The sequence below is a fragment of the Leiobunum rupestre genome, chromosome 4 (genome assembly GCF_980474605.1).
Source record: "Leiobunum rupestre chromosome 4, qqLeiRupe1.1.hap1, whole genome shotgun sequence".
NCBI lineage: Eukaryota > Metazoa > Arthropoda > Arachnida > Opiliones > Sclerosomatidae > Leiobunum > Leiobunum rupestre.
In genome coordinates this window covers 61305965-61363415 of record NC_143387.1, presented here as the reverse complement: position 1 = coordinate 61363415, position 57451 = coordinate 61305965, and the positions used below count along the sequence as shown (strand labels likewise).

At 39.3% G+C, this 57451-nt stretch overlaps 4 protein-coding genes across 9 annotated transcripts; 1 reads left to right on the top strand and 3 right to left on the bottom strand.

Moving 5' to 3' along the window:
• Nucleotides 1–6864: 6864 nt before the first annotated feature.
• LOC149948623 (uncharacterized) lies at nucleotides 6865–28692 on the bottom strand. The gene is made up of 10 exons (XM_090173678.1): nucleotides 28535–28692; nucleotides 28318–28393; nucleotides 16530–16561; nucleotides 16300–16387; nucleotides 16148–16230; nucleotides 15523–15569; nucleotides 15392–15452; nucleotides 14288–14334; nucleotides 14159–14225; nucleotides 6865–8343 (listed from the first exon to the last, which is right to left on the bottom strand). Exons 1-10 carry the CDS (start codon nucleotides 28567–28569, stop codon nucleotides 7125–7127), a joined length of 1755 nt encoding a protein of 584 aa, XP_090029804.1. The 5' UTR covers nucleotides 28570–28692; the 3' UTR covers nucleotides 6865–7124.
• LOC149948622 (ras-related protein Rab-28-like) lies at nucleotides 28300–39135 on the top strand. 3 transcript variants are annotated; one of them, XM_090173687.1, is made up of 7 exons: nucleotides 28300–28405; nucleotides 36748–36920; nucleotides 37408–37504; nucleotides 37591–37679; nucleotides 37744–37873; nucleotides 37993–38096; nucleotides 38690–39135. In XM_090173687.1, the coding sequence occupies exons 2-7, from the start codon at nucleotides 36840–36842 to the stop codon at nucleotides 38864–38866; spliced, it is 678 nt and encodes a 225-aa protein (XP_090029813.1). In that variant the 5' UTR covers nucleotides 28300–28405; nucleotides 36748–36839; the 3' UTR covers nucleotides 38867–39135. The 3 variants fall into 3 exon arrangements, with proteins under 3 accessions (XP_090029813.1, XP_090029815.1, XP_090029814.1); XM_090173688.1 differs by lacking the exon at nucleotides 28300–28405 and adding an exon at nucleotides 35736–36019; XM_090173689.1 differs by lacking the exon at nucleotides 36748–36920.
• On the bottom strand, nucleotides 39110–41953 carry LOC149948621 (mitoferrin-1-like). Of its 4 annotated transcripts, none has more exons than XM_090173679.1 (6): nucleotides 41552–41953; nucleotides 40869–41094; nucleotides 40694–40750; nucleotides 40095–40624; nucleotides 39705–39853; nucleotides 39110–39594 (listed from the first exon to the last, which is right to left on the bottom strand). In XM_090173679.1, the coding sequence occupies exons 1-5, from the start codon at nucleotides 41666–41668 to the stop codon at nucleotides 39722–39724; spliced, it is 1062 nt and encodes a 353-aa protein (XP_090029805.1). In that variant the 5' UTR covers nucleotides 41669–41953; the 3' UTR covers nucleotides 39110–39594; nucleotides 39705–39721. The 4 variants fall into 4 exon arrangements, with proteins under 4 accessions (XP_090029805.1, XP_090029807.1, XP_090029806.1 ...); XM_090173681.1 differs by having other exon boundaries at nucleotides 40104–40624; nucleotides 41552–41951; XM_090173680.1 differs by having other exon boundaries at nucleotides 40098–40624; nucleotides 41552–41947.
• Nucleotides 41954–42427: 474 nt separating this feature from the next.
• Rad51D (Rad51 recombinase D) lies at nucleotides 42428–43491 on the bottom strand. The gene has a single exon (XM_090173684.1). It carries the CDS (start codon nucleotides 43481–43483, stop codon nucleotides 42515–42517), a length of 969 nt encoding a protein of 322 aa, XP_090029810.1. The 5' UTR covers nucleotides 43484–43491; the 3' UTR covers nucleotides 42428–42514.
• Between the last annotated feature and the right edge of the window lie 13960 nt (nucleotides 43492–57451).

Below are 57451 nucleotides of genomic sequence, written 5' to 3'. Positions count from 1 at the left end.
AAGCATGTACCCTTTGTACGTTCAAATTCTAACGTAATTCCAAAGAAAATAGAAAGAGGAATTGAAATTTCAAATGTGTTTCGGCTACTCACTTCCAACTATAGGAGCAACAAACACAAGGAGAACGCAGCTAGCCTTTAAACACGAAAACGAAGGGTTGTGTACGAATTTCATTGGACGAGCGTCATGAGCCTTTACGCTGAACGTTTTACGGGCGGTGGGAAGACAATTTCCGAATTTTCCCCTTCCGACGGCAGCAGGCGCTAAAGCGTCTAGCCAATGAAAAATGTACACAATAAAATCCAAGACTTTTGACGGGTTGCGTTCTCCTTGTGTGTTTGTTGCTCCTAGCTTCCAATAAGGTTTTGATTATTGTCAATGTTGAAATATTACTAATTAAACATCAAAATTGGCATAGTTTGAACCAGGGCCGCCTTATCCATAAGGCAGACTAGGCAAAGTGCCTAGGGCCTACGAAAATTTTAGGAGACATTAGGGCCTACGATTCCGTATAATAGGGCCTATAAAGGTCCGAAAAGTCGATAAATGAGAGATTTTTGCTAAGGCCTACGGAAAGGTTAAAACGGCCCTGATTTGAACGTTACAATTTCAAATTCTTCTCTATATATTCTTTCGTTTATAGTTTCTCTGTCGATGTAAGATGTTCGTTATAGACCATATTTTCCGGAAATATATGAAATAATGACGAAGGTAAAACGAAATGATATCTTTATTTTAACTAATTATATAAAAAATTTACTTTTATTTTAATTATAAAATACAATGTATGCTGTATTTTGCCCCGCACTATTTTTTTCTGACGAAAACGTTTTTGCGAATGTTCCAACCGAATAACATTATTTGTATAACGAAATGAATAATTCTAGATCTATTATAAACTTTTGATAATTTAAATTCAACTAAAACTTTTTATTCGTTTCCTTAAATCTAAAAATATTTTTTTCAAATTCCGATTCAACTAAATCTTAATTTTTACTAATTCAAATTCAACTAAATATTAATTTTTGCTAATTCAAATTCAACTACATCTTAATTTTTGCAAATTCCAATTCAACTACATCTTATTTTTTTCTAACTCAAATTCAACTAAATCTTAATTTTTGCTAATTCCAATTCAACTACATCTTAATTTTTGCTAATTCCAATTCAGCTACATCTTAATTTTTTCTAACTCAAATTCAACTACATCTTAATTTTTGCTAACTCAAATTCAACTACATCTTAATTTTTGCTAACTCAAATTCAACTAAATCTTAATTTTTGCTAATTCCAATTCAACTACATCTTAATTTTTGCTAATTCCAATTCAGCTACATCTTAATTTTTTCTAACTCAAATTCAACTACATCTTAATTTTTGCTAACTCAAATTCAACTACATCTTAATTTTTGCTAACTCAAATTCAACTGAATCTTAACGTTTGTTAATTCCAATTCAAATAAATCTTAATTTAATACAATACAAAAGCTCCATTTGATTACAGTCGGGGATTAAGTACGTTTCGGTTTTAAAATGAGAGTGAGGTCAGTTCCTTGAAAATAAGAGATCTAGGGGCAAAGCAAATAAGAATGGCATAACATCTGTGTAATGGGCAAACAAAATACATTTAAGTGCTTTCCCCATAATTGATTTGCGCGCGGGGGGGGGCTTTAGGGGGGGGGAAACGTTCTATAAAATGTTCTCCGTAAGAGAATAAAAAATCAAATTCCTCGATGGAACCTCCCGTTATCAAGATCGCCTAGAAAGAAAACAGCTTTTATAGGCACCCAAATAAAAACGTCTTTTGGTTGGGGGTTTCTAAAGGAACAACTTAACGATAATCCGCGATTTGTTCCATCGGGGATAATCCTCACGTGTCTCGACACTGAGCGCGAAGCTTGGACCTTCACGACTGGGAGCTTACGAAACGCGCAAGCGGATTTCGGGTGATGAGATTTCAGGCGCAATTACCAGATTCATTTATCCCGGTAACACAAATACAAACAACGTTTAATCCGTGTATGGCTCGGCGTGTTGCGTGTGGTCGAACCGGCTCCGTCAAATCTAATATTGCCAGACACAACGCCACTTTTATAGCGCTTCTTCCTGATCCCCTTTGTAGATAATGGCCCCAGTGGATGGATGAGAAAGTATATATTCACCTTGGAAGTTAGGAAGCGCACCTTACCGAAATCGGAATTTGCGCTTCAGATAGATAGATGCGGTTCATTTAATTGCCTTTCATACCGAGGCTTCTACAGCTTGATTTTTAGACGCTCTATCGAATACCATAAGTCTATTATTATTTTTTACTTAAGTATTGTAAGTTTCACTTCACCACTCTTGAGGAAATTAATTTTAAAAACTACGTTATAAAACACTTAATTATTAGTCCAAAATTGTCTAGCAACTATCTGTTTATAGTTAAAGGAAAATGTTACTTTGCTTAACAGTAACTTTACCGGATACTTCTGTTTATAGCGAAATATGGCGGTTTCCATTTAGTTCTGTAGACTTTGCTTATTTCCAAATATAATTTTTTTTATTTACGAACTGGACTTACACTAATGTTTTCTAATAAACTTTCAAAATAATCTGAATATCCACTTAGGTATTAGCCTAGCTCATTATTATTATTGTTGTTAGTTTTGGAATAAACCACGTGTCAACATTTTCAAAAAAGACCTTATTAGATCCTAAAGCTAATTGCAGTGTTTAAAGTAACTTATGACCCGGAGTTTTTTTCATGTACTATAGTGACGTTAGTATAGTGACGTTAGTACAAATTTCACCATAGAAAACCTTATGTTGCAGCTTCATAATCTTTGTGCTACGTCACTCCAAGTCGTTTCCTTGAACTGAAAACAAGTCACTCATGACTTTGCCCTTACATCTCGTCTTGTATACTTAATAAGAAAGAATAATGACACTTGAACATGACTTGATATGTAAATATGATTTGAATATGACCATTACTTAATTTTTGACAAAAATGGATTCTTTGAAATACTGTGGAGGACAATGATCAAGAACGGTTAATTCTGACTGAAGGTGGTGTTGATAACGTTTCAAGGTGATGATGAAGATGATGAGAGTAGAATCACCGCTAAAGATTATGTACAACCGAGAATACGTTTATTTATAGTTGGGGATATTTATTATGTTGAGAGGAATTTTAGCGTCGTTCCCAATCACCCTCACGCAAATAGTATTTAAGTTTCTTAAAAGAACTAAGCAGATACAGTCAAGAGATGAATAAGCAATTATTTAAATTTTATTTTTAAACAAAAAGTAGGGTATAACAATGAAAAACCTCTGTAAATCATACTGGAAATTTAGCTTTACAAATATGATAAATTGTCACGTTCTTCTTCAGTACTCAGTTCATTTAAAATCCACTACAGTAGTGACACTATCTAGAAATCGTAGAAATGGCATTCACGTTTCATTTAAGTTTGGCTCGCGTGGCATGAAGGTCTTGCCACCACCCTCCTACGCAATGTAACCCGGCCACCTGAATCAATGGCTTTAAAAGTCGCTTGATGACTTAGGCCTAAGGTGGTGCCTTGGGTATTAGCCTAGCTGATTATTATTACCAAAAAGTAATTGCGTTGAGCGTTACAACGTTTTTCAAGAATTATCACTGTTTTTGCGTTAATGAATTTTGGCTGCCATTAAGGATGGATTTCATTAAGCGCGTTTCTCCGATACGATAGACCAATTCTTAGAATGGCATGCGTGTCTAAGAGCGTTTAATTCATCAATTCACGGACGACCAACCTATGATTAGAGGACGTCTTCCCCGGGATAGCGTGTTTTGACGCGCGCGTTATAAAATATAACAAAGTCGGTTGTAGCGGTGCACGCCCCCTCGTTTAAGCGGGGGCACCCCCTTAATGAAAGGTTGCCCGAAACGGAGGGTCAAATTTTAATCATTCTTCAACATTTCACTAACGGAAAAGCGCGGCTAGTGTCTTACAAGTACTCTATCGCACGACGTGTTTCGGGAAAACATTCCTTTATAATTTACACGGAAAAAAAACCATAGACCACAAATTATTTTTCTCGCCGCTTGGTGGCGCGGGGTTCTGTTTACACGACCTCCGTGAACTCTAGCGCGAGTCCACGTTCTAATCTGGACTCGGGATCTAGCCCGAGAAGATCGTCAGGTTAAATTACCTCGTCCTAATTGTATCGGTCTTCGTTAACGACCAGTATGGGCTCCGCTTCCAATTACATCTGTACGCCTTAACTATCGATTTTGTTTGTTTGGGCTCGCGATGGAAGATTTAGATCTTAGATCTCGGAGGTGGCGAGAATAGCGCCTGTAGTTGATCCAACCCACGCGCGAATCAAGGTGCGGAATACACGCCTCTTTAAGACAGTGGTGTGTGTGTGTGTGTGTACCCTTGAAAATGTATTATTTTATAATTATTACTTATCCCCGCATTTTCAGTTTGTTTAAGGAATGAAACTAGCAATTTTGATTCCTCAGGTGAGAATCCGATAGGTGTGGTATGTGATGCTTTGTTGGTTTTAGAAATGGTACTTGTGGATTTTTTAACGCTTTTAAAATATAGGTGAATACTTTTCCCTTGTTCTGGAATTGAGCGTATACTTTTTACAATATTTGCCTGCTACGGGGGCGAGAACTACTGTAAAGTTAATTATTGGCCAAGTCGCCAAGGGAAGCTGGGATTTGGGCTACACTTTCTACTCCTCAAAAGATAGACTAAAGAGATAATTAGATCATCTATAAATTCAAAATCTTTTTCTTAAAAGTAGAAAGTTTACACTTTTAGTCCCAGAACAGATGAAATGTATTTAGTAATCCCCTTGTTCGTTTTGGAAAATCTTTGTACTTCGGCGATGTTACACCAACGCGAAGTATTCGCCCGGACAGAATAGGAGTAAAATGAAGTCGAAGAAATACGCTATAACTACCGCGAACAGCCAAAATATATACCTGGTGGAAAATAGCGGAATGGATTTAATAAAGTATAAATGGATAGCCGGAATCTAACAGACCTTGAGTAATACAGGGTGTCTCAGAATGATCGACCAGTATATTTATCTAAAGAACTATATGAAATTTTTAGGGTATATGTATAAGCAATGAAACTTTTTAATTTGAAAATTTCAGAAAAATCAGAAAAGATTTCGTAGTTTCCTAAAAATTATTTTATCACAAAACGTTTCAACGATAAAGTTGTAGAGCGTACTCTCGAACCTACAAATAAAATTGGTTCCATAGAAAAAAGGTCAATTTTCACTTAGACATTACGTCACGAACCAAAACAACTTGGTACTACCTAAAATAGTTTTTCCGGAGCCATTTCCGAATTAAGTTATTGAGTGTACCAAAGAATAAGTTTTTTATTCAATCGAACCATTATGCATTTAAGACTTTCTAGATACATCAGGACATGCTATTTTTTCATGAACAAAGCAAAGTTATATTGTATTTTATTGACATTAAACAAAAGATATTAAGCAAATAAAGTTCAAAATAATTAATTACAGATATGGATCAATAATGCCTCCTTCTGCTGCGATGCAGATCTTGACTCGAGTAACCATATTGCGAAATGACCTCTGAATCATATTAGGCGTCACGATTATTATCTGGCGCTAGTCGTCAACTGGAAGAAGTCCAGCGGGCTTACGTCTGGCAATCTTGCAGGCCAATCCATAGCTGAGATATTCCACAAAACCACGCTGATGTGCTGGAGCACCGTCGTGCTAGAACCAAAGTCATCGAACATCGGCCAATGGAAGTTCTTCCAAGATCCAACTCGTTCGCAACTTCGTTTTGTAAGAAGGCAAAGTAGTTTTGTCCATTAAGACGCGGTGGAAGAAACGATACAATAAGACGATTTCCGACCAGACGTGCCCAGACGTTTAGCCTAAATTGCTCTTGATGGTGATCAGTAACCCCACTGAGGATTGAGATCACTACATATGTGGTATTGTGGTTGGTTCTGGTGGTTGGAAAGACCATCTCTTGAGAAAGAGTATTTATCAGATCTAACCAGTAGACGTATAAAATTCGGATATTCGTGGGCCATGTTCAGGATCCAGTTGCAAAAGTTAAATCTGCGTGCCATATCCCCATCATGCAGTGAAAAGACAATCCCAAGTCGTTCCTAGCGGTCCTGACCCTTGCTCGAGGGTAAGCCGCAAAGTAGGCCAGAACGATATCACGAACAACTTGGAGGACAGTGTGGTGATTTGGTCTACTATTTGGATAGCGCCTTCTGAACAATTGGCTAACTCTAGTAGCATTGCGATTGCCTTCACCAATAAATAACTCTAGCATAAACACGTACTGTTTATGCATACTTCACTTAAATTAATAACTAGTCAGAATGATTTTAATTACGGACTACGTTACTTTTGTCCGACGCATATCGGTGAAAAATTTATTTTTAGAAACTACGAAATCTTTTACCGATTTTTCGGAAATTCCAAAATTAAAAATTCCCTTGCCAATAAATATACCCTGGAAATTTAAAAACTCAAAATTAAATAGTTTTTTAAAAATGCCCTAGCCGATCGCCCTAAGACACCCTGTATAAACAAGGCGATATATACCTTCAAAATGGCGACCTTTAAATAGATCTGGGCGTCCTTGTAATAGTCACACGAAGTTATACAGAAAAATCAGAAATACTAAATTTTCGAAGATGACTTCGCCATTAGGTATATTTGCTTCTGGCTCTACAGTTGGACACGTTGTGTGAAACCATAGTGACTGTTCTTGGTTTTCACGCTACCTAAACATTTAATTTTCACATGGGTTCAATCTTTACACGACATTATAACGCGCAGGAATTTTGCAAAATGAAGCACGCCTTTATAAGCAAACTGTGAAAAAACTTTGTTTTAATCAATAAAAAATAAGGAAGCTTACAAATATTTTACTATTAATTTGAAGTGACTTTTTTCCAGTCTTTTGTATGAAATCAAAATTTAAAAGGGACGATGAAAAGAAAGAAAAAACAATCTGTAGATCCATCTACAATTCATCTACAAGAAAGCGCACTATTTCTCCTTTTCGCGATCCCTGTAAGAACCATAACTCGTGTACAGTAATATTTCTTTGAAGTAATAAGATGAATGAATTAATTGTGAGACCGCCGATCGTAGCTAGTACCACTAAATCGTATACCCCGGATACTTTCGCCGCTTCCGACAGTCCTCGGCGCGAAATCGTTGCTTCGTCGGTACACCGTCGCATCCTCCCGTCCGTAGCCACGCCCCAAACCCAGGTAGGGCCTGGACCCGTTGGTGGGCCGCGAGTGGAAGGCCAACGTTGGCCGGCCCTCGTCGTAGTCCATCGGTTGTTCTTTCATCAAAGTCCTCTCTTCGCGACTGTTGGATCTGTCCCTGTCGCGACGCTGGTGCCTGTCTCGGCTATTTTCGCGTACGGAATCGCGCCTTCCTGATTGGTCATCCTCGGAACCGCCCTCGTGCGAGGAACGCCTACTCGCGCCGACGAAAGGCTCTTCTAACAAGGCCTTCCTGGGTGGAGCTTCATCCGGGATGGGCGTGTCTACTTCGGCGAACGGCCTTCCGCGACCACGCCCTCTACCTATACCGCGACTTAAAGGGGCGGTACTCGGCAACACTGGGGTTGGTAACGGCAAACTGGTCACTCCCGGTTGTCCCAAGAGAGGCTCCCTCCTAATTCTAAAAATGGCTCTTCCTCGGCCAATCGTCGGTGCTGGGCTCGGAAGGAGTGGTTCGGCGACAATTGACGGGTGCGCCAGCAGCGGCTCTTTCGAAGGGGTTGTAAGTAAGGCGGATGACGCGCTGGCCGTAGTGGGGCTGGGCAGCAGGGCGGTCTTGCTAGGGCGTGATATTAAAGCGTCTTTCGTGAAGCCGGGAGGCGGGAGTAAGGGTTCCTTTGTCGAATGTGGGCGTGGCAGTAACGGTTCTTTCGAAGGTGGCGGCCGCGGCAATAGTGGTTCCTTCGATACGGCCGGATGTGGCAATAGAGGCTCTTTCGTTGAGCTTGGGCGTGGAAGTAAGGCGTCTGGATCTGGTCTGCTTAATAAAGCGTCGCTATAGGGATATGAGCGACCCAATAAGCTATCCGCCGAGTCTCTCGGCAAGCCCCATTCCGACCTTTCGGCGGGGCGTGGCAATAGTCCTTTGAAGCCGCCTTGTGGGCGCGGCAATAGGGCTTCTTTGTGAGTCTGTGATGGACGCGGTAGTAATGGCTGTTTCAAGCTAGACGTCGGAGGCGGTAGCAACGCTTTCCTTTCGCAGGCTTGCGTCATTAGTTCTCCGAGGCTCCCAGGACGTGGTAATAACGGATTATCGGACAATCTGCGATTGCTGAAAATAGAAAGTTACATGGAGGTGAAACTAGGAACATCTCCTTCCGCGTTGAGTTTGTAAGTGCTTTCCCCACTGGTTAAAGGAAATTTTCCGGGATTTCTTCTTGTTGAGGTTAACGGTAATAGTTAATTAGTGAACGTGAAAGGCTTACCAGCACCCTCATACGCCTTACAACATAACCCACTGGTGCCTTGGGTATTAGCCTAGCTGATTAATATTATTATTAATTAATGGCATTAGATAGTTAGTGTAGGGAGCTGTTGGCTCACGTGGCATGAAGGGCTTGCCACCACTCTCCTACGCATTGTAACCCGGCCACCTAAGTTAATGGCTTTAAAAGTCACTTGATGACTTAAGCCTAAGGTCGTGCCTTGGGTATTAGCCTAGCTGATTATTATTATTATTATTATTATTTTTATTAGAAGTCACTAGCTTACTTGGGCCGGAAGGTGGTGCCTCGAGTATAAGCCTATCCAGCTGACTCTTTATTTCAGCCTAACAACGTCGATCCGCGTTATAATTCTGGTGTGTCCAATAGGGATTCAACAATAAATATATAAAGACACAAAATCGAATGATTTCGTCGAACATCTGACGTCCATTAACTTCAAGATGTATAAATATCATTCTTTACTGATGGGGAAACTTAATCTCGCGACTGTTTATTGCGAACTTAATGGCGACCGCGGAATGAGTCTTTAAACCCCAGGCGCCGTTCGCGATTCCGTAACCGCATTCTAATCTAGTTAAAAGTTAACTGAAGATCGCGGCCTCTTCGGAAACCTAATAGCAAAGATCGTAAATTTAAAATTAAAGCGCTTAAATTTGGAAACGCGTGACATATGGCCGTTTCTTCGGGAAGAAAAAAGGACAAAACTTTCAAGGATTTTTATATTTTCGCTTTTGGAATACGAGCGTTTAAGTTTATTTCATAAATTTCCGATTCTGTCTGAGTTTTCCCCTCGCGTTGAGGGTCTAGAGTCTATAAGCGATAAAGACATTCCCGAATGGAATGCAAAATGTTTCTCCACGTTATAAAACGTGTTGGAACGCAGGAAATTAATATCAGTCCGCGGGTATACTATAAGCGCGATTCCACCTTGCCGAAAATCTTCGCGGCGTTGACGTTACGGAATTCGGGTATTATATTACCAACCATTTTCGATATAGACACATCAGGCTGATGGCATTATTTGGGCCGCGGGTTTACGTTTTAGGGAAACAACAATACGGCTTTTGTTTTGTTCATTTTAAGAGCTGACACATTGAACCATTATCGTAAACTATGTGGGTTTTTTTTAACATTTCGGTTAGAAATTATTGGTAAACTTTTATTTATAGCTGGGGGTACTCAAAAGTCGCATGATGACTTAGGTCTAAGGTGGTGCCTTGGATATTAGCCTAGCTGATTATTATTATTACTTCTGTAATCAGGTGTATACAAATCGTACGTGATCACGGGAAATAGCTTAAGAAAATCAACAATAACAATGAGTACTTATCTTAAAGGCCTAGGTTTTCTTCTGCCTGTCCCCCTTTAAATTAGGTCAACATGTTCAGCGGTTGGCCTACCACCAGGGTATTTGTACTTCACTAACATGTAAGGTAATTTAAAGGGGGACAGGCAGAAAAAAACCTAGGCCTTTAAGGTTTGGGTTCGTGTGATAGGTAAAAAAGGACCTTATAAACAAATAGAGGTAACCAGCGTACAAAAGTATACTTAAACAGTATTTGAAGTCCCTGCTGCTTGGTTTCGCGCTCGTTGCAGCCTACTTCCAGGGGCTAGTAGGACACACTTTGAAGCAAACTGGCGCTCTTTTAACTCATCGTAGGAAAATGGGGGAAAAACAGGCATACTTCTCAACTCACTACTTCAAATATTTGCAGAACCTTTTGAAACACCCTGTATATCGAAGGTATTGGTTTACTAGCTAAACTGCCAACCAATTAAATTCATTCTTGTTTATACTTAAGTAGAATGAATATGTTTCGACGATTATTAGTGTTGCGGCGGTAATCCACCTCACGATCTGCTCCTCCCCTCAAGTGTCAATCAAATCGTGCCGGTATCTCATTGGTTCCGTCTTCTGCCGCCGTGAAACGCACGCCTGTCACTTTGCGTGTGACGTTTAGTTCACCTCACTTGTGACGGGAAATAACTATGCCATGATAAACACGAATCGTTTCAACATATTAATCCTTCCTAAGTATAAACAAGAACGTATTTATTATACTTAAGGATAATAAGCATCGTGGTTTAGGTTTTCCCCGGCGCGAGAGGGGGGAGGAAAAACGTCACCGGCGTATGTTTCAAGATTTCAGTTTTAAGTAGAGTTGTTAATTCTCCGGAAAAATAACAAAATTGAAACATATATTACCAAAAGTAAATTAACCAAAGTTATCAGACTGCTATACTCCCCATGTTGGAGGCGTTTTCCTTATGAAGTTACATTTAGACCTCTAATTGGAAATTTTGGCGATCTCCTAGGCCGAAAAAAAAACGTTTTTGTTTTTATGAAACAATTTTTTATACATCGAAATAGCAATACAATCCCCAAGTGCAATTCATCGCTTCAAAAGACCGGGATAGATATTAGCTTTAATTTGACTCGATTTTCTCATCATTTTCATAAGGAAAACGCCTTCCGATTCTGAGCGCTATTTCGATAACTTCGGTTCATTTACTTCTGATATTACATTTTAAAAGTTTTTTTAGGAGGCAGGATACAAATCGTCTCTCGTCTCAACTTTATCCCCAAATTAACTTCAGAATGTCGTAAGAACGAGAAACCTCGAATGGACAAAAATGAAATCAATCAGTCACACCCCCTTAAATGAAATCCAGGGTGCGCTACTGCCCCCAACATCCCTTAAAATTTTCCTTTGAATTGAGCCACGAAAATTCCCATTTCTTATGATTTTGATTAAAGCCTCTTTATTTGAAAACGCTTTCGGAGGTCTCAATTTCACGTTGAAATAAAAGGGGCCTCCTCGGTTAAGTTTATGTCCGCGATTCGAGGTGGCGCCAATAACTTAACCCACTAGAACACGCCGCCGCCAAATCAGTGATGGCACTTTCCTCTCACCGTGAGATCAGTGAGAGCAATTGAGGGGAGGTGAGATGCTCTAAGCTTCCAATGGAGAGGAGCGTGAGATGAGTTTCCAAGCTATGAATTAAAGTGAAAGGAGAGTGAGTGGAGAATGTATTTGGAGTGTGAGCGAGGTTAATTTAATTAGTGAAACGCGATGAGAGGAGATCAGCTAAAATGTTAGTTAGCGGTGGTGAGAGGAGGTGAGTTTGAGTTTAGATGTAAGAAAACAAAAACAAAGGAAATATAAAAACATGTCCTTCTTGGAAATAATTATGTAACTTTGGCCAATAACAAAGCCCAAACGTACAATAACACAATATGCTGACGTTAGAAGGCTATAAAGAAGTTAAAGACAGTAAATCTAACGTGGCCACCGGCCAGTGATGGTCGTTGATCTACCCCTGTGAGAACCGTGTGAGAATCTGAGAGGAGGTGAGATGCGCGAAACTTCAAAAGGAGAGGAGTTTCACAAAGTACGCCTTTCAGAGAGAGGAGATTGAAAGGAGATATTTTATGACTTCCATAAACTGAAAAGAGCTTGAGATGAGATCAGATTTTTTAAACAAAACTAGCGGGAGTGTGCGCGAGGGTAGATTAATTAGCGAAATTCGATGAGAGAAGCTGAGATAAAAAGTTAGTTTACGCTGGTTAGAGGAGATGAGTTTGAGCTTAATATTTTAGAATCGGGAATGAGGTGGAGTGAGAGTTATCACAAAATTTTCAAAAATGCCCATCACTGCGCCAAATATATGTTTCTTTTTATTAGCCTTCCTCTATATACGCAACTGAATTTTAAACCCTTTATTTTTATCTGCGTTGAAAAGTTAAAATTCAATGTTGAAAAAAAAGTCCATTTTATAAGACGCTAAGTTTGTTTTTCGTTTTTGCGAAATGAGGAGCCAAAAATAAATATAATGCTTAGTTTCCACTAGCTAACATAACGGTTCTTTTCCCAACTTTGGCCAAGGGTTTTACGGCCGTAACGGAAAATACATTACGACGCGAGCAAGTGGAAACTATAATGCTTGGTTTCCACTAGCGCACGTAACAGCGCGTCACTCAACTTTGGTACGTACAAAGGTCGGAAACATTATGAGCATATATTATTACACAAGTTAGTGGAAACTAAGCTTCATGACTAAGCTATAAAGTGGAAACGAACCTAATGTTATTTTTTTCCGCGCGCGTTAAATATTTGTTTGTATTAAAGTTGAGAAACGTGCCGTTACGCTAATAGTGGAAACCAAGCATTGGGTTGAAAGCTTAGTTTCCACATAATTTATTTTCTTCACACGCGTAAAAATGAGGGACGCGTGCTAGTGGAAACTAAGCATTAGACCTTAGTGAAACCAACTTTAATTAAAGAAGCTTAAAAGCGTTCAAATTTCAATAGGCTTTTCCTATTTTTCCCTCGCCGTTGTTACTTGAAGTCAGCACAGCGCCAAGTTTGCTGGCGGAGTATGTGTGAACTTCAAAATCAGATCGATACTTTTTACACACAATCCAAGGGATTTGTGTAATGGTTTGACGTACAGTGTAGCCTGTGCTGCCGTATCGTACATAACTCTTTACCAGTTAGGGTTATAAATTTAAACGATATCTAGTTCGACTCTACATATCTCAATATAGGTTTTTGAAATCTGAGCCCAAGAAGTTAGTCAATTTTCCATTTAAGTGGTTTTTCGCGATTAATAATAATAATCAGCTAGGCGAATACCCAAGGCACCACCTTAGGCCTAAGTCATCAAGCGACTTATAAATCCGTTAATTCAGGTGGCCGGGTTACAATGCGTAGGAGGGTGGTGGCAAGCCCTACACTAACTATTACCGTTAACCTCAACCGGTTGTTATGGAAGTGGAAAACCCCTTAAACCAGAGGGGAGAGAACTTACAAACTCAACGCAGAAAGAGCTGTTCCAAGTTTTCACCCAGTGCCACAAACTGGGATCGAACCCGGCTCCTCTTGCTGCGAGGCGAAAGTGCTAACCACTCCGCCACCCTTCAAATCGACATACCCCTAAACTAAGACCGACTTGGTTTAAAATTATATTCTGAACTACGTTTTCGGTTTCATTATTAAATGTTAATTTTAAGTGAGATTTCTGGCCAATTCGCGGGACTTCATAACCCGCGTACGCACTATTGTGATATTTGAATTTCGTACCAATTGATACAGGCGCCATCTAACTCCCAAAAACATTTTTACCTTATTTCCAAAACAAGGTAACTTGAAAAATTATGTTTACCTAAAAATTAATTTAAATTAACGCGTTCGTGTTTCGCTACCTTATTTCCAAAACCAGGTAACTCGAAAAATTAGTTTTGTCTAAAGATTAATTTAAATTAGGTTTTCGCGTTTCATTATCTTATTTCTAAAACCAGGTAACTAAAAAAAAATCAATTTCGATGAAATTCCTCTTGGGTTTATTAATTACAAGATGATTGAAACTTGGTTGAAATTTAAATTTAATATTTAAAAAATATTTAATACATCGGCGTATATAAATGTCCGTGACATCTTGTTTAGGTATCAAGTAGGTTTATAGACCAGGTAAAGAGAGTATATTCTACACACTCGTTTTTAACGTAACTAGCGCCAGTTATTCTATCTTTACTTAAACCTGGTGGTAAAAATGTGAAATTACCTCACTTGAAGTTAGTGTAATTGACCCGTTTGGAAATGTACTTTGTATTCTGGATATGCTTACAGGATAAATTACCTGGGATCTTCAAATTCTTGTAGGTATTCCTTCCTTTCAATTTTATGTCTTCTAGCCTCCTCGAAACCTGCGTAGTAGCTTCTTATTTTAATCAGGTAACTACGGTAATTAATTAACACATTTAATTACTTTTAATCGCGTTTTTAGGAGCGAAACCTAGCCTGTCAACCATGTACCTGTAAAAAGATTATACAACACTTATAATAGTCAATTAAAATTGTCATTGTTCTAATTATTATAGGTAAAAAGTCATCGAGACTAGCCAGAGAAAATAAATCCGATTAATTATTAAGAAGGGTAGAATAATTTACGTCGTCACGCGATTTTCAAAACAAATTGAAAAAATGTTGAAATTGCTCAAGGCTCTAAGACGTTAACGAATTCTCAATAGGTTTAACGAGATTCATCAATAACCGATTAAACAATTTATAAATTAGTTTTGGAACAAGAGGTCGCGTGTCGAGATACGACGGTACCCGCCCTTTATTTCCCAAATTGACCCCGAAATTAAACCACCCAAATAAAATCACGTGACTTTAAATTCGGTAAGGAAAATAGCAAATAAATATATCCCCGCCAGGGGCCGCGCGAGTTGTAAACAACTTATCGTATCTGTCAGAAGTATGGTCAAATTTCATCGGGCAAAAAATAAACTTCTTGGAAGTTTTTTCCATAGATCCTATACCTGGGAAATATACAATGGTCTAGGCGCCTTGGAAAAAAAACGATTCAAGAATTTCCGTTGAAATTCGCCATTTTCGGAGGCAGTCGTTGTAATGACCTTTCTTTGCCGATGTCTGTCGAGACTCGGAAAGGTCAAAAAGGTCGAGCCCAAAGGAAACAAATCAAGAGTTATACAGGCGAGCCCAACGTATCATTTTTTTCTCGCTAGTTCCTATGCCTTTCTTTTTGTTTTTTAAAAAAAGTCTTAAGTTTTTGGCCAACGTCGAGAACGAATTTTTTTGAAGAGCCCACTTGACTTTTTACGAATTTTCGAGGTCAGGGGTTGACCCCCCACCAAGTTCCAATGTGGAGGGCGTCCCGGTCCCCTTGTTTCACGTTGAGTGAGCCCCCACCCGCTCTTGGACTTTAATTCAACTTATGGCGGAACAAAAAATGTCCGTAGCCCACGCCCAAATATAGAGAAGAGCGACCTCTGCCGATGACCCCTCACCAATTTCATTTCAAATATTTTTTTTGTTTCTAAAAGGAGATAAAAAATAGCGTACGTACTTGCATATGAGATATCCGGTACGATTCAAACCATGCGTACAATGAACACCTAGCAACCTTCCTATTAAAGGTTTCAAATTTAAGATTTAATTTAATTAAAATGATTTTTCTTTAATAAATTGAAATTGTACCTCTTTGGGTATCGTCTTGGAGAAAATCATCTACTGTCTTAAAGAATCTAATAATTTTAATACCAATTAACAGGGTTGGCAAAAACCGGCTTTAAAAAAAAATCCAGTATGGTTAAATCCGGATGTAACCGGTGGTTTAAACAGGTTAAAACCGTTAATAAAAAATTCTCAAATTGCTTATATCTAGCCCTCATTACTTCAAAAATGCTCAAATTGCCCGATTTCAAAATTACGTTTTTGCGCGTGACAATTACCTTTACATTGTGAGGTACAGCAGACTTATTTACCCGCTTTTATACCCTAACATGGCAGTGTATTTTCACGCGCAAAATGAATTTTAAGATTCCCTTATTGCTTATATCTAGCTCTCATTACTTACGACAAAAAGTGAAGGTTAAGTTTTAGTTTTTTCAAATATTTCTAATTAATTTATCAATTTTTTTAATAAAAAAAAGTGGTTTTAACCATGGATTTTATTAGCTGGTTAAATCTTGGTTAAACCAGGGTGCTTTAAACCAGTCTGGCTGGTTCTTGCTAACCCTGCCAATTAACCTTTTTTTTATCCATTTTTAATATTAATTAATAAAATTTATTTGACGCTGATTTTATTCGAAATAAAACTTACGCATCTACAACTGGGTGCCCGGGTACTCTGCCGTGCCCTTGACAAAATATCTTTTTGTATCCTATTTTATCCTTCCGAAACACCTTAATTAATAAATTAATTAATAATATGAATTGGTATTAACGAGGTAAATAATTTCAATGCATATTTACAATAGGATCGTAGTATCTTTGCGTGTTAGTTAAATCGACGACAAAACCCAAATCCGGTACTTTGCGAATTAAATCACTCGGAGTAAACCTAATTAAATTAAAATGAATATAATTTTCCTTTAGATAGATTGCTTCTAAGGAATAAATACAAATATTTCCCCCGCTTGTTAAATAAACGCGAAATTCCAAGCGCATATTTTCCTCTTAAAACATTTATTGTATAATATTACCGTTCTTCAGGTCCCAGATTTCCGCACAATGCCTAAAAGGAAATAAAAAAAAAGTTAAAAGATTCCAGGCGAATTTATGATACGTTAATTTTATTCGTATTGTTACAAAATGAAATTTAAGATGGTATTCTTTCGGGGGGTATAGTAGGACCCACGAAAGAACACGCGGGTAAAATAAACGGTTTTCTCGATCCGGGTGTAAGTTACTTTCTTTGTGTTACCTTCTAATTTACGACAGAAAGTCAAAATATCTGTAGACAGAATTCACCCCATCCGTTGATTCCGTCTTTCCGTAATGTCCCCACTCGGGCCTCGGTTCCTCCTCTCATTCAAAAGTAAAAACGTCCCAGTGAGTTCATTAGAAACGTTCCCAACTCTTTCTTCTCCAAAAAGAGTGAAAAATGGACCTATAATGTCCCCCCTTATTCTTTGACCGGGGGAGGGGGGGGGGGCGTTCTTTTGGTGAAGCCGACAACCCTTTTAGACGTAATTTACGCGAAAGGACAAACGGTATTTCAAAGGCTTAGTTTCATTTTACGGTATTTTCGCGGAATTTACCACCCACATTTGATGTTTTTTACGGCTGCGACTTATTACCACTATTTGATAGCTTAAACATTAAGTTGGCTTAAGCCGACTTTATTTCGCTACTTTTCTACTCGTTTTTACAGTCGACGCGATTTTAAGTACCTAAATTTTGTTAAGAAAATGACTAACAGGATTGAAATAGTTTTTTCAAATTCAATCTCTCTGATTTTTTCTGGATCTACCTAGTCATTTCCCTGACTTATTTTACGCCAAAATTCGAAAATGTTTAACTTATATTTTAGTAAATATTTCCCATTTGGAACCATTTTCCAGGTTTTTCCCAAATGTCGTGACTTTCCCTGTCTTATTTTATGCCAAAATGTAGCAATTTTTAGGAACTATTTGCAAACAAAATTAAATTCCCCGACTTTTCCATAATTTTTAGACCCATTTGCAAATTCCCCGACTTTTCCAGGAATTCCAGGTTTTCCAGGTACTCTGGCAACCTTGAATGCGTATTTTAAAGCAATCGATAGATGTTCAATTTATTTTATAAAACGTTAATATTGAACCGGATACGTGAACCTTATAATTACCCTTAAGCCTCTGTGATTTCGATATCTTTGGATTTTCCATTAAAGGGAATGTAACATCTAATTTGTTTTTTACGGAAGAGCCAACATTTTTAAGGGTTACTAAGCATCGCTGAAAATGTCAAAAGCCATAGGGGGAGCGGACAATATCGGAACCATTTGGATATGTGCGACAGAAATACAAGAGTTTATATATTTAAGAGTACGGTTAAAAATACCGACATAAGCTTAGAAAACCAAACCGCTAAGACAACGAATTTACAAAACCCACAATTTTATCACCGAAGTTGTTCCGTAATGTGGACCTATATGAGATATGAAATTTCCCAAAAGGAGACGTTGCACTACCCATTCCATTTGCCATGGCAACCGAAAATGTTTTTGACCACTTACAACCAAAATAAGATTTTTACCTTATTTTACCCAAAATTTGTTACAAATTTACCCTAAAAATGTTTCAACTTACCCAAACTTGATGAAATTTACCTAAATGTGGTCCAAATTACACATTTAGTGATTTTCAAAATTTTTCAAAATTTTCGTAGCTAGGACCCTGTGAAACCGAGAAAATCCCATGCTTTTTTAAATGGAGATTTTATTGTTTAAGTGATCAAAAACATTTTCGGTTGCCATAGCAAATCGAATGGGTAGTGTAACGTCTCCTTTTGGGAAATTTCATATTTCATATAGGTCTACATTACGCCCGACTTTGAACAAAATCGGCAATAAACACCTCGGGTACTCTCCTTGTTAGTTTACATTAGCGCGCGTAATGACGCGTCACTCAACTTTGTGACGTACAAACGTTTTTAACGAGCGTTAAAAAAAATGACATTATGACGCGCGCTAGTGGAAACCAAGCATAAGCCTTAGTTTCCGCTAGCGCGCGTCATAATGCATTTTTCTTTACACTCGTCAAAACGTTTGTACGCGCGCTAGTGGAATCCAAGGCTAAGATTTAAGGCTTTATTTCCACTAGCGCGCCGAACGGCGCGAATATCAACTTTGGGGCATACACAAGATTTTAAATAAAAATTAATTATGATACATACTAATGGAAACTAATCTTAATACAAATTTTTAGCATCGCCGTTCGCCGTCACAGCTTTTTGGCCATAATGAAAACCCGCGCTTGTTTTGTGATTTGTAAATCATCTCTTAAATGAACTAGAAACTAAATTAAAAAAACCTGCAAAACAACTAGTTTTTAAACTAACGCCAATCACCCCTAGTTTCTGTTAAACAAGATGTCAGAAATGCAAAATTCGTTGATCCACCATAAATGTGGAAGTTCGTATTTCCTTTAGGGCTGGTTTTCACTAGGGCAAAAATTCCAGTTAGCCTTGGTTTCCACTAGCGCGGGTAATAGCGCTTTATTCAACTTAGAAAAATACATTATGACGCGCCCTAGTGGAAATCAAGCTTTAGACCTAATACAATTTTTCGCGTTGACGAAAAAAATCAAGTTATGCCTAAGCCTTAGATTACACTAGTGCCAGTAACGGCGAGTCACTCAACTGTGAGACGTATAAAGGTTTCGAAGAGCGTAATGAAAAATGCATTACGACGCGTGCTAGTGGAAATCAAGCATTATGTCTAATACAATGTTTTCGTCGACGCATAAAATATCCGTAGGCCTAATACAATTCTTTGCATCTCCGTTAAACTTGGTTTCCACTAGCGCGAGTCATTATGTACATTTCTGTACGCGCGTTAAAAAGTTTGTACATCCCAAAGTTGAGTAACGCGCCGTTACGGGGGCTAATGGTAACCAAGCATTAGGCCTAATACAACTTTTTACGTCTATGCTTTGAAAATAAGACATAACAGTTTCAAATATAGTAGGTTAAATTCAAAGACCTTTAATCCAGTCAATCGTTATTTAAATTGCGAGCGGTATTTGTGCCGATTATATGATTTTGACCTTAATGATTGGGGGGTTCAAGAGAAGCGACTTTATTTCTCACCACAAATAGGTTATCATTCGGCGCGTAATTATTTGGGTAACGCGACGTGGGCGCCGGTCTCGTCCCAGCGGCGTCTAAACAGATTGATACAGGCGCCAGGCTTTGGGCAGCTGACCGACACCGAAACACTAAAATATTACCAGTTTCTTTTATTCGAATTCTCTGGCGGTTATCTGTACGCGTATAAATTTATTCCTGCGGCGTGTGGGCAGCTGACGTCTTGATGGAGAAACAATAACCAAAAGGTTAGGGTTGAATTAACAAGTTGACCAAAGACGAATATAGACCGGCGCTTTAGTCGCCTTCTACATTCGTGTAACGTCAAACGAAAAGCACAGTAATAATATTAATTATTATTTCATAATTAATTTAATTCACTCAAATTAATTTAATCCTTGATTTTAATTCATTCAAATTAATATAATCCTTAATTTTAATTCATTCAAATTAATTTAATCCTTAATTTTAATTCATTCAAATTAATTTAATCCTTAATTTTAATTCATTCAAATTAATTTAATCCTTAATTTTAATTCAATAAAATTAATTTAATCCTTAATTTTAATTCAATAAAATTAATTTAATCCTTAATTTTAATTCAATAAAATTAATTTCATCCTTAATTTTAATTCAATCAAATTAATTTCATCCTTAATTTTAATTCAATCAAATTAATTTCATCCTTAATTTTAATTCATTCAAATTAATTTCAACCTTAATTTTTATTTAATTAATATTAATTTCATTCTTAATTTAATTCATTCAAATTAATTTCATCCCAACCGCCACTCTTCATTTGGCAATGGCGTTAACCAAGACGAATTCCCTTTATCAGAGTGTAAGTCCGGCGAATCAAAGATGGCACCGGACTTAAAACCCCGAGAAGACCCCCACGCGAGGCTAAATACCTATTTCTATCTAGGCATCATAGCAAAGAAAACTAATAATAAAAATTATTTGTACGGAAAACACCGCGTAATAAAATCAACGGGCATCTCCGGGTTCGGGGTATTTTTATCAGGTAAAACCTTCTTTCGCGTGTAGCACTCAGCGCCTCGTGCTTCTTGGCGGGCGAAAAATTCGCGCGCTTTCGCGAAAAACCGACCGTGGCGCCGCGGCGGCTACCCTATAAATTACGAAACAAATCTCGGGAGAAAAATGGCGGGGAAAATCCGGTAAATAAAAGAAAAAAGTTGTCTTCCTCGTCTTGGCCCTAATCGTTAATTTTATGGCGCGTTTACGAGGAGAAGAGAAAAATAAAGGGGTTTTTACAGACGTACAGCGTTAAGCGTTACGTGCAAGTAAATTCTGGCTAAGGCAAAAACATCACGGAGTTGAGTGTCGCCGCAACAAAAGTATTAAGCCTAAAAAGTAATTTTTGCGTCGATGAAAAAAAAAGTATTAAGCCTAAAAAGTAAGTTTTGCGTCGACGGAAAAAAAATTATTAAAGGCCTAGGTTTTTTTCTGCCTGTCCCCCTTTAAATTAACTTAGTGGAGCACAAATACCCTGGTGGTAGGCCAACCGCTGAACATGTCGGCCTAATTTAAAGGGGGACAGGCAGAAGAAAACCTAGGCCTTTAAGCCTAAAGCTGGTTTCACACTCGACGGAAAATTAGCAGCGTAAAGTTGAACGTTAGCGGTATATCGAATGGGAATCAATTTTCAGCTCGGCGTTTATTATCGTCTTTCCGGCATATTTTCCGTCGAGTGTGAAACCAGCTTAAAGGCTGGTTTACACTAAGGCAAAACCGCCGTGACGGCGGGCGCTAACTTTTGAAATCCTCGTTAGGCCTAATAGAAAATTTTTGCGTTCACGCCCGCCGTCACGACGGTTTTGCGCTAGTGAAAACCAACCCTAATGCTTACTTTCCACTAACGAGCGGAACCGCCGCGTCACTACTGGCACGTAAACACGATTTTACGCGCTTAAAGAAAAATGCATTAGGAAGTGCGCTAGTAAAAACCAAGCTTAACGGAGAATATTTGCGTAAACGCCAAAAATGCATTAGTATTAATGCTTAGTTTCCACTAGCGCACGTAACAGCGTCCCGACAACACTTATGGGCGTAGACACATTTTTATGACCATAAAAAATACATTACGACGCGCACTAGTGGAAATTAAGCTTATAGGGTCACGTAATAATTTGAAAAATTAGGCCTGATTTCATCTAGCTCCTCCCATTCTGGAAGATCGACCAATCTAATTTTTAGAAATTAATCCTTGGCCTTTTAAAGGCTGGTTTTCTTTCGGGCAAAAAATCTCCGTTAGGTCTAATGCTTAGTTTCCACAAGCGCGTAACGGCGCGTCATTTACCTTTAGGACGTACAAACATTTTTATGAGTGTAAAGAAAAATACAAATTACGACGTGCGCTAGTGGAAAATAAGCACTGCTTAGTGCTTAGTTTCCACAAGCGCGTAACGGTGCGTCATTTGCCTTTGGGACGTGCAAACGTTTTTAAGAGTGTAAAGAAAAATACAAATTACGACGTGCACTAGTGGAAAATAAGCACTGCTTGGTGCTTAATTTCCACAAGAGCGTAACGGCGCGTCATTTATCTTTAGGACGTACAAACATTTTTATGAGTGTAAAGGAAAATACACATTACGACGTGCACTAGTGGAAAATAAGCACTGCTTAGTGCTTAGTTTCTACAAGCGCCTAACGGCGCGTCATTTGCCTTTAGGGACGTGCAAAAGTTTTTAAGAGTGTAAAGAAATACAAATTACGACGTGCGCTCGTGGAAACTAAACTTAAGGGCTGGTTTTCACCACGGCAAAAACGCCACGATGCGACGGTGAAACCGGACCTTTAAAATCTCCGTTAGGCCTAAGAGATTTTTTTTTGCGTCGCGTCGTTTTTACCCTAGTGAAAAGCAGCTCTAACGGAGAATTTAGTGGAAAGCAGCCTTAGACAGGGTATTTACGGAATCGCGAGTTAACGACTGGGAAGGAGATTTGATTTTGTAAAGTAAATCACTTTCCAAGCGGTATAAAACGTTTCTTTTTCTTCCTCTCCCGAAGATCGATATCGTCTATCGTCGATCCCACGCGTGCCAAAGGATTTTTGTTGTTGATCGTAAATTATCGGTTATATCGTGTTCGAACGCCCCGAAAATAGCCCATCGCGTACAAGAAGGAATGCTTCGTGTTTCGCATTTTCCGTTTAAGAGTTGGAAAAGTGTCTGATACAATTTCGCGGTGTCATATACGTCAAGAAAATTCAAATACTTCGGGAATCTCGCCCCGAATTGAGTGACAGATCCCGCGTAGCGCGTCATTTTTAACTCCTATTCGATTCGGGGAAAAAAGGGGCGGGGTTTGTTTGTTATGGTAGCTTTTGGCGGGAGTTTTTGGCGATTTTCTTCCGTTGATGGGATGTCAGATTAAAATCTGGTGTTCTCAACAACTAATTTCTACTAATACCTCAAAAAGGCATACTATCATTGTACCGTCCGTATCGCGAAGACGAAATTTGACTACTGGGTACACGGAGTAGCTTTAACACACCGCTTCTTTAATTTCGAAGTTGCCCCCTTGAGGCGCTGATGGCGAAGTTCGATAGGAGAGTAGCGGAAGGTAACCCGAGAACGTCGAGATGGGTCCTAAATGGTCAAATTTTTCGCTTTTCAAAAACAATTCTCTCTGCGGGTTATGCATGGTGATCGGCCTTCTTCTTGGCGCCGTTCCATCAATATTAAGAGGGGTTGAAGAGGAGGTAATAGGTGCTGGTGGTTGATGGTACGCGTTACCGAACGGCCGCGATTTGTCGGAGTATTGGGGAGGTGTCTTATGGAATTCTTTCTACTTAGGAATCCTTGTTATGTTTTCAACGATTTTCTTGTCGGAACAAGTGGTACCGTTCGATAACGGTTAAGTTTTAAGAACATTTGTACAATAGGTATTCGCTTAAGTAGGTGGGTTTTTTTTCACTTACTCCGGGATTTCGTAGTACGGTAAGAAGAGTAACTCTAAGACGTAATTTTACTTTGATTCTGTGGTGACGAATAATTCGAGGTGGGGTAAAAATGCTTTTCCAAAATGGCTGCCTGTGGTCTTTTCAGCAGAAAAATTCTGGCTAGCAGACGACGAAATCCGATTTACTCTCTTTACACCTCCTTTTCAGAAGGAGTGAATCACTTGGAACAGTTGGCCATTGGAGGCACTAGACTGAACTTCAACTATGAAGGTTTTGGTATAGTTCCACCGAATTTCAAGCGCCTTTGGAAACTTAGTTTGAAGAACGTAAACGAAATGCTACAGCCTATGTAGTGGTAGCAGTTCAAAATGTTTGTTTGAATTGTAATCGCAACCTAATCAGTTGCAAGTACTTGTGCCGGGTTCGTACAAAATTTCCGGAATTAAATTCCCTGAAATTTCCTGGTTTTCCCTGACCATTTTAATAGAATAAATGAATGGTTTAAGGTAAAATATTGAAAAATATTACGTATTTTTAATAAATCTTTCAAATATTTATTTGCCTGATTTTTTTTTGGGTCATTTTAAAATTCCCTTACTTTTTGTGACCATTTTTAAATTCCCTTACTTTTTGTGACCATTTTTAAAATTCCCTGACTTTTCCCTGACCTTTCGTGACCATTTTTAAATTCCCTGACTTTCCCTGACCTTTTGGGACCATTTTAAAATTCCCCGACCTTTGGGAATCATTTTCAAATTCCCTGACTTTTCCAGGTCGTGTACGAACCCTGTTGCGGTGCCGTACAGCCACATACGTCGATACAGTAAGTTATCGCGATTAGCGAGTGGAGTGGAAAGTGGTTTATTATACCGAGCAGCGAGACACTGATTAAAAGTCAGCCCGGTCCCTCGTTTGAGTTGGGTTTCAGCCGCCGCCGCAAATGACCTCCGAAATGGTCCGAGCAGCGGGACACCTCCGGCCCCTTTGGCAACCCTATAACCTTCAATTAAGCGCCGGTGTCTTTCCCCAAATGGCGGGTACCCACTCTCCGGGTCACGGAACCCATTCCGGGCCTCCGCGGGGTCCTTCGTCGGGAGGGGTCAAGCGAGAGGGTCCGAACTAAAGCGTCTATTCTCCGGACAATGGATGATATTTTCTTTCATTTAGGCTTTCCTATTAACTGTCTACGCGAAGATATTTCTCTCGCTAAGTATTTTCCATTTTATTCAAAATAATATCATCAATCTTGGCCGCAAAGAGGACTCGTTCCTAACTGGGTGATTTACTGGGTCTAGCTTTCTTAGCGGAGCCGGTGATCTGCCTTCAACAAGTCAGCCCTCCTCCGCCCTTCGCCCGTGATTTACATTCCTATTTTGCACAAATTCGGAAGCTTCTTAACCATAAATAGGCAACCCATTTGGATAATAAAATAGGTCCGACGTTTGTAAAGTTTGCGTACGGGATTTTCAGTCTCAAAGTTATTTCATAAATCAGAAACTGATTTTGAGATTTCAGAGCGCAATTTCTGGTTTTTAAGCTGATTTCGAGATTTTCCAACTGATTTTGCTCGCGTAGCGTGAAGGGCTGGCCACCACCCTCCTACGCGTTGTAAACCGGCCACCTGAATTAATGGCTTTAATTTTTAGTCCCTTGATGACTTAGGCCTAAGGTGGTGCCTTGGGTATTAGCCTAGCTAATTATTATTATTTATAGCCAGATTCCGGGATTTCGAAGTAGATTTCCAGAAATCATTTTTCTCTACAGTGTACGAGATTAGTACGAATGTTGGACCCCTCGACATTGGTACTACTGCTTCGGAAGAAAACATCGTGGTAAACTAATTTGTATTTTTCCTTTTAAAAATCAATAAGTACGTAAGTTTATCATAACGTTTCACATAAGCGTCAGTTCCCTATCTTCTTAGTGTACATTTTTTAGTGAGAGCCATTGGACATCCATGGACTAATCAACTACGTAGTTGATTAGTCCATGGGACATCTGACTTATCATCCTCGCCATAGAGAGTCGAAGGACAGGTGCGTTATAATTTGTTTTTAAGTCGCGTATTTTTCCCGTTAGAGGCGCCATTTTTTATATTATGTCAATTTTACGTCACTAGATGGATAGCTATTAGTATTTGTTTAAACTAGCTGAGACACTTATGGAATATTATTATTATTAATGATAGCTACTGAAATAATGGTAACTACTTCCAAAGGTATATGGTGACTACGACTACTGCCAGATTTATATGGTAACTACTGCCAGAAATATATGGTAACTACTGCCAGAAATCTATGGTAATTACGGCCAGAAACATATGGCAATTACTGCCAGAAACATATGATAACTACTGTCAGATGTATATGGTAACTACTGCCAATGTATATGATAACTACTGTCAGATGTATATGGTAACTACTGCCAAATATATATGGTAACTACTGTCAGATGTATATGGTAAATACTGTCAGATGTATATGGGAACTACTTCCAATGTATTTTATAACTACTGCCAAATGTATATGGTAACTACTGTCAGATGTATATGGTAACTACTGTCAGATGTACATGGTAGATCCTGCCACATGTACATGGTAGATCCTGCCACATGTACATGGTAGATCCTGCCACATGTACAAGGTAACTTACAAATTTACATGGTAACTCCTGTCAGATGTATGTTGTAACTACTGTCAGATGTATATAATATATCTACCTCATCAGAGATATATACTACTATTAAAGGAACTGGCAAGGGGAGCTTTATAGGGGGGGGGAACAAAAATTCAAAAAATTTCATCGGTGACGCGAATTCGGGGGGATGGAACTGACCCTTCCAACCCTCCCCCTGTTTGAGAGCGGGAAATCGGGAAATATTTTTCTGCGTGATGAGGCTTTTTCCTCGTCACTATTTTCAACTATCGATGCCCCACGTGTTGCAAACTTGCAATAGTTCGAATTCTCGAGGCGCGACTAATAATATTGTAATTATGGCGTGTGATTGCAAAGGAAATTGTCTTTCTGGAAAGGGCAAACGTAAGGGCTGCGCTTGCCGCATTAAAAATGAAAATTGCTCTTCACTTTGTTCGCGTGGTCAAAAAATACCATGTAAGCATGGAAAAAACAATGATCTTTACGCCGATTTGGATGTTAGGCCTAGTGCTAGTACGGGTAAAACGAATGCTAAATGTTTGTCACAATTAGCGAGAAAATAAATGAACCTGGTAATAGCTAAAATTATCATATATAAAATGGCGATTTGTTTGTTTAAACCTTAAAATGATTGGAAGATTTGGGTTTAGTATTGTTTGGGAGAAGTAACTTAATTTCCATTTCACACTCAGCCAAACTGCATAACGTTATACTACGATAGTAGTTTTCCCCCTGTTTACGGGGTGATTTGTTTCGAACTAATAATCTTCCACTAAGCTTTGGGGAAAGGCGCACGCGTCCGAATTTTGCATACGGTGGTAGCAATAGTCGCTCCAGCCCTAAAAGTCAATCGACAGCGCATCTGGTGTCAAAAACACGAAATTCGTTGATTCACCTTCGAACGTCCTACTTTATACTACCAAGAATATATATGTATTTATACTCAGGGAGAATGACTAACAATTGTAAGTGCAGCTTTCAACCCCTCTCACGCTCGACGAATAAGCTCCTTCGTCCTAAAAAAATCAAATCAACGTAGTATCTCATTGGTTCCCTAAAGGTGACGTTTTCCCTCGCCTCTCTCTCGTACCGGGCGAGAAGTAAGACATTCTCGTACCTTTTAGTGCAAACTGTAACCCAACGCTTGTTACCAAAAAATTTCAAAAGAGGAAAAAAATAATATAGTAGACGTTTCCTATAATAGTACACTTTTCCTTCTTCGCCCGATTTTGGACGATTAGTAGAAACTAGAGAGACGGCGCGCGGCCAGTAGAAAATATTTGAAATTATCGTCGATTACGGGGAGAGTTGCGCGGCCTTTAACAAGAATGTGCAGCGTCGGATGGGATTCTAATTAGGGTCGTCCTTCTTCGCTACACACACCTCTCCGGACCGAGTACCCCATTTCGCCCGTCAAGGCCTCGAGCGAGGCACGCTGCTAACTAAAAGGCGCGAGAACTGGCGGCTACTCGGCGCAAAATACCGTAATTTGAAGGCGCCAAAAATATACCTAAACGCGTACGTATATACCACGTGTATATTTCAAGGATTGAAATTGATCATAGGTTTTTTCTTCTCAAAAATTCCAAAAAGGTGCGAAAATATCGCTACAAGGGGGTGTATCGGTAAAACAAAAATTGGGTATATTCTGTTATTCGGAGTCTATATTCAATTTATTATTTTATTTTTATCGTAGGTGTAAACAAAATAAAAAAATAACGGTTTCTTACTAGACCATTTTTTTTAATCACCACATACCAATCGATGGTGATTTAACTTAATTCATAATTTTATTCTTAAATTTGTCAATCACATAGACCTGGGGATTTCTAGTTAAATAGTGGTGCCTTAAAATTTAAGATCATTGAAAATTCAAAGAGGGGAAAAAGGAACCCTAGTGGAACAAAATAAATTTTGTTCCAAGTAGGTTGCCAACCATTCGATATAGTTTTCATTTTCGTTTAGTCTGTAGTTGGTTTTAAAACGAGGCCCAGAAAAAGCGGTTCATTTTAGCTTTTTAGCGAAAATACCGCCATCTAGGGACGAATCGTAGAAACTTCCTAAGATTATCCCCATCGTAGGCTTTTCATTTTCATAACATTTTCATTATCATAGACAACGTACCTCCTTAAGCGGAACCTTGAAGGCAATAAAACGAGTTCCAGCAATCGGTTTCCCAACTCTTGAATATTTAAACCAACTGTAAATAAAAGTAAGGTTAATATTATAAAGCTAAGCCTTGTCGGAAACAGGCGTTGTAGGCGGTAGGCCTTTGGAAAGCAACGATAGCCGATTACTAGTTGGGCATTTTGGTTTCATTAAAATTTATAACGTTAAATACCCTTCTGGAATTCCTCCTTTTGGACCCATTTTCATTAAACTGACGTTACTTATCTAAACTTAAAATTATATATAATAAATTTGTATTGAATGTCGTCAACACACGGACGCCGCCATATTTGTTCTCTTCCCTGACTAAGCCGCAAAATCTCAAATTCACTGCGCCGCCGAAATTGTTGAAAATTTCGCCGCATATACGATTTCCGTTATTGATCGAAAATTAAACATTTTGTACGCCTAAAAATTTTCAAGTACCCTAAAATATGTTGAATCATTAGACGTAAAATAATTAACAAGATGAAATAATAAACTTGTAAAAATAATGTAGAACAAAAATGTATATGAAAATGGAAAGTTTTAAATTTCGTGTCTCGTGTGTAAGTCCTCGTAGTTCTCCACCCGCTCGGAAGAGGGGTGATTTATCGTCTCGTAACGGGGCTTGCGTAGGCCCAACACCTTTGGGTGGCGGGTTCTTTGAAGCGTAGTCGTTTTCTCGTTACCTCCGAGGCACAAATTTGACCCCTCAAGCGAAAAGCGAGGGAGGGTCATGGCGCGCGTGAGAAAGGTCAAATGCTAAGAAGAACGCGTATTATTGAGCACCTCGATTTTACAGCGATTTGTTCCACGAATTTTTTTGCCCCAGGCCCTCCTTTGCTGTACAGAATTATACCAAAAGTCATCTTTTCATTATTCCTGTTTTTGCTTCCACGCGAATGTCAGGAAGTGAGATTGACCACTTTGAATTTTAATAGCTCTTCCGGAGTATAATTTTGCGTAGTAGCCCAGGATAGTCATTAGCCATGTAATACGCTTATCCGGATTACTTCAATTGCTTGTTTCCTTTCTCTGCCAAAGTTGTAAGTGGAAGTGATTTTGGAAAGCTTTCCATTTCTAGGTTGGGATACTAATTGCTATTTCCGTCATGAGGATAAGTTAGCTTAGACTGAATTGAATCGATAATTAAATTTAGTTCATAAATAATTTCTAGAATAGTTTAATTTAACCAAATAAATATTCTTAAAATAAAAGTATTACCCGAAATTCTTTTTTATCTAGTCAATCTGACCAGACTTTTTTCAATTTGAATGATAGGGTCCCCCAGGGCAATAGGCGCTTCAATAAAACATCTTCAAGGAAATTGCCAAGAAGTAAAATTTTCTGCAAACAACTGTTTATATAGTGCTTGGTAAAATAATGGAAACTTTCACCTGTAAATAGGACGTCGAGTTTTTTGCTAAACCTTAATATGTAAAAAAATAGCTACCTGGGTAAAAGAAAACACTTGTTGCACACCGTACAAGTGAAAAGTTTCAATTATTTCAACAAGCATTATATAAACAGTAATTTTCAGATGCTGGCGCTCGGAAATATTACTTTTTATTGAAGCGTCTTTTCCAAGAAGATTGCTCTTGGTCAATATAAAACAGATGATAACGATTTTCCTTCTTTAGAACTGGCTCCCTGACTCGATCACGAAACCCTCTAGGGTCATCCAGTTAAAACGTCTTTTGATAAAACATCTGTCTGTATGAAATTAGTTGTTGTAGTGAGTAGAGCCGATTCCACTCTTGTGTCTCTGTTTTTTTACCTTTTAAATTACATTCGGTTAGCTAGAGCAGCACCAATCTCTTTGGGATACTCTGACTGCTCCCGCAGTGCTCCCAAAATTATCGCGTGTCCCATTGGGTTAACGAGAGCCCCCTGAGAGAGCAGCTATTTTCCCGCTCCGATGAATGGAATTGGGAACAAGTTTTGAATCATTGAGTTGGGAATATAGTATTTCTAGAGCCACAATTTTTATTTGATGGCTGGGTGCACTTTCTTTAATTCCTGCACGAAGCAAAACAGTTATTATTAGTCGGTGGCGTCATCTACCGCAAGACAATGGTGATAATAATTTAATCTAGTGTCGTTATCTACCAGTAGCGTGAACAGAGTATAAGAAGACAATATTTAAGAAAATATATATTTTATTTAAAAGATAGATGACGCCACCGACTAATGTGATAAATGTGAGCGTCGTTACGTGATTTCAAGAAAGTGTACCTGGAGATGCCAGCTACAGCAGATAAAAATTGTGGCTTAAGAAGTACTATATTCCTAACTCAATGTTTTGAATAACAAAAATTGAAAAAAATGGACGCTACCAAGAAAATTTCCAAAATCATAATGGTTTATCAAGATTATTCAACTATAAGGTTGGATAACGACGCTATACTCGCAATAGAATCGCCTGTCCTACGAAAGGTCCGAATCCCCCCCCCCCCCCCCCACTTGAGCAGAAAAGGGGGTCAATTTATATGAATTTGTAAATAAGTAGAAACTCGCGAATAAAAATAAAAAATAAAATATTCTATATAAATATTTATTTTTAATAAATTGCGTAATTATATATAGTTGAATAATCTTGGTTTTATAAAAGAATTTGAATGTTTTTATTTGGAAAATTTGTGGATTTTTTGGAATTTGAAGTCAATAGATAATATAGATAATAGAAATAATATTAATAAATAATAATAATAATCAGCTAGGCTAATACCCAAGGCACCACCTTTAAGGCCTAAGTCATCAACCGACTTTTAAAGCCATTAATTCAGGTGGACGGGTTACAATGCGTAGGAGGGTGGTGGCAAGCCCTTCATGCCACGCGAGCCAACAGCTCCCTAGTCCTACACTAACTATTACCGTTAACCTCAACAAGTTTTTATGTATAATCTTTAAGAAAGGTTTATAACACTTTGCTATGCTTCTATTAAAAATTTAGCCTAAATACTGCGCCTAAAAACAACGCTTTTTCTCAATGGGAAATTGCTCTCTCAGAACGATCACGCCATGCGTAAAATTTACTTGATCGGAGTTTTAGGTGCAGTTTCGGAGCAGTCGAAAGAATAACGGCAATAAGCAGACGACTATGACTTTACGGACTTATCTCTTTTGATGAGGAGTAACAAGTGTAGCCCAATTTTTTGCTGGGGCGGACCGTTAACTTTGGGTTCCCTGGACTAACACTGCTTGGGTCGTATACCAACTTTGGGTTAGCTGTGGCGACTCATTCGTCATTTGGTGAAAAATCTCGTTTTTTATAATTCCTTTTAAATTTTTAATTTAAATAGTTTTTATTAAGTTTTGACCGCGAAGGGGGCCCTTTGATTGAACGGGACCCTGGGCTGCAGCCCATAAAGACCATGCCTAAATCCGCCCCTGATTGTTTGAGTGTAGAGTAATTATCACCACCGGAACCAGTGTGATTAGGTTAACGTTTGCGCATTTAAGTTCCAGATCAAGCCAACAGTATCCACCTATTATCCATCTATCAAGTAAACCCTTGTAAGCTCTTGTTATTCTTTGGGGTTTTTTTTTTCAACCCAAAAAGATATAGGTTAACAATTAAATAGAAATTCGCCAAAGGGTCTTTGCTAAATGTAGCGTGAAAATACCATAATACATTGAAAACGTTGGCACGTATTTTAGGAAAAATGTTGTTTTAAAAAGCGAATCCAATCGTTTTGACCAGTTCGATACTTCTCGGTGGCATCGCGGGAGAAGGGGTCTCGGGTTCCCAACAACTTGACCTCTCTCAATTTTTGACACGACTCGTAATTAAATTGGTGGCTAGGATAACCCCTCATTAGGGCCATCCAGTTCCTTTTCTCTTATGGCGACTTCAAAGGGGCCGATTAATTTTAAACAGTTCATGTCTGAGCCCTCGGGCCATATTCGCCCCTTGGCTCTTTACTTTAAAGCCGAACGCCGCCATCACCCCGGGCCGACGTCGGTTTATAGGAAAATTGACCACAATTGACTTGTTACATTTATTATTTCGGGAATCTAGTGTCGGATGCGCGGAATAGTTTATTTTTGGCTTGCCCGACTTTGGTTATTGGATGTCTTATGGAATAAAATTGGCTGTCTTTGATTTTCAATCTTGCGGACGTGGTCAACAAATGAAAAAACGATCAAGTCATTTTCTCATTCACTCTAGCACCTCGTTCATTCGAATTTCATATCCTGTTTGAATTATATATCTGCTTTCGAGACAATGATATATCTTCTTTTAAAACTGACATATCTGTTACGAGACAATGATATATTTGTTTCGAGATAATTTGATATCTACTTTCGAGATAATTTGATATCTACTTTCGAGATAAATTGATATCTACTTTCGAGATAATTTGATATCTGCTTTCGAGATAATGATATATCTGCTATGAGATAATGATATATCTGCTACTAAAGAATGATGTACCTGCTACGAGAAAATGATAAATCTGCTACTAGAGAATGATAAATCTGCTTTTGAAACTGACATATCTGTTACGAGACAATGATATATTTGTTACGAGATAATGATATATCTGCTTTCGAGATAATGATATATTTGTTACGAGAGAATGATAAACCTGCTTTTGAAACTGACATCTGTTACGAGACAATGACATATCTGCTTTCGAGATAATGAGATATCTGCTTTCGAGATAATGATATATCTGCTTTCGAGATAATGATATATCTGCTTTCGAGATAATTTGATATACCTGCTTTCAAGAGAATGATATATCTGCTTTCGAGGTAATGATATATCTGCTTTCGAAATAATGATGTATCTGCTTTCGAGAAAATGATATACCGGTTACGAGATAATTATAAATATATTACGAAATAATGATATCTTACGGGAAAAGAATCGATATCTTACATGACAAGGATGTCTCTTACGACAATGTTATCCGCTAATTTTCCAAAATGCACTTTGGATAAATATCTAATGCCGAACGAAACACATAATAAACGGAATTTCTGAAACTATTACAATTTTCAGAGGGAAAATATTATTTATAAACTAGTAAATAGTAAGTATGATCATTTTAATATTTCGTCGTTACGCGGAATAATACAAGACAAGAGGTAAATTTTCGGTCGTGCTGCGGTGTATGCTTCCGCGGTTTGTAGGGGAAATTTTCATGCATTTAAAAGCCAGGGAAGGTACATGTTTCATTTTTTATGGCGTATTATTGGTATCTTTGCCTTCTTTGAAATTTATAAATTTGCGACGTCAAATCGGCGTTCTATCGCGAAAGCTGTCTTCATATTTCTTAAACGAGTCACCGACAACTAGGAGCAACAAACACAAAGAGAACGCAGCTAGCCTTTAAAAACGCTAATGCAGTGTTGTGTACCTTTATGCGGAAAGGGGGAAGACAATTTCTAAATTTACCCCTTCCGACGGCAGCAGGCGCTAAAGCGTCTAACCAAGGAAAAATGTACGTAAGAAAATGCACGACTTTTGACGGGTTGTGTTCTTGTGTTTGTTGCTCTTAGCTGGCACCTTTTCCCGAAGAGTACATACAAACTGAATTATATTTTATAAGAGCATATGCTCTTATATTTCAGTTTGTTATATTTAAACTATATTGTTCTCCTTTTGTCGGGTGCTGTGTTTGTTGCTCCTAGCTGACAATATGTAGATTTTTTTCACTTGTTTTGTAACAAAAGAAGTACACCATTTACGCTTGTTCTGGTAGAGGGAATTACCCTACATCGTGAACTATTCGTCAAGGTCAGATTATCGGGGCTACACTTATTTATCCTCCTGTACAGGAGGTTTACAGAGAGTAAACTAATAAAATCGTCTGCTTATCCAGAATTTATCTACTAAGATGGCCAATTTGGGAAAACATATTTACCCCGACTCGAACTATTCACCACCACATAATCGGAGTAAAATGACGTCATAGGGTTACTCTTGTTACTCAACCCCGAAATCCCAGAACAAGCGAAAAGTTCCTGGCACCTACGAGCGACGCCTTGTTTCTTATAATCGCGTCCCTTTTTAGAAGCGCATCATAGGGGCTTCGGAACTAATCCCTAGTTTACGCAACCTGGTAACCCAGTGAAAGCGTTCTTATTTTTCGGCGGATGTAGGTGAAATGAAGCATGCTTCTAATTAATATTGGTTTTCCCCCGTCAACTTTCTCATGATGGTGGACTGCTGTGTACTGGTAGCAGCGGTAGCGGTTGCTAGGGGTCATTACGTTCAATTCATTAATATTTCCACCTATTACGTAATTATCTTTTATGGCCAAACCCAGATGGTTTTAGTGTGTCAGTCGTGAGCTGTTTCGCATTTGCGTCCCTAATTTCATTATGCCTGTGAGTTTTTAACGCCAAACAGTAATCGTTTGATTTCATTCGTCGGGCGGGCGGCCAGGGAATTCGGGGGTGGCGAAATAATTGTTTCCTTGTACTACTAGTAGCTCGTGATACATGTTCGTTATAGTTCATTAATTTGAGAACCATATTGATATTTGAACAATTAGCATTTTCAGTTCACATAGAGCTAAATCTAAGCGGCTTTGGGAATTTTCGTCTGCTTAGCAGATAAAAATCTAGCAGTTTATGAACCTCTCACGCAGTGTCGTAGAAACGTTTGAGACAGCGCTGCCAGTTCCCGAAACTTAAATTATCGTACCAGAACCAAAAAATTATCCATTTCAGATATAAATTATCTTACGCGTGAAAAATGGCGGTAAATTGGAAAAATTATGTTTAAAAGTCACAGTTTTAAATATATTTCAGCCAATTAAAAACATTATCGTACATTATCGTACGGGCAAGCTGAATTATCGGAAAATGCTTGCTTTGAAGTACGCCATTAAAAATACCGTACGTCCCAAAAATTAGCTAGATATTATCGACGTGTACAATAATTATCGTACGTCTGGAAGCGCTGGTTTGAGAAGTTGGGAGAGTGGGAGAGGCAAAGCAGCTTAAACCCTGTTGTCGGGGGGGAAGAATAGTCCCCTAGTGGTCAGTAAATCATTTTTTTTAATAGAATAGGCATTTCACCCCCTGCCGCCCCCCGATTCCTACGCCCCTGTTCTCACGCTGACCGCTATAAGGCTCTATGTGAACTGAAATGACTGAAACGATAAAGTCGGTTTTGAAGTCGTGCTCGTCACAGCTGTAGCTTTAAAGGGAGTATAAAGTTACATGTTTATGGTGGCTTTTCTAATTTCACATTCTGCCACCAGCTAGAGGTAATTGAATCTCTTTAATAATGGACGCCATGAAAGTTACTGTTTTTTTACTCAATAGGCCTTTCTATAAAATAAGCTACGCTTGCTGAACTTGTTTTTATGTACAGGAGATGAGTAGATTATTCCATAATGTAGCTCATTCGTCACGAAATACGTAGAAGTTCAGTTCAGTTTATGCCTCGTAGAATTTACTCTTATGTCCAGGGCTATTCGTAATACAACGTCATCGATACGTCACCGGTGACGCAGCAGCGACATCAAAACAAGAAGGCCAATGTTACTTTATAGAAATAACATCGAATTGAAACCGTAATTGTCCTCCTTTATAATCCTGCGAATGGCTTTTATTGAGTAGTAGAATGGTAGTGGACACACTTTGGGATATTACTCGACTTTGGCTACGTCTACTAGTCATTTATTGATACGAGGTCACTTCGTGGTTTACGGTATAGATTATTTGGATTTAAATTTTTCAATACGAAACGTTAAAGGATTTATTGTATAATTGATAAATCGCTATAAAAATAAAACCTTGAAAATAGATCATAAGTCGGGGAAACGGTTGGGGCCCCTTCGTTCCGGTTGATATAGATAGATCACGCCAACTGAAAAGCGAGGAAAAAAGACGTGTTAGGTATTCATGCCATTGCCTTGCCTCTGAAGCCCATGCAGGTAATCCTCGATCGAAGAAATTATTGATCGCCTAGACTCGCTTCTATGTACGGTTCACTCGCTCGGCTGGGCATCGAAGAAGCCGTATATAAGTATATGACGGCGGCAGTAGGCCACCAGTACCCGACAGAAGGTCCGGCCAGTCCAGAAATGGCCTTTCACTCGTGATTGGTGTATTCGTTCGCGGAAAATGAAGGAGCCGCGTTTGTACGTGACACTCGGAGCTTTTAATTTCGTCGCGGATTGTTCAAACTCGAGGGCCTTAAGTACCCATCGATCTGGTCGCCGCCACTACCGCGTCCCGACAACTGCGGAACAAGAAAAATAAAATAATTCCCCTTTAAGCCAAGTTTTTAATGACGAAGTCTTGTTTGACGTCCGCACGCCTTTCGTATACCCCAGATTCGCCAGCGTGTTCGCGGTTCTCAACCTCATATTATTTGGAATAGCTACGTCGCGTTGGAATATTTTAACGAGTCCTTGTTCAATATTTAAATTCTAGTTGTTCGCCTTAGTATTTAGCGAATATTCGCGCTAATGAACGAAGCGAATTGTTCGCTTATTTGATCGCTCATTATGACGGTGTACCGGTAAATGTTTATTTACGTCATGGCCGAAGAATCGACGGAAAAGTTGCTGAAAATCGTCCTTGTGGGTGGACCGGGCACAGGCAAGGTTATTTCATTTCTTTATACGTTTTTATCAGAAGTATATAAAATATATCTTACGAGAAAAGTATTTAGCTCCATACATAATTTTATTCGCTTAAAACAAGGATCTTCACAGGCTCCGAGCTGATATTTTTAAAACGCATTTCGGAAGAAAAAATAGTGCGAAGCGAAATACGTCATAAATGTATTTAATAAAACTATTTCATGGGAAAAATATTAGTTATAAATAAATATCCTGGTAATTGTTACATTTACATGTCAGGTGGAGTAATACACGTGGTTAATTTTCATAAATGATGCCGTGTACACCTCCGCTTTCTGGCGGGAAATTTGAACCCATTGGAAAATTTATCGAGCCTGCGAAGATACTTATTTCATTTTATTTAGCTAGGTGGATGGTTCCCTCTTAAGTGATATATTATAAACTTCTTGTTTCATTCTTGACAATTTTCCAATTTGCTAAAGTGTTGACGTAATTTTCATACGGTTAGAGTTCTTTAGCGACCAGGTACACGCAAGATTCATTCGATAAATTATATCAACAGACGGTTGGCTTGGATTTCTTCATGAAAAGAATTACGTTACCTGGTAAACAGAGTAGTCGTTAGCTCTTAGCGTCATCCGTTATCTTATTTGAAAGAGTATTTAAATAATTTAATACTCTTTTATTGAAGGCTCCACGCATGTTACCTTACAAATATGGGACACTGGGAGCCAAACGCTACTTAGTCAAATGGTGGACAAGTACATATTTGGAGCTCAAGTATTGTTGAAAAAATGCTTCTAAATTTACGCGTTGTTATTGATATTTCGAATACATTTTACAGGCTATAGTGTTGGTTTACGATATTACGAATTACGGTAGCTTCGAAGCGTTGAACGACTGGTTGAATGTTGTTCACAGGGTTCACAGCGCCGCTTTGTCTCTCCCCGTCTTAGCTTTGGTGGCCAATAAGTGTAAGTTGACTGTCCATTGGCGAATTCCTTTTATTACCCTCTCGGAGCTTCCCTGGTGAAAGGAAATCTCCATGTATGAGAAATATAACAATGAAATATATTTACACATAAATATACAGGTGATTTGGAACATATGCGAACTGTAAAACAAGACAGACATGCCAGTCTCGCCCACGAATGTGGAATGTCCTCCCATTGGGTTTCAGCCAAAACAGGAGAATCGGTAAGTTCCGTAGTTGCGTTATTGCGCAAGTATATAATAAATATTGCTTGTGTTATTTGCTTGAAACATGTACCTTCTTTTCGTGAGGAAATTAGAAAATTGCAATGTTTAGATTTTACATCGTTAGACCGCGTTTAACGGGAAATTAGGTTCCAATGCAAAGTGCCTCGAGCCTGCTTAGGCACATGATTCATTTTAATGACCTAGATGGATACTCGCCTTGCATGAGATATAATATAAACTTCTGGTTATAGTGGTCTTGAGTAACCTATTACAGCTCTTAATGTTAAATACTTTCAAAAACGAGCTAGAAGTATATTTACAGAGGATGCTTACGAAACCGAATTTAACAAACTTAAGTTTAGTTTTTATACATACTTCAGTATAAAACGCTAACAGTAATTTACAGTTTTATAAGCGAAATACCTTAATTAAAGGGAGTATAAAGTTCCATATTTATGATGGTAATTTGGAGCTAGTTATGTTAAAGACAATTGTAGCACCTGTTAGCAGCCGATTTAGGATATATTACCTTGAATATTCTTGTCACTTATTAAACACCCCAAATTAAAAACGATTATTTTATAATTTAGGTAAACGTTTGCTTCCAAAAGATTGCTTGCGATTGTCTGGGTATCAAACTAAGCAGAACGGAACAAGAAACCGTCCAACCTATTGTGAAAGCCGAAATTGTCCAATACGTAAATCCAGTCGAAATGATTAAAAACCAGCCGAAAAGTCACAAAACGGCTGTTTGTTCCCTCCAGTGAATCGATCAATTTTCTTTTTGTTGAGCAGCATAGTTTCGGCAGTGTTTACCGCACACTGAAACCAAAACGTCAATAACGACGTATGATATTAAATAGACAAAAGTTTTAATATTTATTTCGCTTCACACTTAAATTTAAATAATGCAAATTATAGTGTTAGAAGTACAAATCTTTTCTTGTAAATAATATTTTTTACTACTAATAATGCAAAAAGCCTAAAATAAATTGATTCACACTGATAAATTATGATTCAGCAATTTTATTAAAACCAAATAAGAGACAACGAGTCTTATTTTTTAAACCTACGAAAATCATAATAATTATATTTATATAAAAGTTTTCCGCCGGGTATTTTGACCCATTTCATAACTTCCTTGGATTCTTTCCAAAAATAGCTCCAACCATTTCAATTTTATATTAAGTTAATTTACTCAGTCCAATTCACATTTTCCATTTAAAATAAAACTAGCAAATCGGTAATTCGATTCCAATTACTCTCTTAAAATTCCCGGTGAAAATAACTTTTAACTTTATACATTTTTTTTTGACTGTTTTAACACTTGGGTGCTAGTTTTAAATTTCAGTAGTCTTGTTTTTCTTGCCGACGAATGACTTCTCTGTTCCAAACAAAGGCAAATTCTCCTAGGTTAGCTGAACCATCTTAGCTCGAGCATTAAAAACTATTTACAGAAATACCATCAGTTTGAAAACCCTTCAGGTTTCGTCAACTAAAAAAAGATGTTAGCATAATATTTTAATACTTTATAATAAGTTAAGATAATTTATTTTTTAAGCGTACATACATGATCGTTGATATTTTAATTTCGTTTAATTTTACCTTAAATGTTCCTAAAATCACAAATGACTTGTTCCAACACCGACAGATGTCACTGCCGTTCCGTGTGACGCAATTAGTTCTTCAGGAGGCCTTAAATTAATAGATGGCGCCGCCTGCGTTTGATTAGTACTAGAGGCCGCAGCACACTCCTGAAAATTATAATGCATTTTTTCTTTATAAAATACAATAGAAATAATGATTAAAATAATCTTTTTTAAATCATCAAAATGTAAAAATTAAATTAATGTTATTAAACCGATTTACCTTTACCAGGTAAGGGTAAAAAATGGGGTTCAAACATTAGTTAATGATAAAATATAAATTTTAACTATGTTAAATGGTAAAACTCCACATTAAACAAGCTAATAAATTTTAAGGGATTTCCTGTACCACCTTAACCTGAAAGGGATGAGTGTGTACCCCGATTCTTCTTTCTTGGATCATATACTTGAAAAACTCGTAGACGGACCAAGCAATGGCTGTGGACGGCATTTGGTAGACCACCCGGGCTTGCAAACCTCTAAAGTAACCCTTCAATCCACAAAACTTGTACACTGTCATGGCAGCATTAACCAGTCCATTTATTTGCTCCACCTTTATGGAAAGTAACGCTTTCTGCTCTTGCGTATTTAAAAGAGTCTTGCAAACGTCTAAAGGCGTCGTAACCGCAGCCGCAAAAGCACCGGCTATAGCCCCAGATATAACGTGGGATTTTGGATCGTAAGTCCGTTTATGATTCGTTATATCAAGCATATATTCGTAAGTTATAAAATGAATGCACTGGAATGGTATGTTCATGGTCAGTTGAGTTGTATAACTTCGATAAAAGGCTCTCATGCCCTCTTCCCTCCATATTTTTTTTAAACAATCAAAACAACTGCTGTAAGGACTTTTATACATCTGCATTCTTTGCTTCACCACTGAATGTTAAAAAAAATATTACTATAAAAACCACTTCTCAGAAACTACTCTTGATCATATTGTTCTACCTTCAGCGGGGTTCATAACAGCGTCATGAAAAAGAGTCGCCAGTCCCCCTGCCACTCCTGTGTTTTGCGTAAAAAAATAAGGTTACACATTGATAACTTATCATTTGTGATAAGAATACTATGTATCGCAATTATTGTAAATTATAAATATTTAAATTCAATTTTTCAAATTAACCTTGAGCTAGGGGATTTCCAGCTCCATGTTCAGTCCTGCTCAAAACTCTCTTCATTTTTTCGTAACAAGAGAAGTATAATGCGTGAGCAGGACCAGCTCCTAACACCACAGCATTGATACCTCGTACAGGTCGCAAAAAACCCTCGTGTCTGACCATTTTGTAAAGGGCCTCAGGAACATTTTTATAAGCAGCTTTGGGTGACGGATGTAGGCTTTGCATTCGAGTCTGTAATGTTTTTTTTCGTCTGGATTAGTTCATATTTGGGTTTTTCTATCAGATTCTAACTCAAAACAGAGAAAAATTAGGTCATGTAAGAGTAGTTTTCAGTATAATCAATAAAACGCAAATATGTCTTGGGTTTCATTGTAATTCAAAACTTCCTATTTTGGACACGTAAATTTATTTCGCTGTCAATGATTTAACGTACTATTATTAAAGAGAAAAAGGTGAACATTTTCAAGGACAACACTAGTCTTGATCTCTAAATACTTAATGCAAAAAACCTCTACATTAAATGTTTGGTTTACTCTAATTAGTAAGCGGAAATAGTCAGTTAGGCTTGTGTATCCCAATTTTTCAGACGAATTTTACACTTTCTCGATTTTATTTCCTACTGGCCTACTTTTTTTCTCTATCAGAATCGAACGATTGAAATGGCAAAGGCTCAAAAATGTACCCTCACCTTGACGGAATCTAGCGGATACATAACGCAGTGCTCGCCAATTCCGGCGGCGGCTCCAGCAAGCATGTGAGTAACAACATTATTCGTCGGCAAAGATTCGTATTCGTCATTGTCCATTACGAATTTAAAGGTTTGCTGGTCAAATTATCCTTTACAAAATATTCGATTTATTCACGTTTTTCCTAAATTTTACTTTCGCTTCTTCATCACTACACTTGCGATCTTAAGAACACGTGTCAACGCAGCCCATTGGATTCCTTTCGATGGCGGGAGAGAGAGACGGCTAACGCACACCACACTCAGTTTCGCTGCAGCAATTTTCTCATACCAGGGTAAATTTAATGGGTTAAAAAAGATGGGTGGGGCTTAAATGTACCTGCTAGCCTTGCTTCAATGATTGTTAATGCGCCAAAGCTCAGTCGCGCTATCTCGCGGCATTGTTAGAACTATTAAATTATTATCCCCCATCTTTACCCTTTTTAATTTTCTCTGTCTCATGCTATTCGCTAACCAATCATCATCTGCGACTGAGACTTTTAATGACGTAAGGTCTTCTCAGAATTATAAAAAAGAATACAATCAAACCGGCTTCTGCCGTTTTTCCTACATAGTTATATTACTTGACAGCTAGAAAAATTTGGAAGTTATAAAATTGTTAAACGAAAATGACTTGGCATTTTTTAAAATTTAGTTAAACCGGAACAAGTGAAAAGTTTCATTTCACACAGAGATGAAATATTCCTAATAATACTACATTCCCAAGCAGGGGAAAAATTGTTCCACTTACTGTTGTCAAAAGTAACATAATTTATACAAAATTATACCTTCAGTTTTGGCAAAAGACTGTAATATTCGAGATATTGTAGATTTATCATGGTTTTGCTCTTTAGTATCTGTGTCGCATTTGGTATTTGTTTAACGAAAAAGTAACAAGCTTTTATTTAAAATTATTTTTAAACCCATTTAAATGGCAAAAATACCATTATTCTTTATTTCAATTTTAAGAGACTTTCCAGCGCTTTGTCTACCAGTTTTAGTAACTGAAATGATTCTTTTGTTACCCAAAAATAAGTATCCATTTTCACTACCAATCGAAAGTCTTTCATCATCAGTTTTTATTGACAGTGACACTGAAGGAACACTCCACCAAAATTTGCCTAATGCCGGTTTTACACTCCCATTTTCAGATTGGACCTCTTTATTGCATACTATTACTGCCAATTTTTTGTCTCTGGCAATTGAATTTAGCACCTGAGAGACTTGTACCATTAGTCCCATTCCTTCGAATTGTCTTCTTCCAAGCAAAGGGAATAAAATTGGATGTATCGAATCGATAATTATCATTCCTAATTGCTTTCCACAGGTTTTTAACAACAATTTACTATCAGAGAGTATATCCATCAGATCGTACGCATCTTGAACTTGGCAATGGTGCACTTTCTGCAATAGTTCAACGTTAGATTTTGTGACTGAGACATTCAGCAGGATTTCAGAGATTCTCATTGCGCAGAAATTGACCCCAGAATCAATGTACAGTATTTCTTTATTGGTGGCAGTCAAAACATTCGTTATTATTGAAAAGCACATTTGGCTTTTCCCAGAAGCTGAAGAGCCTGCCAATTCAGTCACTTCTCCTGAAAATATTCCACCTTCCAAAAGTTTATCCAACAATTCTGATCCAGTGCCATATATACAGGATTTGGATATCATTTCATTGTACATTACTGAACCATTCTCAATTGTACGCAAATTTTTCTTTATAAGGGATTTTCTAATATTAATTAAAGTTTTATAAGGTATAGAACTACGTTTAGCTAAATTTTCTATATCTTCAATGAAAAATTGAATTGCGGTTTTAATTCCTAGTCGTTTTAATATTAAAATTACATTCTCAGTTAAATAATGACTAATACCTTCTCTAAGAATATACATTTTAAGGTAAAAAAAAAGATAGAATCGAGTTTTGAAATCACCGCGAACTCTTTTAACAAAAACTCAAAAAGTGCCATATAAGCAGACGATATAATTTATCGTACAGGGTCGGAAATAATGGCTGCGTTCAACAACTATCAAAGGAGAAAAACCGTTGAGTTATCGTTGAGTTCTTCAACGCTACGTCACAAAAATCTAAAAGTTGTTGTACGATTTATAGTTCGCTGACTCACAGACCTCTAACACAGAGGTCTGTGGCTGACTTAACGAACAAAATATCGTCTGCTACCCCTCCTTTAACTTTGTCGAATGACGTCACGACACCGGTGAGCAACGGAAAACCATCTCGCCCAGCCGATGTTTCCGCTAGAGAGCTGCAATGGAGCGGGAATTATTCCGTTTCCGCGGACTCCGTTCCGTTCCGCGGCGCTGGAACGGATTGGGAGCTAATTTATAAGAAAGTGGAGGAACGGAATGGAATCGGAGCAAATTTCCGAAAATTTGTTGTAACGGAACGGAATCGGAGCAAAATTCCGAAAAATCGTTGTAACGGAACGGGATCGGAGCAAATTTCCGAAAATTCGTTGTATTGGAACGGGATCGGAGCAAATTTCTGAATAATCTTTGTAACGGAACGGGATCGGAGCAAATTTCGAAAAAAAAAACGTCGTATATTGAAGCATGGACACTGTTTTCATTTCTCTCTTGGCTGCTGATTGGGTCTCCCACTTTTCCAGACAGTGAGATCATAATCGATCGCCATTACCTTACAGTCTACGGGGAGGGTGATGAGCAGCCTTGGAAATAACGGTGGTCAGGTGGTCAAAGACCAGTTAATTAATTGCTCAGACCAGTTTATTTATTCAAAATTTGGGGGGTCACTGGTCACCGTGTCCAGTTTATTAATTCGAAATAATAAAAAAAACCAGAAGGTGACCAGTTTAATAATTCCAAATAATAGTGGATGACCTATTAATTTAAGGTTTCTATCAATTTTGATTTCCCTATTCACTGGATTTATATGTACAGCGACTCCGCTTACTACCGCCGCGGCCGCACGTCGAGGTTTTATGTAGAGTCCCTTTGCTCGCATCTCTCGAACGAGTCGAACTTTCTAACCCCCCTCTGGCCTCAAACCCTCAATCCTCTAGTCTCGCTTTCCCTGGAGTACGGTAGGCTACCTGGCTACGCGGTAACGGACCGGAGACTCTGGAGTTACGGGGCCTAGAGAAAGAGATATAATACGGTAAATTACGAGGGTCTTCTAGGCTATGGTAGTAGTCTTAGATGAGATAGTACTATATTGTACTATTCTTGTGGTACTCATAAAATACAGTTAGCTATTTTGAATACGTGTAAAGTTAATGTTACCAACATAATCTAACTTCTAAACATGTAGTATAGGTTTTTTTAGGCTTATAAATGACATTAGAACATTTTATATAAGACCAGTTTAATAATTCATAAGCTAGGGGTCACTGGTCATAAGGACCAGTTTAATAATTCATATGCTAGGGGGTCACTGGTCATAAGGACCAGTTTAAAATAAAACCTTATTTCCAAGGCTGGTGATGAGAAAACCGGTTTTGGGGGGATGAAATTTCTGCGGTAGAGGGCTGGCTCGTTGGTTGTCTGTACGATAATAGCGGCACCCAAAAAACGTTTCTAAAAAGAGTGTATACTGAGGGAAAGCAAAATATAAAACGGGAGCGTAAACTGAGCATAAATATTAAGTAATATAGACGATTAATGAAACTGAGCGGAACATGAACGGAAATAATATCGGAGAAACAAACAGAGCGGGAACGGACGGAAAATATTGACGATAATGAAACGGAGCGGAAACGGACGGAAATAATGGGCTAGAAATAAACCGGAGCGGAAACGGATGGAAATATTGGGCTAGAAATAAACCGGAGCGGAAACGGACGGAAATAACGGACGAGAAACAAAGCGGACCGGAAACGGAGGGGAATAACGGACATGAAATAAACCGGAGCGGAAACGGACGGAAACAACGGACCGGAAACGGATATATGTACCATACCGGGAAACAAAACGGAGTGGAAACGGTATGGTATTTTCGCTGCTCTGCAGCTCTCTAGTTTCCGCTGAGTCTCCGATGATCAACGTGACGTCAAAACCGAAAGTCAATAAACACGTTCAGCAAAAAACCGCTGACCGTTGAGCTCAGCGCTGAGCTTTTTTAGAGTTGTTGAACGCAGCCAATAGTGGGAGCGGCTCGTGGCAAATACTGGAATTATTCGGCACTTCGATTTAGAATTGTGCCACTTCGTACACTTGTTCCATAGACCTATTAGAACCATTTGAGTCGCAGAGCCGGAAGTTCCTGCCATTAGGATTTGAAATGTCGCCAATTTTCAAAATGGCGTCCAAATTTAGTGATTATTTTTTCCGAGACCGATTATGACATCTTGGGTGTCGTTTTCGGGGTTCCCGATGGTTAGGATGTCAAAAATAATAATAACAAGTTTACAAGCCAAAATATACCTCTCCTCGGAAGAATTGTCCCTAGCGGTATTAATTTTTCGAGATGACTCTTAAAGATATATCTCCGCAATTCCGAGTTATTTACTAAAAACGTAATCCCGGTTCAATCCCGCCCGGTATAAAATTTTAATTATAATTAAAATAATTGAGACGAAACAACAGAGTATAATTTATTCAGAATATTATAAATTAAGTAGTTACAACAGCGAGTTTGACGTACTAAAACAATGCACAATTGAATTACGGTACAAGTTTATCAGTTAAATATAATACGAAGCCAATTTTAATGAAAGAAATATCTACAAAATCAACTGGAGTACCCTCTGGAGCTCTTCCTCTGAAGCTACTAGCTTCATTCACACCACCCTCGCCGCTAATCTCTCACAGAGTGTTATGGAGCCCACCAGAGACAATGATTCTGGAGGTAACCTTCTAGACCTGGTTCTGGTATCGGATCCCGATCTCATAGACCGGGTCGACCATCTCCCCGGTATAGCGGATCACGACTTCCTTTTGTTTAATGTCAGGAAAGTAAGCCCACCTCCCCGCAAGCCACCACGTAGCGTTCCCAACTTCAACAAGGCCGACTACCCTGCCATCTCGGCGACCTTATCACAAGTGACTGTAACTCAAGCCACCTCGGTTCATGACGCTTGGGCCACTATCAAGGCGGCCCTTCACTCTGCTGTACTCTCTCACGTCCCTTTGAAGAAACTATCCTCACGGCATAACCTGCCTTGGGTAGGTCAGTCTCTCCGCCAACTCATTCGCATCACGAAGCGTCGCTATAATAGAGGCAGGTCTTTTAAGGCTGCGGGCCCTGACGGAATTCCAGCCGCTGTCTTGAAGAACTGTGCCGTGGCCCTGGCTGCTCCCCTAACGCGGCTTTTCTAACTCTCGTACGATTCTGGGAGTATTCCGGCTGATTGGAGTACAGCTAATGTGACTCCCGTTCCAAAGGGCGGTGACAAATCAAATCCGTCTGAATACCGCCCGATTGCACTACTTTCCCTGGTGCTCAAGGCTGATGAACATATCGTGGCTTCGGACATAACCTCCCACCTTCAAGCCCATGATGTTCTGCAGCCTTACCAACATGGTTTTCGCAGCGGCTTTAGTACGGAAACCCAACTACTTTGCTGCGTTGAAGATTGGTTCGACGGGCTGGAACGCACTGGACGTGTTGACATTATCTTCCTCGATTTCCGTAAAGCATTTGACTCTGTGTCTCACGAACTCTTAAAAGCCAAGCTCCACTCCTATGACATTAGGGGCCAGACCTTGCTTTGGCTGGCTGCCTACCTTCAAAACCGGCGTTTCCGTGTTGTTATTCCAGGGGCTGCGTCCGACTGGCTTCCTGCGGCCTCTGGTGTTCCACAGGGCTCAGTCCTGGGCCCCCTTTTATTCGTAATTTTCATAAACGACATTGGGGACCATGTTATCTCCCGACTGTATATCTTCGCCGACGATGTTGCGCTCTCAAGAACCGTTTTCGCCCCCACCGATGTTATTACCCTACAAGAGGATCTAAATCGTATTCTGTCTTGGAGTGACTCTAACAGGCTACCTCTAAATGCTCAGTCCTCTCCCTTCACCGCTCAGGGCAACCAGCTCACTCTCCCCACTACACTTTGGGGGATGTCGAACTTAAGTCCGTCACCTCCCAAAAATACCTCGGGGTACGCTATCCTGTACCCTTGATTGGAATCCCCATATCTTGATCGTCACTTCCAAAGCCGCCCGTGCCCTAGGTTTTGTGCGCCGACACCTCTCACATTGCTCCTTCCAGACAAAAACCCTCGCTATAAAAACATATGTCCTCCCCATTCTGGAGTATTGTTCCCCAGTCTGGTCCCCCAACACCGCCAGCGGTATGCATACCATTGAAACCATCCAACGTAAAGCCCTCCGTTTTGTTGCCAACATCGGTTTCTCTTGGAGTACAAGCATGACGCGAGTCTTGAAAAACTTTAAATGGGATTCCCTCTCGGACCGTCGCCGCGTCAAACGCCTCGCAATAGTAAACAGTGTTATTCACCGCTCCAACGGAGCCCTGGCCCCGCTTACGTCCACCATCTCGTCTTGGCGTCGCGCTCCGCGTGGAATGAAATCCGCGGCTCTCATTCTTCCTGGCTTTCGACTCTCCGTCCGCAGGCACTCCTTCCTCCCCTCTTCGATCCGTGACTGGAACTCTCTCCCGGACTTCCTAAAGTCCATTCCCAACCCCAAACAGTTCCGCAAGGAGCTAACTGGGTTCCTAGAACTTCATATTTAACTCGTTTACATGTAATAATGTAATATATAACTCCTTTATTTTGTTTTATTTCCCTTGTATCTCCCTCACATTGTACTGTTTTCCTGTACATACAAACTGTATATATTTATCTCTGTATATGTATAATTTGTATTGTCCACTGTCTTAACGTGATGGGTCTTAGACCTCTTGTTGAGCAATAAAAGAACTAAAGAACTAAAGAACTCAGCACTCGGTCCGTCCCGAAGTCATTAAGAAGAAGTTGAAGAGAAAACGCCCGTACAAACACAACAGATTCAACATCCACAACCATCATAACACAAACACCACAAACTCAACACCCACAACCGTCATAACACGAACTCAACATTCACAACCTACACATAAACATTACAACAACGAAATATCCAATCAAACTGAATTAAAAACCCAACCCAACCGCAAATAAATCCGTTAACGCTCACCGTCACACGATGGTTTTGCCAACCCTTCGAGAAACTGCGTACGCAATGATTAACCTTTGCACGGATAATGCGAACGCGTTCGCAGGACAGACACACACACAGACAGACAGACACACAGACAGACAGACACACAGACAGACAGACAGACAGACACGGTGATTGTATAACCCCTCCTAGGGGAGAGAGAACTAGACCTTGACCAGTTTTTCCTTTATGGAAATCAGGAAAGCCCTCTTACATTGTTTTTGAATGGGAAACTCAGAACCGGAAAGAAAGCCGAACTGTCTGAAAAATTGGAAATATTGGTAGAACAGGTGCAAATTAGAACCCGAGAATCTTTTGATGGCATTATATTTGACGGACCGGCGTTACTACAGAATTTCAGGCCACGCATTGGCAACACTTTTGAAGAATACTTTAAACTTGACTTGAAGGTAAACATTTCTCGGCGAGTCACTACTACAAGGGCATTGCGCGTTGATTTGGTTTGGGATCTCTACTGGCCCGATAGCTTGAAGAACTTGACTCGTTAAGATCGAGGGTGTGGTCTTCGACGAAAGGTTCAACCTAAAAGTGAAGTCCCTCGTGACTGGGCAGACTTCCTCCAAAACTCTGAAAACAAGACCGCACTTTTTGAGTACCTCGCTGACAACTTTATTTCTGATTTTTCAATTGCGACGGTAGTCACAAATCGGGGTGAAACGATCATGGCATCAAATCATTATCTTACCTCACTGGATGGACATAAATGCACGCAAGAAGAGGCGGATGGGCGAATTATCTTACATGCTAAAGACATATTAGACCATGGAGCCAAGTATATCCTCGTCGAGTCTTCAGATACTGACGTTCTTGTCTTATGAATTTCGTTCTTCTTTTTTCTGAAAGCACTCGGACTGAAAGTACTTTGGATGCTGTCAGGTGCCGGTGCAAAGCGTCGATACATAGCAACTCACTTGATTGCATTAGCACTTCCATTGTTACACAGGCTGTGACACAACGTCCTTTTTAAATTCTATTGGTAAAAAGAAGGCATTTATTACCTGGATGAAATGCCGGACGTGACACCAGCTTTTCTTGAACTCTCCAATCCGCAGACAGAAATTACGGAGGAAACAATGAAAAGTTTGGAAGAATTTACTGTGGTGTTGTATGACCCCAAAACACGAGAAAAATGCATTACTAACGTGCGAAAATATTTGTTTTCCACGAAAAACAAACTTGTGCAGTTCCTTCCTCCTACACCCTCTGCATTACGGCGGCATGCTCTGCGAGCTGCTTACCAGGCACCGATCGTCCCACTGATCCCTCAGCATGGGGGTGGAAGCGACGCAAAGTGGGCTGGGAGCCGAACTGGACCAAAGAGGCACAAATATGGAAAGAGCTTCCAGTCCTAGGGAAATGCGGCTGCAAGTGCACCTGTGAGACCATGAGATGTTCATGTTTACGCAACAGCCTTCCATGCACTCTACAGTGTACTAATTGCAGAGGACACTGCAAAAATCAGAGGTAAGTAGTTTTACCTTGAAATTTTATTCACATGAGGTAGAAACGGAAATGTCGCAGTTTGCTTTTTTTAAGCCGAGACTAATTAAGTTCTTTTTTTTCAGCTTGACTTCTACAGATGACCTTACAGATGACGAAACGTTCCTTGGTGATGAATAAAATATCTAGATATTTTTCTCATACTTATAAGTTTGAATAAATAATAATTTTCATTTATTTATTTCCTTGGTCACAGCCTTTTTCTTCCAAATCCTCTTCTGCACACTTAAAATGCCCGAAATAACTCCGGAAACGACACCCCAGCTACGAAAGTCTATCAAAACGTCTATTAAATCTTTCAAGACTTAAAAAATAATGTAAAATCGGCCTAAATACGAAATATTTAGCATTCTTTTAGCACTGAAAGTCATTTTTGATATCCTAACCCTCGGGAACCCCGAAAACGACACCCCAGACATCATAATTGGTTTCGGAAAAAATAATCTCTAAATTCGGACGCCATTTTGAAATTAGGCGCCATTTCAAATCCTAATGGACGGAACTTCTGGCTCTGCGACTCAAATCGCTCTAATAGGTCTAGGGAACAAGTGTACGAAGTGGCACAATTCTAGTACGAAGTGCCGTTTGTCCCCACGAACCGCTCCCACTATAAGGTAGGTTTACTCTTTGAGAAATAGGAGACATTACTATTTATTTATTAATTTCATAAAGAGGTACATAATAATACGCCTAAGCCAATAGAAGCGTCTGTGGCGCCCTCTAAAAAAGAAACACACAAAATCAAAAATTGACCATAAATAAATTATAATTTTGAAAAAATAAAAATAAAAAATCCTCATGCTTCCTATCACACACATATACATATATACACATAACTTGACATATGTATATATATACATACACACATATACATGACAAGAAACATGAAGAAATAGTTAATTATCCTTAACCCAATCTATTAGTTTAAGATGAAAAGAACCCTTTGAATGACTGTCTGGAGGCAGTGAGTTCCAGTCGCTTAGAGCCCGAAATGTGAGGTGTTGTCTCACGGCGGAGTTCACACGCGGTTTGAAAAGTTTCGCAAAATGACCACGCGTACGGCTGGTATTATTCAGGGTAAAATTTTTTGAAAAGTTTAGAGAAACGTTGCCTTTCAAAATTACGAAAATATATACAAGGTCATTAACCCTATCAGGAAACTATAGAGGTATTCACTTGGAATGTCTAAGGTTCCATTGTGACGGTGATACGAAAGCGCGTCGAGAAAAAGGCGGGGCTTAACTACGTCAGGTAAGCTAATAATATAATAACCATGACTAGGCTTAATGACGAGTTTTGTCGAATTAGGGTAGCGAGGCGCGAGAGTTTTTCTCGTGAGTTTTCCCGCTTTAAGACACGCCCGTTTCTACGAGCTTCATCCCGGCCGTAAAAATCTTCCTTAGACAATCCAAGTGTATACCTATATAGTTTCCTGGTATCATCTGCAAACAAGTGTGGAACGGAGTGCTTAATACACTTAGGCAGAGAGTTAATGAAGATAGAAAATAACAGTGGTCCAATTAAGTACTGTGCCCTGAGGAACACCACTGAGGGTGGAACGTAGCGAAGAAGAGCTGTCTTTAAGGACTACATGGTGGAAGCGACCTTCAATGAAATCACCGAACCAACGTAAGGCCACATCGCAAATCTCAGCATCCGAGAGAGACCGTAGCAGATGACTGTGTGGAATATTGTCGAACGCACGGCTCATATCTAGGGAAATAATATCCGAAGTTATTTCCAAGTTCCATGAGTGGGATGCATGTGGACTTGGGTACGCCCAGAATAGCACGGAGCGCAGCATTTAGGACGCGATCCAGACGTTAGAGGTGTGTAGCCGCTTCGGAGTGATATACGATGCAGGGGTAGTCAATGCGGGAGTGAATAAACTGAGACACCTTTTGTATTATGTAAAGAGATATATTAAAAGTTAATATTACGACTAAAGTTAAAACATAGGGTAAGTTAAGTTAAATAAAAACGTTGTCTAGGGGAAACTGAACTTCAAGTGTCATCATTATTTAAAATAATAAGCTAAATAAAAAGAACAGGTTTGGACTCTAGGATTGAAATACATTTAATAAAACAAGTGGGGAAACATGAATCAAAAGGGAAAACATACTTAATACTAAACAATGGAAAATATTGGATCCAATAAACATATATATATATAGCGAAGGCTGGTAAACCCCTTTTTGTTAATGAATTTAATGTACTCACGGTACCGGTACCTAGGTAAAGTTTATGTGGCGGCACGATCCAAGCTGACGACGTGACGAACAATGTTAACAGCGGGCGACGAAACGAAGGTACCAGGCTAGGCAAACCATGGAGGGCACGGAAGTTTGCTCGGCGTTCCAGGGAACTCTTTGCGGCGACGTACGATGACCGAAGAATTTACACGGCGGACTTAGTGAAAAGTGAACGGACGCGAGTCGGAAATACCGGCGCGAGAGCTGGACCCGACATTGTCTTCCCAATCGTTCGCGGTCCTCCTCGGTCAAAAACATGAAGCATTCTATCCTTTTTTTGAATCTCCTTCCCTCGCTTCAAGGGTTGTCAGTCTCGCTTCTTTTGGTTCTGGGAATCCCAGATTACGATAAACGAGGTAAAAATGATCCCAGGATATTGGGCCTAATCCGATGACGACTTTTAACTGCACCTGCCTGTATGGAAAAGTTTCTTTCGAGAGCGAAGGAAACTGCTTGACGTAGTAGCGCCTGGAATTTCCTGGGCTGCGCGAAAGGGATAAGGGGTTTACCAGTTTTGGGATACCAGCCTTTATACACCATGAGTATTTCACAAAAGGAATATTGGGGATTACAAATATTTCAAAACGAAAAAGTTTTCAAATTATACAAAGCATTTATAATGAAAAATATAAGGGACATAAGCTTAATTTAATTTGAAGTAATTAAATTGATAATAATTCGTTACAGAACTGTAGATAGAGTACCTTCAGTGCGCCAGGAGAGATGCCCAGGACGTGGACGAGACCGCACGCAGCAAGTTTAGCCTTTGCATCGAGGAGTGGTACAGGGCGCCAATTTGCGTGGCCCAAGTCAGTTTGTGATCGCCAAGAAGTAATATTTCCTGCAAGTTACTGTTTATATAGTGCTTGTTGAAATAATGGAAACTTTTAACCTGTAAATAGAACCAAAGATTCGAATTCATTGACTCACTTGTTTGGTTTACCCACTTCCTGTCGAAACTCTGAAAAAATTAGCTCCATTGTTACCATGGGAACCAACTATAGATAAAACCCCGGCCAAATTTGAAGACGCGCTGTTCGTGCAACAGAGCTTCATCAAAGTGGGCCGTGATAGGTGGGATTTTTAAACATACAAAGTGGTACTTCCGAGGCTCGGTGGGCTGAGGCATGCAAAGAGTTGGAGAATGGTGGCTTAGATCTTTTCTTTGTGGCAGAAACTCATTTAAGGGATGGTCAGCTTCCTCCTCTACCTAACGGCGTCAGCTGGAATGGTTTAAATCGGTTTGGTCGTGCTAAAAAGGGAGGTGGTATAGGTGTTTTGTCCAAGGGTACCAATGCCGTAGCCATCGTCAACTCGTGTAATGATGTGGATATGCCCTCGTGCTGTCGATAACTTAGCGATAGCTGTAGTCTACTGTGCAACTGGAGCTAATAGCAGCGACTGGAATAGGAAGATCTTTAGTTGCTTAGATGCGGACATCATACGTTTGAGAAATAACGGCATATCCAGATTTTGCATTCTTGGAGATATGAACGCCCACCTGTTTGAGCTAGATGGAAAGGAGTGTGCAAATGGTGTACTTTTACGAGAGTTTACAGAAAGGCATAGTCTCACAATTGGTAACCTCTTGGACTGTTGTATTGGACAAGGCACATTTCATACTCAGAAAGCTAGGACCTCGATCGATTATATCCTACTTAGTGAGGAATTTTCCCCCACAGTAATGAAGATATATATTGACGAGACTGGACAAAGAAGTCTGGGCAGTGACCATAACTTAATTTCGGTTGATTTCGCCCAACGCGCCAGTACCACAGCCAGATCTGAAATCTCCTTACCTAATGGACCTAAGAATTAATTTTGAGACTTGGACGATCCAGATGGCTTGAAAATGTATGGTGAAGAGATGGAAACCTGGGCCAGAAATCTACCCGACCCCCCATCCTACTCGGATTTTACTAGTGCCCTGAAAGCTGCAGCAGCTAAAACTCTCGCAAAGAAAATTATACAGCCAAAGCTATAGAAAGGTATTACCCCCAAAAAATGGTGGGATTCAGAAGTAGATTCAGCGATTAAAGCGCGAAAAGTAGCTTGCAGGGTACATCGTGTAGCAGTACAGAATGGTCCCCCCCCCCCCCTGATGTTATCCTTGTGAAGTGGCAAGACTATCTTAATAAAAAAAGGATGGCTAAAGATAAATTGAAAAAAAAAATCAAACAAGTTAATAAGAAGATTGAAAAAGAAATCCTGCAAGCGGGAAAAACACAGGGTCGTAAGTTCTGGAAGTATTTGGCCCGTCTACGGAAAACTGCACAATCTGATTCTCCATGCACAAGGTTTCGCGGCTTTCACTCGAAGGCTGGCAAGTTATTAACTTCAAAAAGAGACTTAATGAGTATATTCAAGACCTATTGTTAGCGCCAGAGGCCTTACATAATGGTGGGCTCCTCAATGAACCAGCAAAGTCCCTCAATCACATTGCCCCCGAACAGCTGGATACACAGTTTGTCAAGTCTGAACTTGAATTGGTCCTAAAAAAACTCCAGAAAGGCCAGGCAGCGGGTACCGATGGCCTCTACTCAGAATTTTTAACAGCTCTAGGCCCATGTGCCAGGGATGTCCTCCTGTACATATTTAACGATGTCCAACTTAGCAGCAGTATTCCTCGTGAGTGGGCAGAATCAAGGGTCTCCCTTATTCATAAAGGAAAAGGAAAAAAGAAGAGTATTTAAATTCATATAGACCAATTGCAGTTACTTCTATAGTATATAAGCTTTACGCTATGCTCTGGAAAGAGAGAGTAAGTGGCTACCTAGAATTGAATGGTCTACTCAGTGAGGCTCAATATGGCTTTAGGCAAGGGTGCAGAATAGCTGATAACATCTTTATCTTAACCCAACTAGTAGAGCTGTACAGGGCGAAAAATGAAATACTATATACAGCCTTTTTAGACCTTAAAAAAGCATATGATAGCGAAACTAAATATAAATATATTATGATAGTGTATGCCATGAAAAACTATGGCAAACTCTTCTGGGCTTTGGATTAAGTGCTGACACTGTTTGCCAGTTTAAGAAGCTGTATACTGCCAGTTCGTATGTGTATACAGCCCAAGGGATTAAAACTGACCCTATATTCAGCCGTATTGGCCTACGCCAGGGATGCCCGTTGTCTCCAGTTTTCTTCATAGCATATATTAACAGCTTAGCTAATGAGTTGTTCGCCTCTGGGAAGGGAGCAGATGTACGTGAGACTAGTCACAGAGTGGAAGAAATTATATATATCCCTTGTCTATTCTTTGCGGATGACATTCTGCTACTTGCTAAATCACCTTCTGACTTACAAAGTCTGCTTGACCAGTGTTCCAAGTTCGCCACAGACAGAGGCCTCCGGTTTAGTGCTGAGAAATCAAAAGTACTCCTCTTTGGTAGACAAGGTGAACCGCCCTGTATCAATTACCAGTTTGTACTGCAGGGGGCTGATATTGAAATTGTGGATGAATATTCATACCTGGGAGTCACCTTCTGCAATAGGGAAAACTACTTGGAGGTCCATGTGAAAAAGCTAATGATCAAGATGAGGAGCTTAAAGTGGGCTGTGAGGAATATGGCTGGGAACTCCTATAATAAATACACAGTTTCAAGAACATTGTGGAAGTCTGTAGCGGTGCCTGCCCTAACCTATGCCAATGAGGTAGTCAGTTTCCCTAAGGGACTGATTACGGCTTTGGATTCAGCCCAAAGAGAAGTTGGACGCGCTGCGCTCTCATCTGGGCCTTTTTCCGCCAATGCAGCCATCAAAGGAGAAATGGGTTGGAGTAGTATGGAAGACCGAGAGGTGGCTAGCAAAATCAAGTACCTTGGTCACCTCCTGCTGATGCCACACTCTATGCTTTCAAGTGTGGTCTTCAGGTACCTGAGACACGAAGGTCTTCAAACCCGTCTTTTTAACAGAATAGATCAACTGGACCATATATATGGTAATTAAGGCGTCTAAGCGCAACACTGCACGAAATGAGAGCCAGTGGGCTGCCATTGTGGCTTCCGAGGCTACTGCATGATGCAGCTCCAAATCTTTGGCGTAATGCTGTCGATTCTAAGGAAAGCTTGACACTATACAAAGTCAAACCTAAACCTCAGGCTGAAAACTTCTGTGATGGTTCCTGGCCCAGCGGCTTGCTTTTTGATGCAAGGTCAGGGGCTCTGCTAACGGGTGAGCGCCAGCAGCGGCTTTTTGGTACTTCCCCCATGTGTAAGCTTTGTGGCTCACCAATGGAAAACCTTCACCATGTTTTATTACACTGTCCAGCTCTTGAGGCTGATGAGGAAGTGTTTATGTGGAGAGTAAGCACCCCGAAATCAGACTTATGCGACATCCTGGGGTTCTCTGGAAACTATGATAACCTCTATATTGTTAAACACATCCTAGCTCTCTGGAAAATTAATACTCACAAGTGTCGTCGACAAGCTCGTGCCACTTAATATTCAGGATGTTGCTGATTTGCCGGCGTTAGTTTTGGATCACCTTTCACCAAGGATACTGTATATATAAAAATGTTCCATGTTTATGATGATACTTACTATTTTTATTATTTTTATTATTATTTTATTATATAAGTGTTTTTAACTCTGTAAAGTTAAGAATTGCTCTGTGTGTTTTTTTGTTTTTTTCTCCGACTGTGCTCCCATTTTGTACAAGTAAAAATAAACCTTGAACCTTGAACCTTGTGGCCGCCAGAAGCAACAAACACAAGGAGAACGCAGCTAGCCTTTAAACACGGTAACGCCGTGTTGTGTACAAATTTCATTGGACGAGCCTTTAAGCTGAGCGTTTTACAGAAAGGGGGAAGACAATTTCCGAATTTTCCCCTTCCGACGGCAGCAGGCGCCAAGGAGAGAAAGACTCTCCTTGCAGGCGCTAAAGCGTCTAACGAATTAAAATTGTACATAAGAAAATGCACGACTTTTGACGGGTTGCGTCA

Coding starts and splice junctions, on each gene's coding strand:
- LOC149948623 (XM_090173678.1), bottom strand. CDS start 28,569: ATGAAAATGGGTCCAAAAGGAGGAATTCCAGAAGG. Junction 15,453..15,522: donor CCAAGACGATACCCAAAGAG/GTACAATTTCAA, acceptor AACCTTTAATAG/GAAGGTTGCTAGGTGTTCAT. Junction 14,226..14,287: donor TCCTAAAAACGCGATTAAAA/GTAATTAAATGT, acceptor GCTACTACGCAG/GTTTCGAGGAGGCTAGAAGA.
- LOC149948622 (XM_090173687.1), top strand. CDS start 36,840: ATGTTTATTTACGTCATGGCCGAAGAATCGACGGAAAAGTTGCTGAAA. Junction 36,921..37,407: donor GTGGACCGGGCACAGGCAAG/GTTATTTCATTT, acceptor TCATACGGTTAG/AGTTCTTTAGCGACCAGGTA. Junction 37,874..37,992: donor AGCTTTGGTGGCCAATAAGT/GTAAGTTGACTG, acceptor ATAAATATACAG/GTGATTTGGAACATATGCGA.
- LOC149948621 (XM_090173679.1), bottom strand. CDS start 41,668: ATGGACAATGACGAATACGAATCTTTGCCGACGAATAATGTTGTTACT. Junction 41,095..41,551: donor ATCCGCTAGATTCCGTCAAG/GTGAGGGTACAT, acceptor AAAACATTACAG/ACTCGAATGCAAAGCCTACA. Junction 40,751..40,868: donor TGGAAATCCCCTAGCTCAAG/GTTAATTTGAAA, acceptor CGCAAAACACAG/GAGTGGCAGGGGGACTGGCG.
- Rad51D (XM_090173684.1), bottom strand. CDS start 43,483: ATGTATATTCTTAGAGAAGGTATTAGTCATTATTTAACTGAGAATGTA.